At 45.3% G+C, this 72,089-nt stretch overlaps 5 non-coding genes across 5 annotated transcripts; all 5 read right to left on the reverse strand.

The window, feature by feature from the left end:
- Positions 1-4,786: 4,786 nt before the first annotated feature.
- LOC138361392 (5S ribosomal RNA) lies at positions 4,787-4,905 on the reverse strand. The gene has a single exon (XR_011226947.1). It is a non-coding gene; the product is annotated as a 5S ribosomal RNA (ribosomal RNA).
- Positions 4,906-26,259: 21,354 nt separating this feature from the next.
- Positions 26,260-26,378, reverse strand: LOC138361394 (5S ribosomal RNA). The gene has a single exon (XR_011226948.1). It is a non-coding gene; the product is annotated as a 5S ribosomal RNA (ribosomal RNA).
- Positions 26,379-38,577: 12,199 nt separating this feature from the next.
- Positions 38,578-38,696, reverse strand: LOC138361395 (5S ribosomal RNA). The gene has a single exon (XR_011226949.1). It is a non-coding gene; the product is annotated as a 5S ribosomal RNA (ribosomal RNA).
- Positions 38,697-49,569: 10,873 nt separating this feature from the next.
- LOC138361396 (5S ribosomal RNA) lies at positions 49,570-49,688 on the reverse strand. The gene has a single exon (XR_011226950.1). It is a non-coding gene; the product is annotated as a 5S ribosomal RNA (ribosomal RNA).
- Positions 49,689-65,517: 15,829 nt separating this feature from the next.
- On the reverse strand, positions 65,518-65,636 carry LOC138361397 (5S ribosomal RNA). The gene has a single exon (XR_011226951.1). It is a non-coding gene; the product is annotated as a 5S ribosomal RNA (ribosomal RNA).
- Between the last annotated feature and the right edge of the window lie 6,453 nt (positions 65,637-72,089).

Below are 72,089 nucleotides of genomic sequence, written 5' to 3' on the forward strand. Positions count from 1 at the left end.
CAGCCAAGATGATATTCATTCCCAAACCCAAGAAAGACCCCCACCAACCTGGCAACTACCGACCAATCTCACTCTTAGACTCAATAGGCAAGTGCTTTGAAAAAATCATGTCAAACCGCCTTAACTACTACATGGAGTACAACAACCTCTTCACAGAAAAGCAGTTTGGCTTTCGAGCACATAGATCAACCCAGCACGCAATTAACATCATCTACGACGCCTTAAGCTCAATTCGCAAGCAAAAACAGGTAGCCTTGATTGCGACGAGGGACGTACACAAGGCCTTCGACAGCCTGTGGCACGATGGTCTGGTGTACAAATTAGCAGACTTACCAGCGCAAAACTGGACCCTCCTCAGGCTGATCAGTAATTTCCTTAAGAATAGGCAAGTTACCCCCAGCTTCAAGGCAAACGAGGCCGCAGCCTTCACCCCAACAGCTGGAGTCCCCCAAGGATCATGCTTGAGCCCGGTTCTCTTCAACATCTTTGTAAATGACCTGCCCCAACCAGAGTATAGGGACACCATTATCGTGCAATTTGCGGACGACGTAACACACGTAATAACATCTAACCCTAGCAGCCAAGCGGCCAAACATGCAACTGCAACCCGTAAGGCAAACGTAGAACTAGCAAGGACTGCTAACTGGGAAAGGAAATGGAGGATCACCACTAACCCAGAAAAGATTCAATTAAGCACTGTCGGCTGTATGGCCTTCTCAATTGAAAATGAGGGGGGAATAAGAATCAGGGGTGAACCCATAGCCATCTCAAACTCCAACACAGTGCTCGGTTACAACTTCAACAGGCTACTCAACTCCTCCCAGTACGTATCCCAGAAGACAGCGATGGCCCGGGGCTCACTGGCGAGGCTCTTCCGTTTCAACCAAGCCCCATCCCACATCAAGCTCCACCTGTACAGAATGATCATAAGGCCTAGCTTGGAATACCCATACGTTCCCCTGAACCTCACCAACAAATCCAACATGTTGAAGATTCAACGAGTACAAAACAAAGCACTTCGCTTTGCAGAGGGCCTGACTCTGAGTGACAGGGTGAGAACCGACCTGATCCATGAGACGCTCAACATGAAGCCAATGAACATTAGGCTCAGCTACCTGGCCAGAAGACAGCTGTACCGTATGAAGAACATGTATGTCCCAGACCCAGAAGATCCCTTCGTAGCAGAAAACACCACCAGCGACTACGAGATCCATGAACCACCACACAGAACCAGAAGAATCACTCTCCAACAAAAAGTGATCAGACATATCCATGATGAGGCCTTCCCAAGCCCTCAGATACTAAGCGGTCTGCCAGACGATCCAGATGAGTGGCCCATCCCGGACCCAATCTACACCATATGAAGAATAAAGAAAGAAAGAAAAAAAAAATAATAAATAATAAAAATAAAAAAAAAAAAAAAAAAAATAAATAAATAAATAAATAAATAAAAAAAAAAAAAAAAAAAAAAAAAAAAAAAAAAAAAAAATATATATATAAATAAAACACCTACAAAAAAATATAAAACCAAAAAACCATTTGTCGTGGCGTCAGAAGTGTAACTACCCTGATGTTTCTAAGATTAGCCTCCTTCAGCCAACTCCATCGGCTCTAGTGCTTTAGGACACCAACAAGGTCACAAACACTAGCCCCCCCAGCCAATGTACTGACAACCCAACATAACACACACGCAAACAAACAACACATACAAAAATGTCAACCCATGGTGGACAGGCCACCGAACTTTCAAACCTCCTCTCTCTCTACACCCGCATCCTCTTCCTGAATTTCATCTCCCCATCCCTCTACCTCCCCCATCCTTTCCATTCCCTATGGACATCAAAGCAAAGCAACCGGCATAAAACACCACAAACCCACAACAGCAGCAGCAATGTCAGGACGCGGCAAGGGAGGCAAAGTGAAGGGCAAGTCAAAGTCTCGCTCCAGCAGGGCCGGACTTCAGTTCCCCGTGGGCAGAATTCACCGTCTGCTGCGTAAAGGCAACTACGCCGAACGCGTCGGTGCTGGCGCTCCTGTCTACCTGGCAGCCGTCATGGAATACCTCGCTGCCGAAGTTCTGGAGCTCGCCGGTAACGCCGCACGTGACAACAAGAAGACCCGTATCATCCCACGTCACTTGCAGTTGGCCATCCGCAACGACGAAGAACTCAACAAACTTCTGTCTGGCGTAACCATTGCACAGGGAGGTGTTCTTCCAAACATTCAGGCAGTTCTTTTGCCAAAGAAGACAGAGAAGAAGTAAGCACTTCTGCCACCCACCACGACAAATACCATAACCAGGCTCCATCCGGAGCCACACACACTTTAATAGAGAGATTCAAGTAGACAATCAACTTTCAAACATTAATAATAACATTTATATTGATTTCATTTGGAATGTGTACATAACAAACAAACAAACAAAACAAAATTATAGGGGATATTCAGCATCACTTGGAATATTAACCAATCATATAAATCCAATATATATTTTATATTTTACTTTAAGCGAGGAATTCATATTCTATCAATTTTTAATCATACAAATGAACAAAAGCAATTCTTCACTAGACGTAATGAATGAATAAATGATCAAGGTTTTAATGTGTTTCATGAATAAATATATATATATATATATATATATATATATATATATATATATATATATATATATATATATATATATATATATATATATATATATATATAATAATATAATATAATATATTATAATACTTGTGAACCAGAATATGTTTGAGCAGCAGCGATCGTGCCATTGGCCGAAGTGCAACAATTCAAATAATTTAAAGGGCCTGCTCGGGTATATAAGAGAGGCTGGGAGACTGGGGCCGGTGGTGGGTGATGGGTGATGAGTGATGGTGTGGTGTGGTGTGGTGTTGTTAAGAGTTGATTTACGGCCAGCCAGCCAGCTGCAGCCAAGGCAGGGAAGGCAAGGCAAGGCAAGGCAAGGCAAGGCAAGGCAAGGCAAGGCAAGGCAAGGCAAGGCAATAACAGGACAGGACAGGCAAGGCAAGGCAAGGCAAGCAGGCGGGCGGGCGGGCGGGCGGGCGGGCAGCCAGCCAGCCAGCCAGCCAGCCAGGCAGGCAGGCAGGCAGGCAGGCAGGCAGCCAGCCAGTCAGCCAGCCAGCCAGCCAGCCAGCCAGCCAGCCAGCCAGCCAGGCAGGCAGGCAGCCAGCCAGCCAGCCACTCCCACTTTGTATTTATATGCATTCAATTTATATTCAAACATTATATATGTTAAGGGCCTAGTTTTAGTGTTTATTTTAAAAATGACAAACATCGAGTCGTTTTACCAGTCCTTTAGCGTTAACGGTGATGCATTTTAAAACTGAACAGAAATCACCTTTTCTGGATATATCAAATATCGAATCCGCTTAATGTGCCTACAATTCAATCATTCAAAAAATACATAATTTACATCATGCCTTTTCATAGAACAGACAATAAGATTTGAGACAATAAGAACTTTAGTTTTATAACTAAAGTTGCACAATTATACCAACTCTATGGTGGCTGGGTGGTAAGGTGTGTGGCTGGTGTTTTGGAAGTCGCGAGTTCAAACGACCCAATGGGAGTACTTTTTTTTTTTTTATGCCATACAATCTTCCTAGTACTATTATGTAGGTGTGTGTGTGTGTGTTTTTATTCATTCTTTGGTTTTATAGATGACATACATATTGACTCCTTTTACCGGTCCTTAATTAGGCTCTGGGGAAGCAATGGTGGTGGTGGTGGTGCATTTAAAACTAAACCAAAAATCACCAGTTCTGGACGCGTCAAATATCATATCCGCTTAATGTGTCTACAACCTAATTACTTAAAACTACACTATTTAATTCATTCATATCATGTGCATATTGGTCATTATGCTCATACAACCGACATAACAATTTATTTTCATTATTAGAATCATACATTTCATCAAGTAATACAGATACAAAGAGATTTTCTTTCTGAGAAGACCGTTAGTATTGGCTGGCTGGCAGGCAGGCAGGCAGGCATTTGAGGGTTATTATTTCGCCTGTTGATTGGGGGGAGGGTTGATGTGTTAGGGGGTTTTCGGTTAGGTGTGGTGGTGGTGATTGGTGGTGATTGGTGGTGGTGGTGATTGGTGGTGAGTAGTGGTGGTGGTGGTGGTGGTGGTGGTGGTAGTAGGTGGGAGGGGGGGGGGGGAAGGGGAATGATGGTCTGTGGATTCCTTCTCCGTACCCCTTACATATAAGCAAAAACATGCCTTCCTGTGGGTATAGAAACATTAACACAAATTATATCAGTAACTGATATTGTAGCCTTTTAAACAGAAAAGATTTGTACATACAAATACTTTTAAATTATCATTTATTTGTGGAAATGGCATTTACGTCATTAAATTGATACCTCAGCATCAAGTGTCCTGCAGTGGTCCAGTGGTAAAGTGTATATAAGTGATGCGTATTCTTGGAGTTGCGAGTTCAAACCCGGATTAAGCTATATATATATATATATATATATATATATATATATATATATATATATATATATATATATATATATATATATATATATATATATATATATATATATAGATATACAACATGTTTTGTTTTGGTTGTTTGTTTTTGTATAAAGCCTCACACACTATATTAAGCGAGTTTGTTTTAAACATGACATACATATTAATTCATTTTACCAGGCCTTATTCCACACAACTCCGTGAATTTCCCGTGGAGCCAGCCATTCAAACAAAAACAAACGAAACAAAACAAAACAAAACAAAAAACATTATTGCCAACAGCATTTGGTGTTCCCAGGCGGTCACCCATCCAAGTACTAACCAAACCCAACGTTGCTTAACTTCGCTGATCGGACGAGAAGCGGTGTTCTCAACGTGGTATGGCCGTTGGCATGAGACTGCCTACACATTGTGGCTAATAACCAACTCTTTTTAGTCATCACGGCAGGATACGGACCTTCTTGTGGTGTCTTAATGGTAATTGTATCCTAACATATTTTTGTCTCCTTGGCATGGATATTTAACATCGTTTATTCAGTCTTGGGTTTATGTTCTTTCGCCATTTACAGACATTTTACATCTACCTACTTCCTCAGCCTACCCTGCCAATTTCTAATGAATTTGTGGATTTTCTTTTGTAATACATACATGTGTGTGCTCATCTGCTCTTCAGTTTTTATGATATTTGTCTCATCTGTCCTGCTTTATGATACTTTTACAAAGAACATGAACAAATGCTTCTATTTTAGAGAAGATATGGGATCCAGGTTTCGGAGCCGTAAAACCAACCGTCGTGATTGGTGGACGAGTTGCCAGGTTGCAGCTTCTGTACCGTGCCGGCACATAAATAGGTTCGGCTCAAGCGGCGGCAGCATCATTCCCCCGTGACTGTCTGAGCGTCTCTCATCACCTTGGTTATCTCATCATCATCATGGTAGAAGCAAAGCCTACCAAGAAGGCTGCGGCTGCTGCTGCTGTGGTGGCCACCACCAGGAAACCTCGCGTCCAGGTTGCTCACCCGAAAACTAGTCAAATGGTTCTAGCCGCGGTCGCAGCACTCAAAGACCGTAAGGGCTCGTCTCTACAAGCAATCAAGAAGTACGTTGTTGCCAACAACAAAGTCGAGGCTGCCAAGATCGCCATTTACATCCGAAGATTTCTCAAGAAAGCAGTGGCTGACGGCATTCTTGTTCAGACCAAGGGAAGTGGAGCTAGTGGATCATTCAAGCTGGCCGTAGCAGAGAAGAGGGCCGTTCTAACTCCCAAGAAAGCCACCACAACCAAGAAACCATCTACAGCAGCAAAGAAGGCCGTGGTAACTCCCAAGAAAGCCGCCACAAGCAACAAACCACCTACAGCCTTGAAAAAGAAGCAGCAGCAGCAGCTTGTTGTTGGGAACAAAAAGCCCAAAATAAAGAGAGCTTCAAAATCTCCCAAACCACCCAAGGCAAAGAAAGCTGTCAAGAAAACAACAAAGGCAAAATAAACGACGACATGCAAGCAGCATGAATACACATGACAATAAACATCCAGGCCTCCCCCCTCAGTGGAGGGGCCTCATATGATTCCAAAAAGAGTTTAGTTTTGTAGACAAATAAATCATTACTTTTGGGGTAGATTTACTCTGTATATTATATATATATATATATATATATATATATATATATATATATATATATATATATATATATATATATATATATATATATATATATATATATATATATATATATATATATATACACACATACATGGGTGAGGTGATATGGTACCAAAGTTTTGGGTGAGGTGATTGACATTTACACAAGATAAAACACGAACCAATGGGAATAAAAACATAAGAATGGAAGTAACTGCAGAAGGCCTATTGGCCCATAACACAAGCACTTCCTCTTGATGCTTCTATATTGGTTCGGAGTCTTGAAGCTATAATATATATATATATATATATATATATATATATATATATATATATATATATATATATATATATATATATATATATATATATATATATATATGCACACAAAACTAAATAGTCTTGTTAGACAAATTGCCCCTATTAGAGGCAAGTTGACTAACAAGCCGAATGACTGCAATTGTTTTGAATTTGAGTTAAATCTAACATAGAAATGTAATCAAACCTAACCTATGCTAACCCAAGCTAAGCTAACCTAACCTAACCTAAGCTAACCTAACCTAACCTAACCCAGCAATTCATGATCTTAATATAATACTGTTAATTGGATAAACCAATTTGGAAAGAAATGTTCGAAAATAACAAAATTAACTGTGCTTGTTAGGAAAATTGGGCCTTGCATACTTGTCCCAATAGTGTGGTTCTCGCTTTTAGGTACGACATAAACGTATACCTAAGTTGAGAGAGAAAAAGATTCGCACTCAAACATGCATATCGATTGCCAGTCCTGAATTCTGGGTAGATATTCGTGTCCTCCCTTTTCATTTACCATCATTTGGATACTATCAAAACAGCTCTGAGAAGGATAAAATGAATAAAACGGGTAGCTCACTCATGTAAAAAGGAAGAGTTGGGAAAGATCTCTCTCTCTCTCTCTCTCTCTCCCTCACCCCCCCCCCCACCACCAATGATCCTGCTCTGCTAGTATATAACGGAACAAACCTTCCCCCCCCCCCCCACCCCTCCCTCCCCAATCAGAGTCCCTTTAAGCATGCGAGGATAAAAAATAGATTTCATAAGACCCAATGTGCTAGCTGATATCAAAACAATTTATGTTATCGTCTATTAAGCCCTTCAGTAAAAAAGTATAGGGACCTAATTAGGTCCCGTTTTGAGGTGGTGGTGGGTGGAATCGATGGATTAGCCAAGCTCTTATCCGCCGAATCCGTAGAGGGTACGACCCTGGCGCTTCAGAGCGTACACCACGTCCATGGCAGTGACGGTCTTCCTCTTGGCGTGTTCCGTGTAGGTTACAGCATCACGGATGACGTTCTCGAGGAACACCTTCAGGACGCCACGGGTCTCTTCGTAGATGAGACCCGAAATACGCTTCACGCCGCCACGACGAGCTAAGCGACGAATAGCGGGCTTGGTGATGCCCTGGATGTTGTCACGTAGCACCTTACGATGACGCTTGGCGCCACCCTTTCCGAGTCCCTTGCCTCCCTTGCCGCGTCCAGTCATGGTGTTGAAGTTGTGTGAATAATAAAATTTCGGAATCAGAATCAGAATAATACAGGAGAAGATGCCCATAGGGGCGAGTTTGGAAGTGGGGACAGAAGAAGATAAGGGGGGGTGAGAGGAAGAAGATTTGTAAGAGAAAAAGTGCCAGGGCTAAACCCAGCTGCGTGTCGTTAGGTTGCGGCTTTCGAGGCAGGGACTCAGTCGGGTGTTTTCAGTGACAACATCGGGACATCACAAACTCACAACATCACAGTGATTGGCTCAAGAGCGTCAGGGCTGAACTTTTTTACGGATTGTTTGTGCTGGTTGTTGAGAGCTGAATATGTAATGATAGTGGATGCTGGGTGTTGAGAGCTAAAGTTTAACGAAATACAGAGTTAGGAAGAGGATCATGGATGGTAGAGAAGAGGTCATGATTGTTTCGTGGTAGTCTGAGAGTGTGTAGGAGAAAATCAATGTGTTGTTCATGATGAGTGAGTAGTCTATCGATTTGTTTGTCTGATAGAGTTTTCCAGTAGGTATTTAGGGCAGGAATGTTAGTACTTTCATGGAGACTTTGACTGGTATTTAACTCTTGCCATCGGGTGTTGAGTACCCATCTTAGTGCTCTATTCTGTATTCTTTGAAGTTTTATTTTGTTAGTGCGTGCAGATAGAGAAAGAGCTAGTGGAGCGTATGTTAGGAGAGGTCTAATAAGTGCTTTGTAAAGGTGCATTTTTGTGTCAGGTTTTGCAAATCTAAGTCTGTATAGTTTCTTCATGGCTTGAAGAGCTATTGCATGTTTCTGTGTTATGTGTGTGTGAAAGAGTAGTTGTCGATCAAATGTGAGTCCCAGGACTGTGGAGGAGGGAGATACAGAGATATAAGTAGGATTTTGAGTGTATGAATAGAGTTTGAGAGGAATTGGGCGAATAGTTCTTTTACAGAAAAAGTAGGTGATTTTAGATTTGCTGGAGTTGGTTTTTATACGCCATTTGTACTCCCACTCAGTGACAACATCAAGTTCTGTTTGTGCTCTGTTTGTTAGTGTATCAATGGTGTTGCTGGTGACAAGGTGAGAGACATCATCAGCATAACATATGGTTAATGAAGTGTGATGAACAGGGTCAGGAATGTCGTTTATGTATAGGATGTAGAGTGTTGGGGCAAGAACAGAACCTTGGGGAACACCGGCGTTTAAGTTGAAGTAGTCAGAGTGTTGTTGGAGGAACTTAATTCTCATTGTCCTATTGTCTAAGTAGTTCGAAAGAAGTTTGGTGGTGATGAGAGGAAGATTAAAGTTGTTGCATAGTTTGAATTTTAAGCCGTCATGCCAAACAGTGTCAAAGGCCTTCTCAACGTCCTTAGTGATGAGTGCAGTCTTAAGTCTTTGGTGCTGATTGATACTGAGGTAGTTAGTCATGATGTTTAAGGCGTCGTGAGTGGACCGGTGAGGCCGAAATCCAAACTGTTTGTTAGTGAGTAAGTCATTGTGTTCAAGGTGCGTTCTAAGTCTCTGGTTGATCAGCCTTTCAAAGACTTTGCCAAGTGTCTCTAGAAGGCTGATGGGTCTATAGTTCTTTGGGTCAGTGTGGGGTTTCCCAGGTTTTGGAATAAGAACGGCTGTGGCAGACTTAAAGTTGAGTGGAAAGTACCCAGAGGCAAGGGAGGCGTTGAATAGGTTAGTGATAGCAGTAATGATAGAAGCAGGGAGTTGTCTAAGAAGGATATGTCCAATGCCAGACGCACCAGGGGCTCTACGACGAGTGCCCATGAGAGCTGTCTTGACATCAGCTAGAGTTAGGGGAGTCTGTAGTTCAGTGTTTGAATTGAGATTTTCAAGGTGAATGAGGTCGTCTGGTGTAGTTGCTTGTCTATTTTGGTGTATCCAGTCTTCGACTATTTCAATGTTGGGGCGTGCAAATGGTTCAGGAGGATGTGGGTGAAAGATTTGTTCCCAGTGGTGTTTAAAAATGTTGAGAACTGCTTCAGGATCAGTGATTTTGTTGTTATTATTTAGAAGGTATTTAAACGGTGTGTGAGTTGATCCTTGTAATCGTTTGATTCGTTTCCAGAATTCTTGAGGTGTCAGTTTTCTGTATTGTTCTGCTTGTTCTATAAGGTGTTTCCAATGTTTTGTGTGGTCTTCATCTAGGCTGTTAAGGATATGGTTTTTTAATGCTGTTAGGTCCCATAGTATTTGTCCATGACGATGTATGTTTTGTAAGAATCTAGTGTGATAGCAAGCTAAGAGGCGTTTGGAGCGAATGGAGGGGGTGAAAGTGAAATGTGGTTTGTGTGCTGTTTTAGGGATGGAGATGTTTGCTGCATGAATGATGGTGTCTTGTATGTTGCGTGCTTGTGTGTCGATGTCAGTGTGATGTTTGTCATTGTATTCATAAGTGAGATCAGTGTCATCAATGTGTTGTTTGAACATGTCCCAGTTTGCCCTATGGTATGAGAATTGAGGAGTGCTGGGGATGAGAATAGGATTTGTGGAGACTGTGAGAATTAAGGGAATATGATCAGAGCCCGTAATGGGCCCTGGTGAAATGAAGTGTTGCAAGTTGCTGCCGTGTCTGTTGGTGAATATGAGATCAGGCCGGCCAGAACCTGTATGTGTGAAACAAGTGGGGAAATCAGGGCCAAGAAAGAATAGATGTTTTTGGGTGTATATTTGGTGAAGCTGTCTGCCATGCTGATTTGTGGTATTGTGGTGGAATGTAGGGTGTTGTGCATTGAGGTCTGCAAGCAGAAAAACAGGCAAGTGAGAGTTGTTGAAGAGAGTTATGAAATCTTGCATGGGAATGTCGGTGTTAGGACGGGTGTAGGTTGTGCAGATGATGAGAGACCCCATTTGTGTATGAACTTTAATGGCTAGGAAATGTTTGTGAAGCCAATGAGTGTGTAAGAGTTCGTGTTTGTATGAAGAACGGATGAGTATTGCAACTCCTTCATGTGCTTCATCTGGTGACTGGTAAGAGGTGTAGCCATAATGTTTGATTTTATATGAGTTCGTGATGTATGTGCTATTTAATAATAGCACATCAGGTCTCTCGATCTCAATAAAATCTGACACCATGTGTCTAATGTTGAAATATGCCCGCACATTAAACTGTATGATCTTTATGAATTTTTAGGTTTTGATGGGGTGCTGGTGGGGTTTTGTGCATGTACAAGAGCATGAGGGTTGCGTGATTCAATGAGTTGGGCAGTTATTGAGGAGGGTGCATCTTGGAGGATGGTGGTAGGAATTGTAGGATATTTACAGCGGGAGGTGGGAGTAAGACAACGGGTTGCTGAACGGGCTCGGGACGAGACAAGATGAGTTACAGAAGAAATGACTGAAGTTGTTGGGGGATGGAGGGAGACAGAAGGCTTGTTGACAGGGACCGGGTGAGAGGTATCAGAGGTTGTAGTGTTAGTAGTCAGATTGGAAGTGGAGAGGACAATGTTGGGAGAAGAGGTTGAAAGTGCCTTTGACATGGATGCTTCAGTTTGGGATAGTCCAGGATGTGCTGTTTGGTCAGTGGCACCGTTTTCTGTAGCAGTCAGGAGTGGGTTGGTAGGAGATTGTGGGGGAACTGTAGTATTTTCTTCAGCTGAAGTCATGGTGTTTTGTGGAGTGAGGACTGTAGGCGAGAATGGAGCAGAGCGCAATAGTTGAGTAGGAGGAACAGAGATACTAGGAAGGCCGTTATGAGTGAGAAAGATTGGAAGATAGTCAGCAAAGTCACGGCCATCGTCCTTGGCCTTCAAGTAAGCAGCTTGTACACAGGCAGTGACTCGTTCATATGCAAGGTTCTGAAGAGGAGAATAAGGTGGAGGTGGTGGGTGAGGGAAGAGAGGTGGAGAGGACTGAGTTTGTTGTGCAGTATTATGATGATGTTGCTGGTGAGGTGAAGCATTAAGGACACTGGCATAGGACATTGATGTGGCTGATGCTGTTTGGTGATGAGATAGGTTATGGGAGGTTGAAGAAGAGGAATGAGGGTGTGCTTGAGTGCGAGGTTGGTTATTGCGAAGAGATTTTAGGGTTTGCTTTCTCAAAGGGCAAGATTTGTCAACTGCTGAATGACCTCCCTGGCAATTGATGCATTTTAAAGTGTTGGCAGAGCACTGAGTGTAAAAATGGCCTTCTACAGAACATTTTGAACAAATTTGTGGGCTTTTACATTTCCGGGTTTCATGACTGTATTTGTAGCATTTAAAGCATTGCAGCAAAGGAAGATAGTCAACTGGACTAATGAGATAGGGAGGAGTGCTGGTGTGGAGGATTTTAATTCCATGGTGCAAGAGTTTTTGAGCTTCTGTAGGGGAGGAACATTGGATCTTGAGGTGTTTTGTATTGGGCACTGGGTATATCTCCATTACAGTAATAGCATTCCTGTGAGAGATGTCTTGAGAGAGATTGATAGTAGTAGGTGCTGAAAGGACAGAGCTGTCGACATTTCTTACAAGTACAGAGCATTTAGTTTTTTGTTCAATAGTGAGAACAGGAGTAAGTGAAGCTTGTGTGAGTTTTCTGAAAGTAGGTTCCTTGAAACAGGCAAAAAGGTCGTCTTCAGAGGCAATGAGAAATTTGATGGTGTTTGTGTTGGCATGTTTTATATGGTTAGTGGCTGGTGTGCCAGTGGCATTGTAAAAGGTAGTGATGCAGTCAACTGTGTCTATGGGTGTATTCCCAGTGTAGGTCATCCGTAGACAGTGAGCCATTGTGACTCACTGTCTACTGACAGTCCCGTGTCTTGTGCCAATCACTGCGATTCCATTAGCTCAGTGGGGGGGTCAGTGTGCTCGTGAGCTGTGGGTTGGAGCTCGGTTGTCAGAGGCGTAATTCCGGGTTCCTAGCAGGCTAATTGAACCCGGTTCGGCACAAATACAAAGTATTCGTGAGTCCTGAAGGTGTTACTCAAGGGCAACCCCCACTGCTAGTTGACTCGCACTATCACGAGGTTCTAGCAGTGGATCGGCATAGCAAACAAGCCAGGCAGGGAGACACAGGGCGCAAGCACGTGCTGTGACCCCACCTGGGAGGAAAGGACGAATACCCCACTGCACTTTCACCGCACAGGGGGTAGGTCCCGGCCTGAAGAGGAAGAAATGTTTAGCAGAGGAGAGAAAGAGTGCTATGCACGGCAATACACATTACGTAAGTTAGGCCATCCAGCTGTCCCTGGTTTTATTCAGGGTGGCAGTACGGGTTGGCCCACTAGGGTAATGTATCTTTGCACGTTATATCACTGATAGAGCTGTAACATAAACCGTGAACACGCCGAGAGGAAGAGCCGTCGTTGCCTGAAAAAGAGGTGTGTGCCAGTTTGCCTGGGTGTTGCCTTGGATGGAAATGGCTGTGATAAGGATGTGGCCCCAGGTAGGGTTACCACGAGAGTATGCTCGTCTGGGCCGACCAAGCGGCCCTGACCTTGCAAGTTTCGGCACGATTTCCCCAGACTATATCCCGTCAAGCGGACGTACTTGTAGCATGGCAACTCCTAACTCCTGCCTGTCCTTACTTTATGCTTGTACTCGAGCAGAAACACGGCTTTCTCACAACGCTTTCAAAACTGCAGTTGCCTACTCGTCTGTTTCACGTCTCTGTGAAATGACTTTTGCACAAATCCAAAAAATAGAGCAAAATCAGCGATAATAGTGTTTGAGGTGAGCTGCCTGTTGGCTGCAGCCAGAGGAAGGAGGGGAGGGGCAACGGGGTGACGTAGGCGAGTCGAGCAGCCAATGGCGCTCGAGCAAGCGCCTCGAGACGGCGTATATAAGCAAAAATTTTTCGGCGCCGGCCATCACGAGAGATCACGGCCAGCCGTCGTCGAGAGCAGACGTGCCTCACAGCGCTCTTCACTCCTGGCAGCCCATCAGACCTCCCTTCGCCGATGCGAGACCCTTGTGGTTGTCGGCAGTTGGTCAAAGAAGACTACATCAACTTGACAGTCAGAAACTACGAAGAATAACATCCAGCAAGAGAGTAATTTTCAAATATTACAGCAAGCCTGAGGATTGGCGCCGCGCCAACCGCCATCACCGAGCCAGCCGCCCTCCTCCACCCTCCTCATCCTCAATCCTCCACAACCCATCCTCGCCCTCTCTCCTCAACCCTACCAACGAACCCACACCCCATTCACCAGTTTCACCTCACCACTCATCCCAGTCTCACCTCACCACTCATCCCAGTCTCACCTCACCACCATCACCACCCTCCATCGTTTTGTACTGACCTATATGTACTAACCCCTGTCTTTCTGATCTGTTACTCTACTCTTGCTCTTTCGCCACCTGATTTAACTGACTCTGCGCAAGTACCACGGCCTGTGTGTAGTAAATCTGGTCACGCAACGAGTCGGGGCAACTGTTTCGCCATTGTAGCATGGCTAGGCTATGTTAGGAATAGGAGCACTTTGTGCTATTCTAGGTTTGACTAACTATTAAAACTCTACTCTCACGAGCCATTATTGTCAATCACCAATCATGCTACCACCATCATCATGCCAGTAAGACTTAAATTAAGGTTCGTCGAACCCTTTAAACTTAATGAAACCCAGATCTCCAATGTTCTTGGCACCCATGTTGAGGTTTCACCTGTTGAAACCTACCTTACAAGCAATGGGGCAATTGTGTTGCTCCCCACTGAAGATGACCTGCAAAAAGTCTTACATCCTGATAAAGCGTCTGTACTCCATGCAGCGGGCGTAATTCCCGTTCCTACTGGCAAATTCCAAGCTGGAAGGACAGTGTTTGTGTCGCGATTCAATCGCCACATAGCCAGGGACTACAATGATGATGAAATACTCGACGAAATTAACAGAGTAAATGAACAACGAGCCATACAAATACTCAGAATCACCAAAGAAGGCAACCCACGCCCCACTCTAAAGATAACGTTTGCTACTACTGCCCATGCTACCCAGGTGATTGATCAGGGATTCAAATGCTTTGGGTACATATCCACCCCTGAACAAATATCAAGAGAACGCTTCACCGATATTAAGCAATGCTTTCGGTGCTTCAGTTTTGATCATGTGGTGAACAAATGTCCTGCAACAACACCCACCTGTAGTATTTGTGCTAAAAACCATAAATTTAGGGATTGCCCCCAACCTAGCAGTCGTAAATGTGCCCTCTGTGGAGGGGGACATTTAGCAGTATCTCCTGTGTGTCCAACGAGGAAAGCGGCAATACAGAAAATGCTTGACAAGGCCCAAACCTCACGACCTAACCAGTCGCAGACGACACCAAACATGAATGCTGCAACATTCCCACGCATGCCGGGTCAAAGTACAACCACAAACCAGGCTTCCCAGCAGACATCCGTACCTAATCAGCATAATGCTTGGGTGGGCCAAACTCACCCAACAACGCCAATGTCACAGCCGTCTTCTGATGCTTCGGCACAGGTAAATATCCTAATAGCAATTGCAGCAAGATATGCACGAAATAACCCCCACTTATTTGCCACCATTATCAACAAGCTTTTGAAGGCCAACAACCTACCTACAGTCATAATCCCAAATGATGCGTTCTCATCCAACCCTGAACAATCATCGCAACCACAGTCGTCACTCCACCAGCCACTGGTCTCTGAACCCACAACAAATGATGCAACCAACGTCATGCAATCTACAACAAACTCCACTGTCCCACTCACTACCTCACAGATCCCACGACCAAACCATCCCACTCAGACTCACCATGTCAAAGTAGCAGTGAGAGATAACCCTTCTACCCTACATATAAATGGGAATGGGTGCCACCATCATGGTAAACCTGAACACCCAGTCAACTCACGAATCATTCCTGCTTCACCGGCCCCTTCTGATTACTCATCCTCAACAGATGAATCCTTTGATATCCACATTGAGGACTCAGAAGAGGAGCCTTCCCTACAACAGGAGGCGCCTACTGCGACACTACCAGCCAACTCAGTCCATCGACCAGCAGCTACACAAGTGACCAACGCAGCAGTTGATGACGAACGATCCTCAGAAGAGGAACATGAAGATGAACAAGAACACGTAGAAGAAGAAGAGGAAGAATGTGTAGATGATGAGGGAGCAGAGGAGGAGGATGAGGTACAAAAGAGGGAAGAAGGGGAGGAATCAGAGTGCAACCGGGGGACTGAGAAAGCACACCAGTCAAGGGGAATGAAGCCTGAACAGACAACTGGTGGAAATAAACACCAAAAGAACAAGCGTGATAGGTCACCAATTAAAACTAGACAATTCTGCGCCAAATAATGGGGATTACAATTATGCAACTTAACGTAAGACACTTTTTCAACAACAAATATCTACTAGAACTGGAAGCGTGCAAGTATCACCCTGAAGTCATCTTGTTAAACGAGACCTCTGCACGCCTTGACCAACACATCAAACTCTATGGATACACGACCATTGAAAGGAACTCTGGCCAGAATAGAGGTGTTGCGGTCCTCATCAAGCTGGGCTGCTCTTTCACCAACATCTACCTCCAAGAAGAAAATGCCCTAGCAGTGGAAATAGTCACGAATCATGGCCCACTTGCTATTCTAACTACATACATCCCCCCAGGCGAGCAATCCATCCCTTCGAGAGCCATTCACAAGGTGCTCAACAGAAACGTCCCAACGATCCTTGCAGGGGACTTTAATGCCCACCATGCAGCATTTTTCAACGACACCAATGGACGGGATGACATTAAGGGTCGTCTATTATATAACCTCATGACAGCGAGGAACTTAACCTTCTTGGGTCCCTACTTTAAAACCTTTGTAGGTAACCACGAAGGAAAACCTGATATCATACTGACAAATGCTGAATGCAACATCTTTCACAGTAGAATACTCCCAGGTAATGATGTAGGTTCAGATCACATACCCGTTATTCTCCATCTCCAAGCATCTCCCTTTAGAATTCTGGGACGCCCCAGACCCAACCTAAACACGCTTCGACTTCGTCCATATATGGAGTTCCTTGGCTCTGATCCAACCGCAGATCTTGACAATCAACCGGTCCAGGACATTGACACAGCAATAGCCTCTATACATACTCGCATCACTGAAGCAACTATGGCCAATTGTGATCTAACCAACTCCAGAATAATTCAGCAATACAAACCAACCAGAGAGATCAAGAATAAAATGAGGCATTACCAACAAGAATGTGTGAGGCGCCTACGCACAGGCCAGCCATCCCTCCAAATCATTCAAGCCCTCAGACGTGAAGTCTTGGGCCTCACGCTCCTTCACAAACGACATATTTGGGGTACTCTAGTCAACCAAGCGAACCAGTACAAGAGAGAACCTGCCAGATTCTGGGGGAAGATCAGAAAACTCCTAGGATCAACAAAGACTCCACTGTCGCACCTCAGATATACATACACTGATGACAACAACGAGGTAATAACCACCAGAGTGGAAGATGCACAACTGCAGGCTAATCTCATGGGACTGGTTTGGGAGGAAATCTTCACAGAAAACAACAGCCAGATCAACAATGACAACCACCATACAGTCAACCAATGGGTTGCTGAAAACGTTGGGAACCTGGCTAGCAGGCCTCTAGTTGACACCGCACTCCTTGACCCAGACCACCCGATCACCCGACCCATTATCATACGGGAACTGTTGGAAGTATTAAAGAAAACGAGGAACAAAGCACCAGGGTTGTCAGGAATAACAGTCAACCAACTGAAGTTTCTACCTTTAAACTACGTGCAGTCCCTGCTCAATGTCTTCAACGCCATCCTCGTCTCAGGCCACTTTCCACAAGTATTTAAAACTGCCAAAATGATCTTTATCCCGAAGCCAGGCAAAAGCAAACACGTCCCTGGAAACTATAGGCCTATTTCCCTCTTGGAGTCGACAGGAAAGTGCTTTGAGAAAATACTGTCAAATCGTATTAACTACTACATGGAGTACCACCATCTGTATACAGAAAAACAGTTTGGCTTCAGGAACCACAGATCGACACAGCATGCCATCAACATCATTTACGATGCAGCAGACAGTATTAGGAAACAGCGCCAGACTGCAATAATAGCAACCAGGGATGTCAACAAGGCCTTTGACAGTCTCTGGCATAATGGGCTGCTCTTCAAGCTGCAATCCATACCACACCACAACTGGACCCTCCTTAGACTAGTCAAAAATTTTCTAAGCCATAGAACAATAATTCCAATGTTTAACAACAAGGAAGCTGATTCCTTTATTCCGACAGCAGGAGTTCCTCAGGGATCGTGCATAAGCCCACTCCTTTTCAATCTTTTTGTAAATGACTTGCCACGCCCTATTTACAACGACACTATTATCACTCAATTTGCAGATGATGTCATCCATGTAGTGTCGTCGATGCCTGCTGGCCAAGGAACTAAACATGATTCAGTCATAAGGAAAACGAAAGAGGAACTAGCAGCCACAGCAAGTTGGGAACAAGACTGGAAAATCATGACAAACCCTAACAAGATTCAACTGTGCTCAGTGGGCAGCTGGGCTAGTACACTTGGGGTCATCAACATTGGTGGCTCGTTAATACAGATAAAGAACTCTACTACAATTCTAGGCTATGGAATATCAAGACTTTTGAATTCCACTGAACATATTAATAAGAAAGTAACCTTAGCCAAAGCACAACTAGCTCGGCTGTACCGATTCAGGCAAGCCCCAACGCATGTGAAGCTACATCTATACAGAATGCTCATTCGACCTATCCTGGAATACCCATACACCCCGCTTGCCCTTACTAAAAAGTCAAATATGGTGAAACTTCAAAGGGTTCAAAATAGAGCACTGAGATTTGTAGCAGGAGTGACACTTGCTGATAAAATTCGGACCGACAGACTCCACATCCAATTAAAGATAGATCCGTTGAATAGACGTCTCCACAAACTCTCAGCAAAACAGTTATACAAAATGAAGTACACCTACTTACCAAATCGTGAAGATCCCTTTACGGTTTACAACACAACCAATTATGAAATACGAGACCAGCCTCACAGAACAAGGAGGATGTCACTACAGCAAAGAGTCAGGCGGTACATCCACAACAGGAATTACCCTCAGCCCAGAATACTTAGTAACCTACCACGTGAGGAGGACGATGACTGGGAACCTCCTGATCCTTTATACACCTAACAAGAACGAACTATGAAATAACAAGTAAACATCAGTCACCAATACCTCTACCAACCAGGACAAATTCACTGTATACACCACCTACAAGATCCTATACCAACAATACATCTGCAAGTCACCACAGCACTGCTCTACGGATGCGGCACCAAGACTCTGTCCTCGCATGGCAACTTCTCTCCTCTTGTTGTGCGACAGCTACAGCTTGCTGCTACTGGCAGCCAGCAATCATTCAATCATCTAAAAAAAAAAAAAAAAAAAAAAAAAAAAAAAAAAAAAAAAAAAAAAAAAAAAAAAAAAAAAAAAAATCATCACCATAACATCATCACCATAACATCATCACCATCATTTATGAGCACAGCCTTGCCTCCCTATCAATACACATATCAACTCATATCACCTCATAATCACTCCCCAAGCCAAAGTGGTTAGGCCACTACCCTGTCCATCCCACTCTCCTCCTAACCTCCTAATCCTCCTTCATGTTTTCCTTAATCCTACCCGTGCCTCTTCCTTCCCTGCTTGCCAGCTCTATGGACACTTTTGCTTTGCTTTGCGGCCATCACAAACCACAGTTGTTCACCATGGCTCGCACCAAGCAGACTGCTCGCAAGTCCACGGGAGGCAAGGCTCCTCGTAAGCAGCTGGCCACCAAGGCAGCACGCAAGTCTGCTCCTGCCACAGGGGGCGTGAAGAAGCCTCACCGTTACAGGCCCGGAACGGTCGCCCTGCGTGAGATCCGTCGTTACCAGAAGAGCACAGAGTTGCTCATCAGGAAACTTCCCTTCCAGCGTCTGGTGCGCGAGATTGCCCAGGACTTCAAGACCGATCTTCGCTTCCAGTCGTCTGCCGTCATGGCTTTACAGGAGGCATCCGAGGCTTACCTGGTCGGTCTCTTCGAGGACACTAACCTCTGTGCCATCCACGCCAAGCGTGTCACCATCATGCCAAAGGACATTCAGCTTGCTCGCCGTATCCGTGGAGAGCGTGCATAAGCTAAAACGACCACCCTAGTATACACCAAACTCGGCCCTTCTCAGGGCCAAAATATCCTTCTAAGGAGATTTCAGACATTCCTAGCATCAGTCATATGAATTAACCTTCATCTATACATATAATAAATAAATAAATACAATAATTTAGGTGTCATACATACACTGTACACGTGATATCAATAAATCAAGTCATTTGTAGTACAACCTGTCCTCTTACAAACAAAACGCCGTCGCTTTTCATTCTTATGCACTGCCAAGGATCCTCCCCCCCCCCCCTCCAAAAAAAAAAAAAAAAAAAAAAAAAAATTGTCATACTGTACTAGAAATAAAAGCAGCTTGTATAAGTGACATACTGTCCTGTCCTGTTTTATTCTGTTTTTGGTCCTCTGGCTTAATCTGTTAAGTTAGGAGATGACATTTTAAATTAACCGTTTTCTTGACATTTTCAAACCTTAAGAGGGTGGCCTGCATAGTAATCCTAATGTGGAACATAACAATGAATCTCTAATCTCTAGAAAAAAGATACCGAGTGTTTATATGTGTGTTGAGAGAGAGAGAGAGAGAGAGAGAGAGAGAGAGAGAGAGAGAGAGAGAGAGAGAGAGAGAGAGAGAGAGAGAGAGAGAGAGAGAGAGAGAGAGAGAGAGAGACATGCAGAGACAGAGACAGAGACAGACAGACAGACAGAGACTTAGAGAGAGAAACACACACAGACAGTTTCATAAATATTCTCATTTTATAGCTATTTGCTTTCAGTGACAGAGGTTTTTGTTATAATAGTATTGGTGTCTAACACTCACAATCTCTTTAGAAATTAAAGTGTGGCTCCAATGGAGCCGAGTTTGTTGGTTTGAGGCCAAGCCACCACCACAGGGCAGTAAGTAAGCCGTTTACTTGGAGGAGGTGTACTTGGTGACGGCCTTAGTGCCCTCAGAGACGGCGTGCTTGGCCAGTTCTCCGGGCAACAGGAGCCTTACAGCCGTCTGGATCTCCCGACTGGTAATGGTGGAACGCTTGTTGTAGTGGGCCAGGCGAGAAGCCTCGGCGGCGATGCGCTCGAAGATGTCGTTCACGAACGAGTTCATGATCGACATGGCTTTGGAAGAGATACCAGTGTCGGGGTGGACCTGCTTCAGCACTTTGTAGATGTAGATGCTGTAGCTCTCCTTCCTCCTGCGCTTCTTTTTCTTATCGCCCTTGGCAATGGCCTTCTGGGCCTTTCCGGCCTTCTTGGCAGCCTTTCCAGATGCCTTGGGTGGCATGATGATGATGCTCGTGCTGGCTGGCGTTGCGATACAATAATGAACTTTCGCGCGAGTCGAGCTTTCCTTTTATATCCCGCTCGCGACTCAGCTCAGAGCGGGTCGCGTGGCGGAGCGCGCTGATTGGTCAGTGGCGGACTCCCTTGATCCTGAGCGGGGTATATAACACGAAGCTCGATCTGCGGGCCGGCATAAAAAGATAAAGATAAAGATAAAAGGGCATAAAGAAAAGATACTTTCGACCGAAAACCTAGATCAGGCTCTCTGCACCCAGCACTGCCGGGTGGGTAAATATTAGGCAGCAACGTAGAGCCATGATTTACCGCATAAAGGTCCGGTTTCGTGACGAAACCACTTACACCGGACCCCAATTACTAAGGAAAATCGTTGACATCACGAACGCAGCCCCGTTGGACATCCGTGACGATGCTGACGGCGCTGTACTTCTTTATTCAAGCGAGCAAGCTCTGGAGCAACTGTTTGCACCAGAACACCAGGACGCCCTACGAAACGCCAACCTGATCATCACTCCTAACCGTCGCTACTTGGCTGAACGAACCATCTTCGTCAGCCACACAAGTGTCTACATCGCCACCCAAGACCCTGGTACCATACTTGATAGTATCAACACCAGAAACCCGGCTCTGACTGCTGCTACAGTCAAGGTCATCAAGAACAACGACAACCCTAGGCCTACTCTCAAGGTCACCTTCACAACAGCTGCTGCAGCTACCCAAGCTGTGGAAAATGGATTTAGATGTCTGGATATTTCCATCACACCTGACACTGTAAAGAAGGAACGGTACTACAACATTTGCCAGTGCTTTAAGTGCTACAAGTACGATCATGATACCAAGAACTGCCAACAAGCAGAGGTTAAATGCAGCATTTGTACCCAGGATCATCACTTCAAAACCTGCCGGTCAACCACCAAACTGTGCCTCAATTGTGGAGGAGCTCACACCGCCGTCTCCATGGACTGCCAAGTACGACTAGACGAAATAAATAAAACAGCATCTGCCAACCCAACAACCAATCAGCCGGCGAGCTTCAATATCCAAGCTACATCGTTTCCAGTGCTTCCCAACGCTTCTGCTCCTGCTACACAGACGTCCACACCAGGCCAGACCACCCCCCAATGGGGACCCAGGGCACAGGCGACTGCAGCTCAGCCAACCAACTTGACTGTCAACCAATCAGCGGCCTCGACCAACACCACTCTCATCCCATGCCTGATCAGTGTAGCTGAGAGAGAGGCGGGAACAGACAACGCAAAATACGTGAGAGTACTGAACAGGCTGCTCGCCCAGAACAACCTGCCTACAATGTTGATACCAGCAGACCTATTTCAACATCACAACGCTGCCTCAACCCAAACAGACGAAATTCCAACACCAACAGCAACCGCAGTCATACCGCAACCACCACCACCGGAGTCGAACCCAGCACAAGTCACCCAGGCAACAGCATCCACCCAGACTACCACCACAGCAGACAAGTCAACCTCATCACCTGCCCCCACCAGCCCGAGACGGAAGAAAATGAGAGGAAAAAGGAGACCAAAATGTCAGCAAGTGGAATCAGAATCAGATTCAGAACCAGAGTTCCTAGAAACCTTGGCTGAGACCTTCACATATGAGGCCCCAGACTTCGACCTAAACCCAAGCAAATCAAGCAAGAAAGTGCCCTGCTTTGGACTTTACCTCAATCACGGTGGCAATTTCAACGGCAATCGAAGCACAAGAATGGTCATTGCCTTAGAATGCAACAGGATCATGAACCAGCTCAAGACCACCATTCCTTACCCTGCGTTTGTCCACCACGAGACCGTGGAACGCTATGTAGACCTCTGCGCTCTGGAGAGGGAATACATCGACCCTAAATTCGACTTCAAGAGGGGACAAGTGACCTTCCTGGAAGAAGATGAAGACCCGACAGGAACACCAATACCACCGCTAACATTCGGAAAGTACATGCGAATACCTCCTGGCCGAGACACCACCAAGCAACAGTGAACTTACCTCTCACCATCTCAATAAGGAAGACGCCTCCTCCAAGCCAGACAGACCACCTCAAGTGAACCAGGACGACATCACCCTGCCCCACCACTAGCCTCCTGCCGCCCAAGAAGAACTTAAGCTACAGGCTTTGACTGAAAAAACATCTCCAATCCAAGGTGGACGGGCCACCGAACTTTCAAGCCTCCTCTCTCCACATCCAAATCCTCTTCCAAGAATTTCATCGCCCCATCCCTTCTTCCTCCCACATCCTTTCCAAGCTCTTTGGACATCAAAGCAAAGCAAAGCCGGCATAAAACACCACAAACCCACAACAGCAGCAGCAATGTCAGGACGCGGCAAGGGAGGCAAAGTGAAGGGCAAGTCAAAGTCTCGCTCCAGCAGGGCCGGACTTCAGTTCCCCGTGGGCAGAATTCACCGTCTGCTGCGTAAAGGCAACTACGCCGAACGCGTCGGTGCTGGCGCTCCTGTCTACCTGGCAGCCGTCATGGAATACCTCGCTGCCGAAGTTCTGGAGCTCGCCGGTAACGCCGCACGTGACAACAAGAAGACCCGTATCATCCCACGTCACTTGCAGTTGGCCATCCGCAACGACGAAGAACTCAACAAACTTCTGTCTGGCGTAACCATTGCACAGGGAGGTGTTCTTCCAAACATTCAGGCAGTTCTTTTGCCAAAGAAGACAGAGAAGAAGTAAGCACTTCTGCCACCCACCACGACAAATACCATAACCAGGCTCCATCCGGAGCCACACACACTTTAATAGAGAGATTCAAGTAGACAATCAACTTTCAAACATTAATAATAACATTTATATTGATTTCATTTGGAATGTGTACATAACAAACAAACAAAACAAAATTATAGGGGATATTCAGCATCACTTGGAATATTAACCAATCATATAAATCCAATATATATTTTATATTTTACTTTAAGCGAGGAATTCATATTCTATCAATTTTTAATCATACAAATGAACAAAAGCAATTCTTCACTAGACGTAATGAATGAATAAATGATCAAGGTTTTAATGTGTTTCATGAATAAATATATATATATATATATATATATATATATATATATATATATATATATATATATATATATATATATATATATATATATATATATAATATAATATAATATAATATATTATAATACTTGTGAACCAGAATATGTTTGAGCAGCAGCGATCGTGCCATTGGCCGAAGTGCAACAATTCAAATAATTTAAAGGGCCTGCTCGGGTATATAAGAGAGGCTGGGAGACTGGGGCCGGTGGTGGGTGATGGGTGATGAGTGATGGTGTGGTGTGGTGTGGTGTTGTTAAGAGTTGATTTACGGCCAGCCAGCCAGCTGCAGCCAAGGCAGGGCAGGGCAAGGCAAGGCAAGGCAAGGCAAGGCAAGGCAAGGCAAGGCAATAACAGGACAGGACAGGCAAGGCAAGGCAAGGCAAGGCAAGGCAAGGCAGGCGGGCGGGCGGGCGGGCGGGCGGGCGGGCAGCCAGCCAGCCAGGCAGGCAGGCAGGCCAGGCAGGCAGGCCAGGCAGGCCAGGCAGCAGGCAGCCAGCCAGTCAGCCAGCCAGCCAGGCAGGCCAGCCAGGCAGGCAGGCAGGCAGCCAGCCAGCCAGCCAGCCAGCCACTCCCACTTTGTATTTATATGCATTCAATTTATATTCAAACATTATATATGTTAAGGGCCTAGTTTTAGTGTTTATTTTAAAAATGACAAACATCGAGTCGTTTTACCAGTCCTTTAGCGTTAACGGTGATGCATTTTAAAACTGAACAGAAATCACCTTTTCTGGATATATCAAATATCGAATCCGCTTAATGTGCCTACAATTCAATCATTCAAAAAATACATAATTTACATCATGCCTTTTCATAGAACAGACAATAAGATTTGAGACAATAAGAACTTTAGTTTTATAACTAAAGTTGCACAATTATACCAACTCTATGGTGGCTGGGTGGTAAGGTGTGTGGCTGGTGTTTTGGAAGTCGCGAGTTCAAACGACCCAATGGGAGTACTTTTTTTTTTTTTTATGCCATACAATCTTCCTAGTACTATTATGTAGGTGTGTGTGTGTGTGTGTTTTTATTCATTCTTTGGTTTTATAGATGACATACATATTGACTCCTTTTACCGGTCCTTAATTAGGCTCTGGGGAAGCAATGGTGGTGGTGGTGGTGCATTTAAAACTAAACCAAAAATCACCAGTTCTGGACGCGTCAAATATCATATCCGCTTAATGTGTCTACAACCTAATTACTTAAAACTACACTATTTAATTCATTCATATCATGTGCATATTGGTCATTATGCTCATACAACCGACATAACAATTTATTTTCATTATTAGAATCATACATTTCATCAAGTAATACAGATACAAAGAGATTTTCTTTCTGAGAAGACCGTTAGTATTGGCTGGCTGGCAGGCAGGCAGGCAGGCATTTGAGGGTTATTATTTCGCCTGTTGATTGGGGGGAGGGTTGATGTGTTAGGGGGTTTTCGGTTAGGTGTGGTGGTGGTGATTGGTGGTGATTGGTGGTGGTGGTGATTGGTGGTGATTGGTGGTGAGTAGTGGTGGTGGTGGTGGTGGTGGTAGTAGGTGGGAGGGGGGGGGGGGGGGAAGGGGAATGATGGTCTGTGGATTCCTTCTCCGTACCCCTTACATATAAGCAAAAACATGCCTTCCTGTGGGTATAGAAACATTAACACAAATTATATCAGTAACTGATATTGTAGCCTTTTAAACAGAAAAGATTTGTACATACAAATACTTTTAAATTATCATTTATTTGTGGAAATGGCATTTACGTCATTAAATTGATACCTCAGCATCAAGTGTCCTGCAGTGGTCCAGTGGTAAAGTGTATATAAGTGATGCGTATTCTTGGAGTTGCGAGTTCAAACCCGGATTAAGCTATATATATATAATATATATATATATATATATATATATATATATATATATATATATATATATATATATATATATATATATATATACAACATGTTTTGTTTTGGTTGTTTGTTTTTGTATAAAGCCTCACACACTATATTAAGCGAGTTTGTTTTAAACATGACATACATATTAATTCATTTTACCAGGCCTTATTCCACACAACTCCGTGAATTTCCCGTGGAGCCAGCCATTCAAACAAAAACAAACGAAACAAAACAAAACAAAACAAAAAACATTATTGCCAACAGCATTTGGTGTTCCCAGGCGGTCACCCATCCAAGTACTAACCAAACCCAACGTTGCTTAACTTCGCTGATCGGACGAGAAGCGGTGTTCTCAACGTGGTATGGCCGTTGGCATGAGACTGCCTACACATTGTGGCTAATAACCAACTCTTTTTAGTCATCACGGCAGGATACGGACCTTCTTGTGGTGTCTTAATGGTAATTGTATCCTAACATATTTTTGTCTCCTTGGCATGGATATTTAACATCGTTTATTCAGTCTTGGGTTTATGTTCTTTCGCCATTTACAGACATTTTACATCTACCTACTTCCTCAGCCTACCCTGCCAATTTCTAATGAATTTGTGGATTTTCTTTTGTAATACATACATGTGTGTGCTCATCTGCTCTTCAGTTTTTATGATATTTGTCTCATCTGTCCTGCTTTATGATACTTTTACAAAGAACATGAACAAATGCTTCTATTTTAGAGAAGATATGGGATCCAGGTTTCGGAGCCGTAAAACCAACCGTCGTGATTGGTGGACGAGTTGCCAGGTTGCAGCTTCTGTACCGTGCCGGCACATAAATAGGTTCGGCTCAAGCGGCGGCAGCATCATTCCCCCGTGACTGTCTGAGCGTCTCTCATCACCTTGGTTATCTCATCATCATCATGGTAGAAGCAAAGCCTACCAAGAAGGCTGCGGCTGCTGCTGCTGCTGTGGTGGCCACCACCAGGAAACCTCGCGTCCAGGTTGCTCACCCGAAAACTAGTCAAATGGTTCTAGCCGCGGTCGCAGCACTCAAAGACCGTAAGGGCTCGTCTCTACAAGCAATCAAGAAGTACGTTGTTGCCAACAACAAAGTCGAGGCTGCCAAGATCGCCATTTACATCCGAAGATTTCTCAAGAAAGCAGTGGCTGACGGCATTCTTGTTCAGACCAAGGGAAGTGGAGCTAGTGGATCATTCAAGCTGGCCGTAGCAGAGAAGAGGGCCGTTCTAACTCCCAAGAAAGCCACCACAACCAAGAAACCATCTACAGCAGCAAAGAAGGCCGTGGTAACTCCCAAGAAAGCCGCCACAAGCAACAAACCACCTACAGCCTTGAAAAAGAAGCAGCAGCAGCAGCAGCAGCTTGTTGTTGGGAACAAAAAGCCCAAAATAAAGAGAGCTTCAAAATCTCCCAAACCACCCAAGGCAAAGAAAGCTGTCAAGAAAACAACAAAGGCAAAATAAACGACGACATGCAAGCAGCATGAATACACATGACAATAAACATCCAGGCCTCCCCCCTCAGTGGAGGGGCCTCATATGATTCCAAAAAGAGTTTAGTTTTGTAGACAAATAAATCATTACTTTTGGGGTAGATTTACTCTGTATATTATATATATATATATATATATATATATATATATATATATATATATATATATATATATATATATACACACATACATGGGTGAGGTGATATGGTACCAAAGTTTTGGGTGAGGTGATTGACATTTACACAAGATAAAACACGAACCAATGGGAATAAAAACATAAGAATGGAAGTAACTGCAGAAGGCCTATTGGCCCATAACACAAGCACTTCCTCTTGATGCTTCTATATTGGTTCGGAGTCTTGAAGCTATAATATATATATATATATATATATATATATATATATATATATATATATATATATATATATATATATATATATATATATATATATGCACACAAAACTAAATAGTCTTGTTAGACAAATTGCCCCTATTAGAGGCAAGTTGACTAACAAGCCGAATGACTGCAATTGTTTTGAATTTGAGTTAAATCTAACATAGAAATGTAATCAAACCTAACCTATGCTAACCCAAGCTAAGCTAACCTAACCTAACCTAAGCTAAGCTAACCTAACCTAACCTAACCCAGCAATTCATGATCTTAATATAATACTGTTAATTGGATAAACCAATTTGGAAAGAAATGTTCGAAAATAACAAAATTAACTGTGCTTGTTAGGAAAATTGGGCCTTGCATACTTGTCCCAATAGTGTGGTTCTCGCTTTTAGGTACGACATAAACGTATACCTAAGTTGAGAGAGAAAAAGATTCGCACTCAAACATGCATATCGATTGCCAGTCCTGAATTCTGGGTAGATATTCGTGTCCTCCCTTTTCATTTACCATCATTTGGATACTATCAAAACAGCTCTGAGAAGGATAAAATGAATAAAACGGGTAGCTCACTCATGTAAAAAGGAAGAGTTGGGAAAGATCTCTCTCTCTCTCTCTCTCTCTCCCTCACCCCCCCCCCCCCCCACCACCAATGATCCTGCTCTGCTAGTATATAACGGAACAAACCTTCCCCCCCCCCCCCACCCCTCCCTCCCCAATCAGAGTCCCTTTAAGCATGCGAGGATAAAAAATAGATTTCATAAGACCCAATGTGCTAGCTGATATCAAAACAATTTATGTTATCGTCTATTAAGCCCTTCAGTAAAAAAGTATAGGGACCTAATTAGGTCCCGTTTTGAGGTGGTGGTGGGTGGAATCGATGGATTAGCCAAGCTCTTATCCGCCGAATCCGTAGAGGGTACGACCCTGGCGCTTCAGAGCGTACACCACGTCCATGGCAGTGACGGTCTTCCTCTTGGCGTGTTCCGTGTAGGTTACAGCATCACGGATGACGTTCTCGAGGAACACCTTCAGGACGCCACGGGTCTCTTCGTAGATGAGACCCGAAATACGCTTCACGCCGCCACGACGAGCTAAGCGACGAATAGCGGGCTTGGTGATGCCCTGGATGTTGTCACGTAGCACCTTACGATGACGCTTGGCGCCACCCTTTCCGAGTCCCTTGCCTCCCTTGCCGCGTCCAGTCATGGTGTTGAAGTTGTGTGAATAATAAAATTTCGGCACGATTTCCCCAGACTATATCCCGTCAAGCGGACGTACTTGTAGCATGGCAACTCCTAACTCCTGCCTGTCCTTACTTTATGCTTGTACTCGAGCAGAAACACGGCTTTCTCACAACGCTTTCAAAACTGCAGTTGCCTACTCGTCTGTTTCACGTCTCTGTGAAATGACTTTTGCACAAATCCAAAAAATAGAGCAAAATCAGCGATAATAGTGTTTGAGGTGAGCTGCCTGTTGGCTGCAGCCAGAGGAAGGAGGGGAGGGGCAACGGGGTGACGTAGGCGAGTCGAGCAGCCAATGGCGCTCGAGCAAGCGCCTCGAGACGGCGTATATAAGCAAAAATTTTTCGGCGCCGGCCATCACAGATCACAGATCAGATCCATCACAGACTCAGCAACTAGCAACCGTCGCGGTCGGACGTGCTCGCGTTGCTCCAGCTCTTCTCTCTCGCACCCAGTACTGCAGGGTGGATAAACAATTGGCAGCAGACTTGCGTCTCTCTAGATGGTCAGACCCCACTCCTAACTTGGTATTTTATGCCGGGTAGAGACGGGAGGCCATCTTCAGTGACGTGTAGTCTTTGAGAGAGATACATCGGCCTCCAGGAAGCTCATTATGCGTCACAAACGCTTCAAGATCAGGGGTACGCCCCTCAACGAACATCCATTCTCCAAGACATCTCTCCTGAAGCTCTTTAAAGACGTTGCAGGAGTAACACCCAACGACATCAAGCAGGAAGGCACGGACATCCTTTTCTTCTTTTATAGTGAGGAGGAAGTCGACAAACTTCTGTCTTACAGCGCTAACTTCTCCAACCAACACCTTCGTCTCAACTTCCCACGCCAGTACCTGGCTGAACACTCTGTCGTTATTCACGATCTCAGTCAATGGATCGTGGAACAAGATGACGCTGATGATAGTGCGTTCATGCACGACTTCAAGGCATCAAACCCGGACCTACGGCTTCACCAAGCTCAATTCTTCAATTCAAGTCGCTCCCTGAAGCTGACCTTCGAGACGGTAACTTCGGCTACTATGGCTACCAGAAATGGAGTTTACAGCTTTGGAATTCACATTCCGCCTTTCCGTGTGAAGATGGAACGTTTTCGCATCGTCAACCAGTGCCTCCGATGCTACGAGTACACCCACTCCACCAGCAAATGTACCCAGCGGATTCAGAAGTGTAGCCTCTGCTCAGCTGACCACCATTACTCCATCTGCAAGTCTGAAACACTATGCTGCTTGCTGTGCAAAGGCGATCATCCAGCAATCTCCATACATTGTCCTCACAGACAAAACGCTATTAAAAACATGGAGAAATCCACATCTTCAACCGGAGCCAGTACCTCTGAAGCAACAAGCCAATCAGCGACCACCTCTACTTCAGGTTTCAACGCCCAAGCCGCCATCTTCCCGGAGCTCCCGGGAGGACGTCCCACTGCTACTACCAGCCAATGGGGAGCCAGCTCCCAAACGCCAACCAGCGATTCGTCGAGCCAGCCATCGCCACCGGCCCAACCAAAGACAAAGCTAATTGGGCAGAGCACAGTAAAAGCTCTGATATCAACAGCCAGAATTACTGCTGGCAATAACCCCCGAGAATTCGTGAGGCTTCTGAAAATTCTGTACAAGGCGAACGGTCTCCCTACCTTCATTGTTCCTGAGGAAGTTTTCAACGCTCCGCGTTCATCTCCAACAACTGACCCTGTAGAGGAGGATGCTGACTCTACATCCGACGACGACGATTCCGCCACTGCAATGCAGCCCTCAGATCCTGTTCGGGTACCTACAGCTCACAAGACTCTGCCTCATGTGACCCCCACTTCTGCATCAGTTCCCGTTACCAACCATGACATCACTGTGAACGCAGCCACGCTTTCTGACATACTGTCAGCTCCTGCTCCACACGCTTCTCCAGCTGCTGCTGTCCCTTCACCCGTCTCAGTGGCGAATTTCGCTGCTATCGACCCTTGGTGTGACCCTATAGAGGGTACCGACTATGCAGCACATTCTGCTGCAGTACCTGCCGCTGTTACACACCCTCCGAGAACTCTACCTTCAAGACATCAACCCTCAAGAACCCAACCTTCAAGAAATCTACCCCAGCGTGTCAACACCCCTGCTCCTCACTCATCTGATGAATCGGATGAGGACGTATCTGTCGGTACACCATCACCCCCAAGGAAAGATCACCTTCAAGCATCAACACGAACCGTGACCACCAAGACCGACAAGCCCAAAAAAAAGAACAACGATCAAAGTTTGGTGAAATCAACAAGAAAGAAGACTCCTAACGAACTGACTTAACATCATCTGACATCAAACCTCCACTGCCAGCTGCTTGCGTTCCCGGCCTCTGTGTGTATTGCAAATGACACCCCACTCACTTCTACTTTCATCTGATCAAGCTCAAATCCACGGTGGTTGGGCCACCGATCTTTCATCTCCCCTCTTCACCTCATCTCCAGATCCTTGCTCAAGATTTCTGCAACCTCGCCCCGTTCTTCCATCCCATGCTTGCCAGCTCTATGGACTTTTTAATCCGTTTAATCCGGCCATCACAAACCACAGTTGTTCACCATGGCTCGCACCAAGCAGACTGCTCGCAAGTCCACGGGAGGCAAGGCTCCTCGTAAGCAGCTGGCCACCAAGGCAGCACGCAAGTCTGCTCCTGCCACAGGGGGCGTGAAGAAGCCTCACCGTTACAGGCCCGGAACGGTCGCCCTGCGTGAGATCCGTCGTTACCAGAAGAGCACAGAGTTGCTCATCAGGAAACTTCCCTTCCAGCGTCTGGTGCGCGAGATTGCCCAGGACTTCAAGACCGATCTTCGCTTCCAGTCGTCTGCCGTCATGGCTTTACAGGAGGCATCCGAGGCTTACCTGGTCGGTCTCTTCGAGGACACTAACCTCTGTGCCATCCACGCCAAGCGTGTCACCATCATGCCAAAGGACATTCAGCTTGCTCGCCGTATCCGTGGAGAGCGTGCATAAGCTAAAACGACCACCCTAGTATACACCAAACTCGGCCCTTCTCAGGGCCAAAATATCCTTCTAAGGAGATTTCAGACATTCCTAGCATCAGTCATATGAATTAACCTTCATCTATACATATAATAAATAAATAAATACAATAATTTAGGTGTCATACATACACTGTACACGTGATATCAATAAATCAAGTCATTTGTAGTACAACCTGTCCTCTTACAAACAAAACGCCGTCGCTTTTCATTCTTATGCACTGCCAAGGATCCTCCCCCCCCCCCCCCCCCCAAAAAAAAAAAAAAAAAAAAAAAAAAAAAATTGTCATACTGTACTAGAAATAAAAGCAGCTTGTATAAGTGACATACTGTCCTGTCCTGTTTTATTCTGTTTTTGGTCCTCTGGCTTAATCTGTTAAGTTAGGAGATGACATTTTAAATTAACCGTTTTCTTGACATTTTCAAACCTTAAGAGGGTGGCCTGCATAGTAATCCTAATGTGGAACATAACAATGAATCTCTAATCTCTAGAAAAAAGATACCGAGTGTTTATATGTGTGTTGAGAGAGAGAGAGAGAGAGAGAGAGAGAGAGAGAGAGAGAGAGAGAGAGAGAGACATGCAGAGACAGAGACAGAGACAGACAGACAGACAGAGACTGAGAGAGAGAAACACACACAGACAGTTTCATAAATATTCTCATTTTATAGCTATTTGCTTTCAGTGACAGAGGTTTTTGTTATAATAGTATTGGTGTCTAACACTCACAATCTCTTTAGAAATTAAAGTGTGGCTCCAATGGAGCCGAGTTTGTTGGTTTGAGGCCAAGCCACCACCACAGGGCAGTAAGTAAGCCGTTTACTTGGAGGAGGTGTACTTGGTGACGGCCTTAGTGCCCTCAGAGACGGCGTGCTTGGCCAGTTCTCCGGGCAACAGGAGCCTTACAGCCGTCTGGATCTCCCGACTGGTAATGGTGGAACGCTTGTTGTAGTGGGCCAGGCGAGAAGCCTCGGCGGCGATGCGCTCGAAGATGTCGTTCACGAACGAGTTCATGATCGACATGGCTTTGGAAGAGATACCAGTGTCGGGGTGGACCTGCTTCAGCACTTTGTAGATGTAGATGCTGTAGCTCTCCTTCCTCCTGCGCTTCTTTTTCTTATCGCCCTTGGCAATGGCCTTCTGGGCCTTTCCGGCCTTCTTGGCAGCCTTTCCAGATGCCTTGGGTGGCATGATGATGATGCTCGTGCTGGCTGGCGTTGCGATACAATAATGAACTTTCGCGCGAGTCGAGCTTTCCTTTTATATCCCGCTCGCGACTCAGCTCAGAGCGGGTCGCGTGGCGGAGCGCGCTGATTGGTCAGTGGCGGACTCCCTTGATCCTGAGCGGGGTATATAACACGAAGCTCGATCTGCGGGCCGGCATTATGGGAAAAAGATAAAGATAAAGATAAAAGGGCATAAAGAAAAGATACTTTCGACCGAAAACCTAGATCAGGCTCTCTGCACCCAGCACTGCCGGGTGGGTAAATATTAGGCAGCAACGTAGAGCCATGATTTACCGCATAAAGGTCCGGTTTCGTGACGAAACCACTTACACCGGACCCCAATTACTAAGGAAAATCGTTGACATCACGAACGCAGCCCCGTTGGACATCCGTGACGATGCTGACGGCGCTGTACTTCTTTATTCAAGCGAGCAAGCTCTGGAGCAACTGTTTGCACCAGAACACCAGGACGCCCTACGAAACGCCAACCTGATCATCACTCCTAACCGTCGCTACTTGGCTGAACGAACCATCTTCGTCAGCCACACAAGTGTCTACATCGCCACCCAAGACCCTGGTACCATACTTGATAGTATCAACACCAGAAACCCGGCTCTGACTGCTGCTACAGTCAAGGTCATCAAGAACAACGACAACCCTAGGCCTACTCTCAAGGTCACCTTCACAACAGCTGCTGCAGCTACCCAAGCTGTGGAAAATGGATTTAGATGTCTGGATATTTCCATCACACCTGACACTGTAAAGAAGGAACGGTACTACAACATTTGCCAGTGCTTTAAGTGCTACAAGTACGATCATGATACCAAGAACTGCCAACAAGCAGAGGTTAAATGCAGCATTTGTACCCAGGATCATCACTTCAAAACCTGCCGGTCAACCACCAAACTGTGCCTCAATTGTGGAGGAGCTCACACCGCCGTCTCCATGGACTGCCAAGTACGACTAGACGAAATAAATAAAACAGCATCTGCCAACCCAACAACCAATCAGCCGGCGAGCTTCAATATCCAAGCTACATCGTTTCCAGTGCTTCCCAACGCTTCTGCTCCTGCTACACAGACGTCCACACCAGGCCAGACCACCCCCCAATGGGGACCCAGGGCACAGGCGACTGCAGCTCAGCCAACCAACTTGACTGTCAACCAATCAGCGGCCTCGACCAACACCACTCTCATCCCATGCCTGATCAGTGTAGCTGAGAGAGAGGCGGGAACAGACAACGCAAAATACGTGAGAGTACTGAACAGGCTGCTCGCCCAGAACAACCTGCCTACAATGTTGATACCAGCAGACCTATTTCAACATCACAACGCTGCCTCAACCCAAACAGACGAAATTCCAACACCAACAGCAACCGCAGTCATACCGCAACCACCACCACCGGAGTCGAACCCAGCACAAGTCACCCAGGCAACAGCATCCACCCAGACTACCACCACAGCAGACAAGTCAACCTCATCACCTGCCCCCACCAGCCCGAGACGGAAGAAAATGAGAGGAAAAAGGAGACCAAAATGTCAGCAAGTGGAATCAGAATCAGATTCAGAACCAGAGTTCCTAGAAACCTTGGCTGAGACCTTCACATATGAGGCCCCAGACTTCGACCTAAACCCAAGCAAATCAAGCAAGAAAATGCCCTGCTTTGGACTTTACCTCAATCACGGTGGCAATTTCAACGGCAATCGAAGCACAAGAATGGTCATTGCCTTAGAATGCAACAGGATCATGAACCAGCTCAAGACCACCATTCCTTACCCTGCGTTTGTCCACCACGAGACCGTGGAACGCTATGTAGACCTCTGCGCTCTGGAGAGGGAATACATCGACCCTAAATTCGACTTCAAGAGGGGACAAGTGACCTTCCTGGAAGAAGATGAAGACCCGACAGGAACACCAATACCACCGCTAACATTCGGAAAGTACATGCGAATACCTCCTGGCCGAGACACCACCAAGCAACAGTGAACTTACCTCTCACCATCTCAATAAGGAAGACGCCTCCTCCAAGCCAGACAGACCACCTCAAGTGAACCAGGACGACATCACCCTGCCCCACCACTAGCCCCCTGCCGCCCAAGAAGAACTTAAGCTACAGGCTTTGACTGAAAAAACATCTCCAATCCAAGGTGGACGGGCCACCGAACTTTCAAGCCTCCTCTCTCCACATCCAAATCCTCTTCCAAGAATTTCATCGCCCCACCCTTCTTCCTCCCACATCCTTTCCAAGCTCTTTGGACATCAAAGCAAAGCAAAGCCGGCATAAAACACCACAAACCCACAACAGCAGCAGCAATGTCAGGACGCGGCAAGGGAGGCAAAGTGAAGGGCAAGTCAAAGTCTCGCTCCAGCAGGGCCGGACTTCAGTTCCCCGTGGGCAGAATTCACCGTCTGCTGCGTAAAGGCAACTACGCCGAACGCGTCGGTGCTGGCGCTCCTGTCTACCTGGCAGCCGTCATGGAATACCTCGCTGCCGAAGTTCTGGAGCTCGCCGGTAACGCCGCACGTGACAACAAGAAGACCCGTATCATCCCACGTCACTTGCAGTTGGCCATCCGCAACGACGAAGAACTCAACAAACTTCTGTCTGGCGTAACCATTGCACAGGGAGGTGTTCTTCCAAACATTCAGGCAGTTCTTTTGCCAAAGAAGACAGAGAAGAAGTAAGCACTTCTGCCACCCACCACGACAAATACCATAACCAGGCTCCATCCGGAGCCACACACACTTTAATAGAGAGATTCAAGTAGACAATCAACTTTCAAACATTAATAATAACATTTATATTGATTTCATTTGGAATGTGTACATAACAAACAAACAAAACAAAATTATAGGGGATATTCAGCATCACTTGGAATATTAACCAATCATATAAATCCAATATATATTTTATATTTTACTTTAAGCGAGGAATTCATATTCTATCAATTTTTAATCATACAAATGAACAAAAGCAATTCTTCACTAGACGTAATGAATGAATAAATGATCAAGGTTTTAATGTGTTTCATGAATAAATATATATATATATATATATATATATATATATATATATATATATATAATATAATATAATATAATATATTATAATACTTGTGAACCAGAATATGTTTGAGCAGCAGCGATCGTGCCATTGGCCGAAGTGCAACAATTCAAATAATTTAAAGGGCCTGCTCGGGTATATAAGAGAGGCTGGGAGACTGGGGCCGGTGGTGGGTGATGGGTGATGAGTGATGGTGTGGTGTGGTGTGGTGTTGTTAAGAGTTGATTTACGGCCAGCCAGCCAGCTGCAGCCAAGGCAGGGCAGGGCAAGGCAAGGCAAGGCAAGGCAAGGCAAGGCAAGGCAAGGCAAGGCAATAACAGGACAGGACAGGCAAGGCAAGGCAAGGCAAGGCAAGCAGGCGGGCGGGCGGGCGGGCGGGCGGGCGGGCGGGCGGGCGGGCGGGCGGGCAGCCAGCCAGCCAGCCAGCCAGCCAGCCAGCCAGCCAGCCAGCCAGCCAGCCAGCCAGGCAGGCAGGCAGGCAGGCAGGCAGGCAGGCAGCCAGCCAGCCAGCCAGCCAGCCAGCCACTCCCACTTTGTATTTATATGCATTCAATTTATATTCAAACATTATATATGTTAAGGGCCTAGTTTTAGTGTTTATTTTAAAAATGACAAACATCGAGTCGTTTTACCAGTCCTTTAGCGTTAACGGTGATGCATTTTAAAACTGAACAGAAATCACCTTTTCTGGATATATCAAATATCGAATCCGCTTAATGTGCCTACAATTCAATCATTCAAAAAATACATAATTTACATCATGCCTTTTCATAGAACAGACAATAAGATTTGAGACAATAAGAACTTTAGTTTTATAACTAAAGTTGCACAATTATACCAACTCTATGGTGGCTGGGTGGTAAGGTGTGTGGCTGGTGTTTTGGAAGTCGCGAGTTCAAACGACCCAATGGGAGTACTTTTTTTTTTTTATGCCATACAATCTTCCTAGTACTATTATGTAGGTGTGTGTGTGTGTGTTTTTATTCATTCTTTGGTTTTATAGATGACATACATATTGACTCCTTTTACCGGTCCTTAATTAGGCTCTGGGGAAGCAATGGTGGTGGTGGTGGTGCATTTAAAACTAAACCAAAAATCACCAGTTCTGGACGCGTCAAATATCATATCCGCTTAATGTGTCTACAACCTAATTACTTAAAACTACACTATTTAATTCATTCATATCATGTGCATATTGGTCATTATGCTCATACAACCGACATAACAATTTATTTTCATTATTAGAATCATACATTTCATCAAGTAATACAGATACAAAGAGATTTTCTTTCTGAGAAGACCGTTAGTATTGGCTGGCTGGCAGGCAGGCAGGCATTTGAGGGTTATTATTTCGCCTGTTGATTGGGGGGAGGGTTGATGTGTTAGGGGGTTTTCGGTTAGGTGTGGTGGTGGTGATTGGTGGTGATTGGTGGTGGTGGTGATTGGTGGTGATTGGTGGTGAGTAGTGGTGGTGGTGGTGGTGGTGGTGGTGGTGGTGGTAGTAGGTGGGAGGGGGGGGGGGGGGGGGAAGGGGAATGATGGTCTGTGGATTCCTTCTCCGTACCCCTTACATATAAGCAAAAACATGCCTTCCTGTGGGTATAGAAACATTAACACAAATTATATCAGTAACTGATATTGTAGCCTTTTAAACAGAAAAGATTTGTACATACAAATACTTTTAAATTATCATTTATTTGTGGAAATGGCATTTACGTCATTAAATTGATACCTCAGCATCAAGTGTCCTGCAGTGGTCCAGTGGTAAAGTGTATATAAGTGATGCGTATTCTTGGAGTTGCGAGTTCAAACCCGGATTAAGCTATATATATATAATATATATATATATATATATATATATATATATATATATATATATATATATATATATATATATATATATATATATATATATATATATATATATACAACATGTTTTGTTTTGGTTGTTTGTTTTTGTATAAAGCCTCACACACTATATTAAGCGAGTTTGTTTTAAACATGACATACATATTAATTCATTTTACCAGGCCTTATTCCACACAACTCCGTGAATTTCCCGTGGAGCCAGCCATTCAAACAAAAACAAACGAAACAAAACAAAACAAAACAAAAAACATTATTGCCAACAGCATTTGGTGTTCCCAGGCGGTCACCCATCCAAGTACTAACCAAACCCAACGTTGCTTAACTTCGCTGATCGGACGAGAAGCGGTGTTCTCAACGTGGTATGGCCGTTGGCATGAGACTGCCTACACATTGTGGCTAATAACCAACTCTTTTTAGTCATCACGGCAGGATACGGACCTTCTTGTGGTGTCTTAATGGTAATTGTATCCTAACATATTTTTGTCTCCTTGGCATGGATATTTAACATCGTTTATTCAGTCTTGGGTTTATGTTCTTTCGCCATTTACAGACATTTTACATCTACCTACTTCCTCAGCCTACCCTGCCAATTTCTAATGAATTTGTGGATTTTCTTTTGTAATACATACATGTGTGTGCTCATCTGCTCTTCAGTTTTTATGATATTTGTCTCATCTGTCCTGCTTTATGATACTTTTACAAAGAACATGAACAAATGCTTCTATTTTAGAGAAGATATGGGATCCAGGTTTCGGAGCCGTAAAACCAACCGTCGTGATTGGTGGACGAGTTGCCAGGTTGCAGCTTCTGTACCGTGCCGGCACATAAATAGGTTCGGCTCAAGCGGCGGCAGCATCATTCCCCCGTGACTGTCTGAGCGTCTCTCATCACCTTGGTTATCTCATCATCATCATGGTAGAAGCAAAGCCTACCAAGAAGGCTGCGGCTGCTGCTGCTGCTGTGGTGGCCACCACCAGGAAACCTCGCGTCCAGGTTGCTCACCCGAAAACTAGTCAAATGGTTCTAGCCGCGGTCGCAGCACTCAAAGACCGTAAGGGCTCGTCTCTACAAGCAATCAAGAAGTACGTTGTTGCCAACAACAAAGTCGAGGCTGCCAAGATCGCCATTTACATCCGAAGATTTCTCAAGAAAGCAGTGGCTGACGGCATTCTTGTTCAGACCAAGGGAAGTGGAGCTAGTGGATCATTCAAGCTGGCCGTAGCAGAGAAGAGGGCCGTTCTAACTCCCAAGAAAGCCACCACAACCAAGAAACCATCTACAGCAGCAAAGAAGGCCGTGGTAACTCCCAAGAAAGCCGCCACAAGCAACAAACCACCTACAGCCTTGAAAAAGAAGCAGCAGCAGCAGCAGCTTGTTGTTGGGAACAAAAAGCCCAAAATAAAGAGAGCTTCAAAATCTCCCAAACCACCCAAGGCAAAGAAAGCTGTCAAGAAAACAACAAAGGCAAAATAAACGACGACATGCAAGCAGCATGAATACACATGACAATAAACATCCAGGCCTCCCCCCTCAGTGGAGGGGCCTCATATGATTCCAAAAAGAGTTTAGTTTTGTAGACAAATAAATCATTACTTTTGGGGTAGATTTACTCTGTATATTATATATATATATATATATATATATATATATATATATATATATATATATATATATATATATATATATATATATATATATATATATATATATATATATATACACACATACATGGGTGAGGTGATATGGTACCAAAGTTTTGGGTGAGGTGATTGACATTTACACAAGATAAAACACGAACCAATGGGAATAAAAACATAAGAATGGAAGTAACTGCAGAAGGCCTATTGGCCCATAACACAAGCACTTCCTCTTGATGCTTCTATATTGGTTCGGAGTCTTGAAGCTATAATATATATATATATATATATATATATATATATATATATATATATATATATATATATATATATATATATATATATATATATATATATATATATATATATATATATGCACACAAAACTAAATAGTCTTGTTAGACAAATTGCCCCTATTAGAGGCAAGTTGACTAACAAGCCGAATGACTGCAATTGTTTTGAATTTGAGTTAAATCTAACATAGAAATGTAATCAAACCTAACCTATGCTAACCCAAGCTAAGCTAACCTAACCTAACCTAAGCTAAGCTAACCTAACCTAACCTAACCCAGCAATTCATGATCTTAATATAATACTGTTAATTGGATAAACCAATTTGGAAAGAAATGTTCGAAAATAACAAAATTAACTGTGCTTGTTAGGAAAATTGGGCCTTGCATACTTGTCCCAATAGTGTGGTTCTCGCTTTTAGGTACGACATAAACGTATACCTAAGTTGAGAGAGAAAAAGATTCGCACTCAAACATGCATATCGATTGCCAGTCCTGAATTCTGGGTAGATATTCGTGTCCTCCCTTTTCATTTACCATCATTTGGATACTATCAAAACAGCTCTGAGAAGGATAAAATGAATAAAACGGGTAGCTCACTCATGTAAAAAGGAAGAGTTGGGAAAGATCTCTCTCTCTCTCTCTCTCTCCCTCACCCCCCCCCCCCCACCACCAATGATCCTGCTCTGCTAGTATATAACGGAACAAACCTTCCCCCCCCCCCCCACCCCTCCCTCCCCAATCAGAGTCCCTTTAAGCATGCGAGGATAAAAAATAGATTTCATAAGACCCAATGTGCTAGCTGATATCAAAACAATTTATGTTATCGTCTATTAAGCCCTTCAGTAAAAAAGTATAGGGACCTAATTAGGTCCCGTTTTGAGGTGGTGGTGGGTGGAATCGATGGATTAGCCAAGCTCTTATCCGCCGAATCCGTAGAGGGTACGACCCTGGCGCTTCAGAGCGTACACCACGTCCATGGCAGTGACGGTCTTCCTCTTGGCGTGTTCCGTGTAGGTTACAGCATCACGGATGACGTTCTCGAGGAACACCTTCAGGACGCCACGGGTCTCTTCGTAGATGAGACCCGAAATACGCTTCACGCCGCCACGACGAGCTAAGCGACGAATAGCGGGCTTGGTGATGCCCTGTATGTTGTCACGTAGCACCTTACGATGACGCTTGGCGCCACCCTTTCCGAGTCCCTTGCCTCCCTTGCCGCGTCCAGTCATGGTGTTGAAGTTGTGTGAATAATAAAATTTCGGCACGATTTCCCCAGACTATATCCCGTCAAGCGGACGTACTTGTAGCATGGCAACTCCTAACTCCTGCCTGTCCTTACTTTATGCTTGTACTCGAGCAGAAACACGGCTTTCTCACAACGCTTTCAAAACTGCAGTTGCCTACTCGTCTGTTTCACGTCTCTGTGAAATGACTTTTGCACAAATCCAAAAAATAGAGCAAAATCAGCGATAATAGTGTTTGAGGTGAGCTGCCTGTTGGCTGCAGCCAGAGGAAGGAGGGGAGGGGCAACGGGGTGACGTAGGCGAGTCGAGCAGCCAATGGCGCTCGAGCAAGCGCCTCGAGACGGCGTATATAAGCAAAAATTTTTCGGCGCCGGCCATCACCTACAGGTACCTACAGCTCACAAGACTCTGCCTCATGTGACCCCCACTTCTGCATCAGTTCCCGTTACCAACCATGACATCACTGTGAACGCAGCCACGCTTTCTGACATACTGTCAGCTCCTGCTCCACACGCTTCTCCAGCTGCTGCTGTCCCTTCACCCGTCTCAGTGGCGAATTTCGCTGCTATCGACCCTTGGTGTGACCCTATAGAGGGTACCGACTATGCAGCACCTTCTGCTGCAGTACCTACCGCTGTTACACACCCTCCGAGAACTCTACCTTCAAGACATCAACCCTCAAGAACCCAACCTTCAAGAAATCTACCCCAGCGTGTCAACACCCCTGCTCCTCACTCATCTGATGAATCGGATGAGGACGTATCTGTCGGTACACCATCACCCCCAAGGAAAGATCACCTTCAAGCATCAACACGAACCGTGACCACCAAGACCGACAAGCCCAAAAAAAAAGAACAACGATCAAAGTTTGGTGAAATCAACAAGAAAGAAGACTCCTAACGAACTGACTTAACATCATCTGACATCAAACCTCCACTGCCAGCTGCTTGCGTTCCCGGCCTCTGTGTGTATTGCAAATGACACCCCACTCAATTCTACTTTCATCTGATCAAGCTCAAATCCACGGTGGTTGGGCCACCGATCTTTCATCTCCCCTCTTCACCTCATCCCCGGATCCTTGCTCAAGATTTCTGCAGCCTCGCCCCGTTCTTCCATCCCCTACTTGCCAGCTCTATGGACTTTTTAATCCGTTAATCCGGCCATCACAAACCACAGTTGTTCACCATGGCTCGCACCAAGCAGACTGCTCGCAAGTCCACGGGAGGCAAGGCTCCTCGTAAGCAGCTGGCCACCAAGGCAGCACGCAAGTCTGCTCCTGCCACAGGGGGCGTGAAGAAGCCTCACCGTTACAGGCCCGGAACGGTCGCCCTGCGTGAGATCCGTCGTTACCAGAAGAGCACAGAGTTGCTCATCAGGAAACTTCCCTTCCAGCGTCTGGTGCGCGAGATTGCCCAGGACTTCAAGACCGATCTTCGCTTCCAGTCGTCTGCCGTCATGGCTTTACAGGAGGCATCCGAGGCTTACCTGGTCGGTCTCTTCGAGGACACTAACCTCTGTGCCATCCACGCCAAGCGTGTCACCATCATGCCAAAGGACATTCAGCTTGCTCGCCGTATCCGTGGAGAGCGTGCATAAGCTAAAACGACCACCCTAGTATACACCAAACTCGGCCCTTCTCAGGGCCAAAATATCCTTCTAAGGAGATTTCAGACATTCCTAGCATCAGTCATATGAATTAACCTTCATCTATACATATAATAAATAAATAAATACAATAATTTAGGTGTCATACATACACTGTACACGTGATATCAATAAATCAAGTCATTTGTAGTACAACCTGTCCTCTTACAAACAAAACGCCGTCGCTTTTCATTCTTATGCACTGCCAAGGATCCTCCCCCCCCCCCCTCCAAAAAAAAAAAAAAAAAAAAAAAAAAAATTGTCATACTGTACTAGAAATAAAAGCAGCTTGTATAAGTGACATACTGTCCTGTCCTGTTTTATTCTGTTTTTGGTCCTCTGGCTTAATCTGTTAAGTTAGGAGATGACATTTTAAATTAACCGTTTTCTTGACATTTTCAAACCTTAAGAGGGTGGCCTGCATAGTAATCCTAATGTGGAACATAACAATGAATCTCTAATCTCTAGAAAAAAGATACCGAGTGTTTATATGTGTGTTGAGAGAGAGAGAGAGAGAGAGAGAGAGAGAGAGAGAGAGAGAGAGAGAGAGAGAGAGAGAGAGAGAGAGAGAGAGAGAGAGAGAGAGAGAGAGAGAGACATGCAGAGACAGAGACAGAGACAGACAGACAGACAGAGACTGAGAGAGAGAAACACACACAGACAGTTTCATAAATATTCTCATTTTATAGCTATTTGCTTTCAGTGACAGAGGTTTTTGTTATAATAGTATTGGTGTCTAACACTCACAATCTCTTTAGAAATTAAAGTGTGGCTCCAATGGAGCCGAGTTTGTTGGTTTGAGGCCAAGCCACCACCACAGGGCAGTAAGTAAGCCGTTTACTTGGAGGAGGTGTACTTGGTGACGGCCTTAGTGCCCTCAGAGACGGCGTGCTTGGCCAGTTCTCCGGGCAACAGGAGCCTTACAGCCGTCTGGATCTCCCGACTGGTAATGGTGGAACGCTTGTTGTAGTGGGCCAGGCGAGAAGCCTCGGCGGCGATGCGCTCGAAGATGTCGTTCACGAACGAGTTCATGATCGACATGGCTTTGGAAGAGATACCAGTGTCGGGGTGGACCTGCTTCAGCACTTTGTAGATGTAGATGCTGTAGCTCTCCTTCCTCCTGCGCTTCTTTTTCTTATCGCCCTTGGCAATGGCCTTCTGGGCCTTTCCGGCCTTCTTGGCAGCCTTTCCAGATGCCTTGGGTGGCATGATGATGATGCTCGTGCTGGCTGGCGTTGCGATACAATAATGAACTTTCGCGCGAGTCGAGCTTTCCTTTTATATCCCGCTCGCGACTCAGCTCAGAGCGGGTCGCGTGGCGGAGCGCGCTGATTGGTCAGTGGCGGACTCCCTTGATCCTGAGCGGGGTATATAACACGAAGCTCGATCTGCGGGCCGGCATAAAAAGATAAAGATAAAGATAAAAGGGCATAAAGAAAAGATACTTTCGACCGAAAACCTAGATCAGGCTCTCTGCACCCAGCACTGCCGGGTGGGTAAATATTAGGCAGCAACGTAGAGCCATGATTTACCGCATAAAGGTCCGGTTTCGTGACGAAACCACTTACACCGGACCCCAATTACTAAGGAAAATCGTTGACATCACGAACGCAGCCCCGTTGGACATCCGTGACGATGCTGACGGCGCTGTACTTCTTTATTCAAGCGAGCAAGCTCTGGAGCAACTGTTTGCACCAGAACACCAGGACGCCCTACGAAACGCCAACCTGATCATCACTCCTAACCGTCGCTACTTGGCTGAACGAACCATCTTCGTCAGCCACACAAGTGTCTACATCGCCACCCAAGACCCTGGTACCATACTTGATAGTATCAACACCAGAAACCCGGCTCTGACTGCTGCTACAGTCAAGGTCATCAAGAACAACGACAACCCTAGGCCTACTCTCAAGGTCACCTTCACAACAGCTGCTGCAGCTACCCAAGCTGTGGAAAATGGATTTAGATGTCTGGATATTTCCATCACACCTGACACTGTAAAGAAGCAACGGTACTACAACATTTGCCAGTGCTTTAAGTGCTACAAGTACGATCATGATACCAAGAACTGCCAACAAGCAGAGGTTAAATGCAGCATTTGTACCCAGGATCATCACTTCAAAACCTGCCGGTCAACCACCAAACTGTGCCTCAATTGTGGAGGAGCTCACACCGCCGTCTCCATGGACTGCCAAGTACGACTAGACGAAATAAATAAAACAGCATCTGCCAACCCAACAACCAATCAGCCGGCGAGCTTCAATATCCAAGCTACATCGTTTCCAGTGCTTCCCAACGCTTCTGCTCCTGCTACACAGACGTCCACACCAGGCCAGACCACCCCCCAATGGGGACCCAGGGCACAGGCGACTGCAGCTCAGCCAACCAACTTGACTGTCAACCAATCAGCGGCCTCGACCAACACCACTCTCATCCCATGCCTGATCAGTGTAGCTGAGAGAGAGGCGGGAACAGACAACGCAAAATACGTGAGAGTACTGAACAGGCTGCTCGCCCAGAACAACCTGCCTACAATGTTGATACCAGCAGACCTATTTCAACATCACAACGCTGCCTCAACCCAAACAGACGAAATTCCAACACCAACAGCAACCGCAGTCATACCGCAACCACCACCACCGGAGTCGAACCCAGCACAAGTCACCCAGGCAACAGCATCCACCCAGACTACCACCACAGCAGACAAGTCAACCTCATCACCTGCCCCCACCAGCCCGAGACGGAAGAAAATGAGAGGAAAAAGGAGACCAAAATGTCAGCAAGTGGAATCAGAATCAGATTCAGAACCAGAGTTCCTAGAAACCTTGGCTGAGACCTTCACATATGAGGCCCCAGACTTCGACCTAAACCCAAGCAAATCAAGCAAGAAAATGCCCTGCTTTGGACTTTACCTCAATCACGGTGGCAATTTCAACGGCAATCGAAGCACAAGAATGGTCATTGCCTTAGAATGCAACAGGATCATGAACCAGCTCAAGACCACCATTCCTTACCCTGCGTTTGTCCACCACGAGACCGTGGAACGCTATGTAGACCTCTGCGCTCTGGAGAGGGAATACATCGACCCTAAATTCGACTTCAAGAGGGGACAAGTGACCTTCCTGGAAGAAGATGAAGACCCGACAGGAACACCAATACCACCGCTAACATTCGGAAAGTACATGCGAATACCTCCTGGCCGAGACACCACCAAGCAACAGTGAACTTACCTCTCACCATCTCAATAAGGAAGACGCCTCCTCCAAGCCAGACAGACCACCTCAAGTGAACCAGGACGACATCACCCTGCCCCACCACTAGCCCCCTGCCGCCCAAGAAGAACTTAAGCTACAGGCTTTGACTGAAAAAACATCTCCAATCCAAGGTGGACGGGCCACCGAACTTTCAAGCCTCCTCTCTCCACATCCAAATCCTCTTCCAAGAATTTCATCGCCCCACCCTTCTTCCTCCCACATCCTTTCCAAGCTCTTTGGACATCAAAGCAAAGCAAAGCCGGCATAAAACACCACAAACCCACAACAGCAGCAGCAATGTCAGGACGCGGCAAGGGAGGCAAAGTGAAGGGCAAGTCAAAGTCTCGCTCCAGCAGGGCCGGACTTCAGTTCCCCGTGGGCAGAATTCACCGTCTGCTGCGTAAAGGCAACTACGCCGAACGCGTCGGTGCTGGCGCTCCTGTCTACCTGGCAGCCGTCATGGAATACCTCGCTGCCGAAGTTCTGGAGCTCGCCGGTAACGCCGCACGTGACAACAAGAAGACCCGTATCATCCCACGTCACTTGCAGTTGGCCATCCGCAACGACGAAGAACTCAACAAACTTCTGTCTGGCGTAACCATTGCACAGGGAGGTGTTCTTCCAAACATTCAGGCAGTTCTTTTGCCAAAGAAGACAGAGAAGAAGTAAGCACTTCTGCCACCCACCACGACAAATACCATAACCAGGCTCCATCCGGAGCCACACACACTTTAATAGAGAGATTCAAGTAGACAATCAACTTTCAAACATTAATAATAACATTTATATTGATTTCATTTGGAATGTGTACATAACAAACAAACAAAACAAAATTATAGGGGATATTCAGCATCACTTGGAATATTAACCAATCATATAAATCCAATATATATTTTATATTTTACTTTAAGCGAGGAATTCATATTCTATCAATTTTTAATCATACAAATGAACAAAAGCAATTCTTCACTAGACGTAATGAATGAATAAATGATCAAGGTTTTAATGTGTTTCATGAATAAATATATATATATATATATATATATATATATATATATATATATATATATATATATATATATATATATATATATAATATAATATAATATAATATATTATAATACTTGTGAACCAGAATATGTTTGAGCAGCAGCGATCGTGCCATTGGCCGAAGTGCAACAATTCAAATAATTTAAAGGGCCTGCTCGGGTATATAAGAGAGGCTGGGAGACTGGGGCCGGTGGTGGGTGATGGGTGATGAGTGATGGTGTGGTGTGGTGTGGTGTTGTTAAGAGTTGATTTACGGCCAGCCAGCCAGCTGCAGCCAAGGCAGGGCAGGGCAAGGCAAGGCAAGGCAAGGCAAGGCAAGGCAAGGCAAGGCAAGGCAATAACAGGACAGGACAGGCAAGGCAAGGCAAGGCAAGGCAAGCAGGCGGGCGGGCGGGCGGGCGGGCGGGCGGGCGGGCAGCCAGCCAGCCAGCCAGCCAGCCAGCCAGCCAGCCAGCCAGCCAGCCAGCCAGCCAGGCAGGCAGGCAGGCAGGCAGGCAGGCAGGCAGCCAGCCAGCCAGCCAGCCAGCCAGCCACTCCCACTTTGTATTTATATGCATTCAATTTATATTCAAACATTATATATGTTAAGGGCCTAGTTTTAGTGTTTATTTTAAAAATGACAAACATCGAGTCGTTTTACCAGTCCTTTAGCGTTAACGGTGATGCATTTTAAAACTGAACAGAAATCACCTTTTCTGGATATATCAAATATCGAATCCGCTTAATGTGCCTACAATTCAATCATTCAAAAAATACATAATTTACATCATGCCTTTTCATAGAACAGACAATAAGATTTGAGACAATAAGAACTTTAGTTTTATAACTAAAGTTGCACAATTATACCAACTCTATGGTGGCTGGGTGGTAAGGTGTGTGGCTGGTGTTTTGGAAGTCGCGAGTTCAAACGACCCAATGGGAGTACTTTTTTTTTTTTTATGCCATACAATCTTCCTAGTACTATTATGTAGGTGTGTGTGTGTGTGTGTTTTTATTCATTCTTTGGTTTTATAGATGACATACATATTGACTCCTTTTACCGGTCCTTAATTAGGCTCTGGGGAAGCAATGGTGGTGGTGGTGGTGCATTTAAAACTAAACCAAAAATCACCAGTTCTGGACGCGTCAAATATCATATCCGCTTAATGTGTCTACAACCTAATTACTTAAAACTACACTATTTAATTCATTCATATCATGTGCATATTGGTCATTATGCTCATACAACCGACATAACAATTTATTTTCATTATTAGAATCATACATTTCATCAAGTAATACAGATACAAAGAGATTTTCTTTCTGAGAAGACCGTTAGTATTGGCTGGCTGGCAGGCAGGCAGGCAGGCATTTGAGGGTTATTATTTCGCCTGTTGATTGGGGGGAGGGTTGATGTGTTAGGGGGTTTTCGGTTAGGTGTGGTGGTGGTGATTGGTGGTGATTGGTGGTGGTGGTGATTGGTGGTGATTGGTGGTGAGTAGTGGTGGTGGTGGTGGTGGTGGTGGTGGTGGTAGTAGGTGGGAGGGGGGGGGGGGGGGAAGGGGAATGATGGTCTGTGGATTCCTTCTCCGTACCCCTTACATATAAGCAAAAACATGCCTTCCTGTGGGTATAGAAACATTAACACAAATTATATCAGTAACTGATATTGTAGCCTTTTAAACAGAAAAGATTTGTACATACAAATACTTTTAAATTATCATTTATTTGTGGAAATGGCATTTACGTCATTAAATTGATACCTCAGCATCAAGTGTCCTGCAGTGGTCCAGTGGTAAAGTGTATATAAGTGATGCGTATTCTTGGAGTTGCGAGTTCAAACCCGGATTAAGCTATATATATATATATATATATATATATATATATATATATATATATATATATATATATATATATATATATATATATATATATATATATATATATATACAACATGTTTTGTTTTGGTTGTTTGTTTTTGTATAAAGCCTCACACACTATATTAAGCGAGTTTGTTTTAAACATGACATACATATTAATTCATTTTACCAGGCCTTATTCCACACAACTCCGTGAATTTCCCGTGGAGCCAGCCATTCAAACAAAAACAAACGAAACAAAACAAAACAAAACAAAAAACATTATTGCCAACAGCATTTGGTGTTCCCAGGCGGTCACCCATCCAAGTACTAACCAAACCCAACGTTGCTTAACTTCGCTGATCGGACGAGAAGCGGTGTTCTCAACGTGGTATGGCCGTTGGCATGAGACTGCCTACACATTGTGGCTAATAACCAACTCTTTTTAGTCATCACGGCAGGATACGGACCTTCTTGTGGTGTCTTAATGGTAATTGTATCCTAACATATTTTTGTCTCCTTGGCATGGATATTTAACATCGTTTATTCAGTCTTGGGTTTATGTTCTTTCGCCATTTACAGACATTTTACATCTACCTACTTCCTCAGCCTACCCTGCCAATTTCTAATGAATTTGTGGATTTTCTTTTGTAATACATACATGTGTGTGCTCATCTGCTCTTCAGTTTTTATGATATTTGTCTCATCTGTCCTGCTTTATGATACTTTTACAAAGAACATGAACAAATGCTTCTATTTTAGAGAAGATATGGGATCCAGGTTTCGGAGCCGTAAAACCAACCGTCGTGATTGGTGGACGAGTTGCCAGGTTGCAGCTTCTGTACCGTGCCGGCACATAAATAGGTTCGGCTCAAGCGGCGGCAGCATCATTCCCCCGTGACTGTCTGAGCGTCTCTCATCACCTTGGTTATCTCATCATCATCATGGTAGAAGCAAAGCCTACCAAGAAGGCTGCGGCTGCTGCTGCTGCTGTGGTGGCCACCACCAGGAAACCTCGCGTCCAGGTTGCTCACCCGAAAACTAGTCAAATGGTTCTAGCCGCGGTCGCAGCACTCAAAGACCGTAAGGGCTCGTCTCTACAAGCAATCAAGAAGTACGTTGTTGCCAACAACAAAGTCGAGGCTGCCAAGATCGCCATTTACATCCGAAGATTTCTCAAGAAAGCAGTGGCTGACGGCATTCTTGTTCAGACCAAGGGAAGTGGAGCTAGTGGATCATTCAAGCTGGCCGTAGCAGAGAAGAGGGCCGTTCTAACTCCCAAGAAAGCCACCACAACCAAGAAACCATCTACAGCAGCAAAGAAGGCCGTGGTAACTCCCAAGAAAGCCGCCACAAGCAACAAACCACCTACAGCCTTGAAAAAGAAGCAGCAGCAGCAGCAGCTTGTTGTTGGGAACAAAAAGCCCAAAATAAAGAGAGCTTCAAAATCTCCCAAACCACCCAAGGCAAAGAAAGCTGTCAAGAAAACAACAAAGGCAAAATAAACGACGACATGCAAGCAGCATGAATACACATGACAATAAACATCCAGGCCTCCCCCCTCAGTGGAGGGGCCTCATATGATTCCAAAAAGAGTTTAGTTTTGTAGACAAATAAATCATTACTTTTGGGGTAGATTTACTCTGTATATTATATATATATATATATATATATATATATATATATATATATATATATATATATACACACATACATGGGTGAGGTGATATGGTACCAAAGTTTTGGGTGAGGTGATTGACATTTACACAAGATAAAACACGAACCAATGGGAATAAAAACATAAGAATGGAAGTAACTGCAGAAGGCCTATTGGCCCATAACACAAGCACTTCCTCTTGATGCTTCTATATTGGTTCGGAGTCTTGAAGCTATAATATATATATATATATATATATATATATATATATATATATATATATATATATATATATATATATATATATATGCACACAAAACTAAATAGTCTTGTTAGACAAATTGCCCCTATTAGAGGCAAGTTGACTAACAAGCCGAATGACTGCAATTGTTTTGAATTTGAGTTAAATCTAACATAGAAATGTAATCAAACCTAACCTATGCTAACCCAAGCTAAGCTAACCTAACCTAACCTAAGCTAAGCTAACCTAACCTAACCTAACCCAGCAATTCATGATCTTAATATAATACTGTTAATTGGATAAACCAATTTGGAAAGAAATGTTCGAAAATAACAAAATTAACTGTGCTTGTTAGGAAAATTGGGCCTTGCATACTTGTCCCAATAGTGTGGTTCTCGCTTTTAGGTACGACATAAACGTATACCTAAGTTGAGAGAGAAAAAGATTCGCACTCAAACATGCATATCGATTGCCAGTCCTGAATTCTGGGTAGATATTCGTGTCCTCCCTTTTCATTTACCATCATTTGGATACTATCAAAACAGCTCTGAGAAGGATAAAATGAATAAAACGGGTAGCTCACTCATGTAAAAAGGAAGAGTTGGGAAAGATCTCTCTCTCTCTCTCTCTCTCTCCCTCACCCCCCCCCCCCACCACCAATGATCCTGCTCTGCTAGTATATAACGGAACAAACCTTCCCCCCCCCCCCCCACCCCTCCCTCCCCAATCAGAGTCCCTTTAAGCATGCGAGGATAAAAAATAGATTTCATAAGACCCAATGTGCTAGCTGATATCAAAACAATTTATGTTATCGTCTATTAAGCCCTTCAGTAAAAAAGTATAGGGACCTAATTAGGTCCCGTTTTGAGGTGGTGGTGGGTGGAATCGATGGATTAGCCAAGCTCTTATCCGCCGAATCCGTAGAGGGTACGACCCTGGCGCTTCAGAGCGTACACCACGTCCATGGCAGTGACGGTCTTCCTCTTGGCGTGTTCCGTGTAGGTTACAGCATCACGGATGACGTTCTCGAGGAACACCTTCAGGACGCCACGGGTCTCTTCGTAGATGAGACCCGAAATACGCTTCACGCCGCCACGACGAGCTAAGCGACGAATAGCGGGCTTGGTGATGCCCTGGATGTTGTCACGTAGCACCTTACGATGACGCTTGGCGCCACCCTTTCCGAGTCCCTTGCCTCCCTTGCCGCGTCCAGTCATGGTGTTGAAGTTGTGTGAATAATAAAATTTCGGAATGAATGAATGAATTAAATATAGGTCAAGATACCCTAATGGGTGAGCGTGGAAGTGGGGATAGGGGAAGAATTAGTGGGGGTGAGAGGAAGGGTTTCAGTATGAGGTAAAGTGCCAGGGCTAGACCCAGCTGCATGGCATTGAAATCGTTATGACCAGACTAGGCAGTGAAGGCAAGGAATCGGATCTGTGACAACATTTCGTCTTTTCTGAGCACCCACGGAGACACCAGCCCTCAGCTGGGTGTGCCCTGGAGGCTCACAACAGATGTGGTCTTTGATCTGTCAATCAGCATCGCGGCCCACCCAAGGCACCAGAAAACGGGAGCTAGTTGGTCCCCCCCTAAAGAGGGGGGAGAAGAGTTAGGAGGTTATAGTTGGAAGTTTGGTGATTTGAGTAGTGATATTATAGGAGAGGGGTTATGTAAAGGACGGAGCAGGAGGTGGATCGTCGATCAGGTTAAAGAGGTTGTGCGTATGTCTGGGTCTGCTTAGGACGTTTCTGAGGAACGTGTCGTAGTTGTCATGATAGGTGAGAATTCTGTCAATCTGTTTCTTCCCCATAGTATCCCAGGTTATGTTCAGAGGTGGGATGTTCGCCCTCTCATGCAGGGCCTCACTGGTGGTGAAGTCCTGCCAATGGGTATCGAACACCCATCTCAGAGCCCTGTTCTGGGTACGCTGGAGTTTCTTCCTATTTGTTGGTGCTGCAAGTGTGAGTGGGATCGGTGCATATGTTAGGAGTGGGAGAATAAGTGTTTTGTATAAGTAGAGCTTGGTGGCTTGGGAGGCATGTTTAAGTGGGTAGAGTTTTGATAGGGCGTTTGAGGCTATAGCTTTCTTGGGTGTTATGTGTGTGTGAAAGCGAAGGTTAAAGTCTAGTGTGAGTCCAAGTACTGTGGTTTTGTTGACTCTTGGGATCTGTGTTGCATCTGGTGATTGAGAGTAGAGTTTTACTGGGTCAGGGTTACGTCGTTTGTTGTAGAAAAAGTATGTTATTTTTGACTTGTTGGGGTTTGTTTTTATTCGCCAGTCGTGTTCCCAGAGGGTGACTTTGTCTATTTCTTGTTGTGCTTTCCGTGTGAGGGCGTTAATCGTATAGTCTGTGATCAGTTGGGTTACGTCGTCAGCGTAGCAAAGGGTCATTGATGTCCAGTATACTGGGTCAGGGATGTCGTTTATATAGAGTATGTATAAGGTTGGTGAAAGAACTGAGCCCTGAGGGACACCTGCATTTAGGTTGAAATAACCCGACAGCTTGCTGAGGAACTTGATCTGCATCTTTCTATTTGTTAGAAAGCTGCAAAGTAGCCTCTGCATGTTATCAGATAGTTGAAACAGAGTGCAGAGTTTGTAACGCAGGCCGTCGTGCCATACGGTGTCAAAAGCTTTTTCGACGTCCTTTGCAATGAGGGCCGTCTTGGCCCTTTGGTGTTTATTTATGGAGAGGTAGTTTGTTATTATGTTCAGTGCGTCTTGTGTTGAGCGGTGTTGTCTGAAGCCAAATTGTTTGTCTGTCAATATGTTTTTGTGTTCTAGGTGATTCCTGAGTTTATGATTAATGAGTTTTTCGTATACTTTTCCTAATGTCTCTAGTAAGCTGATCGGTCTGTAGTTCTTAGGGTCTGTCGGGGATTTTTGGGGTTTTGGAATGAGGATTGCTGTGGCTTCTTTGAATGGGCTTGGGAAATATCCTGATGCTAGTGAGGCGTTGTAGACGTCTGTGAGTGCAAAGATTAGGGGGTCTGGAAGTTGCTTGAGGAGAGCTTGGCCAATGCCAGAGGCTCCTGGGGCTTTACGTCTGGTGTTCTTGAGCATGAGTTTAACTTCTTCAGGTAGTATTGATTCTGTGAGGTCACTTTCTAAGTCGTCTAGTGTCGTGAGGTCAATGGTAGGGTAGTGTGTGATGGCATGAGGGTTGTGTCGTATCCATGTTTCTACTCTGTTTATGTTTTGTATTGCTGTTGGTTGTGGGGGGTGGGGATTGAAGATGTCCTGCCAGTGTTGTTTGAATATGCCTATTACTTCTGAGGGATCGGTGTAGTTTTGATTGTTGTGAGTGATGTATGTAAAGGCAGAAGAGGAGGAGTTTCCTCTGATCCTCTTTATGAAGTTCCAGAATTGTTGTGGAGTTGTTTTTCTTTGTATTTCAGCTTTATGTATGAGTTTCTCCCAGTTGTTAGCATGGTCTTGGTCAAGGCTGTTGAGTATGTGGTTTTTGAGTATAGTGAGGTCTGTGTTTACTTGATTGTATCTGTGAAGGTTGTGGGTGAATCTGTTGTGATAGCAGGAGAGTAGCCTTTTTGTTCTGATCGAAGGAAAAAAGGAGTATCTAGTTTTGTGGGTTGTTTTTGGAATGGTAGCATCAGCTGCTTGTATGATGTTATTCTGGATGGTGAGGACTTGGGAATCTATGTCTGTGTGTGGTTTGTCTTGGAAGTTGTAGGGCTGTGTGCTGGCAGTTAGGTGTTGTTTGAAGGCTTCCCAGTCTGCATTTTGATAGTCATATTGTGGGGTGGCTGGGATGAGTATGGGGTTGCTGGAGAGTGTGAGTGATATGGGTATGTGATCTGAGCCAGTGAGGGGTCCGGGTGTGATGTAGTGTTGTAGGTGAGTGCCTGCTCTGTTGGTGAGGATTAGATCTGGTCTCCCAGTTCCATTGTGTGTGTAGGTTGTTTGGAAGTCAGGGCCAAGGAAGGTGAGGTGTTTGTTTTGGTGGAGTTGGTGTAGTTGTTGACCGTGCATGTTGTGTTGGCGATGGTTGAATGTTTGGTGTTTTGCATTTAGGTCTGCTAGGAGGAAGACTGGTATGTGTGTGTGGTTGAAGAGAGTGTTTAGGTCCTGGAGGGGGAGACCCAAGTTTGGACGAATGTATGTGGTACCAATGATCATCTGCCCGTGTTGAGTGTGAATGCGGACTGCTAGGAAGTGTTTGTGTTGCCAGTTGGTAGTGAGGAGGTCATGTTTATAGGTGTTCTTTATTAGAATAGCAACCCCTTCGTAAGCTTCATCAGGAGATTGGTATGTTGTGAAGCCAAAATGTCTAATTTTGTGAGAGTTCGTCACGCATGTGCTGTTTAGTAGCAGCACATCCGGTCTTTCATTCTCCACAAAGTTAGCAATTAGGTGTCTGATGTTGTAATATGCTCTAACGTTAAATTGTGTGATTTTCATATTTATTGACTTGTTGGGGGAGTGTTTGTGGCATTTGAACCGGAGGGGTTCTCCTTTGTGGATTGATTCGTTGTGTAGACAGATTTGGTAATTATAGATTTGGGTAGGAGATATGTATGGCGTCCGTTTTTCATGGTGTCTGGTATGAATTTAGGAAGTTTTGGTGTAGGGGTGAGGGAGTGGTCTGGGGAGGTGTTATTCCTCTTGGCTGAGAAAGACACGTTTTGGGGCAAATTTTGTGGGATTTTGGGCTTTGTACCTGTGTGGTATTGGGTTAGGGGCGTGAGGTTGGCTAGCGTGTTGGGCGTGAGGTGAGTTGACGTGTTGGGCGTGTGGGCTAAGGTGAGGGAGGTTACATGTTTCTTGGTATCTGATTTCTTTTTAATTGATGGGTTGGTTTTCTTGTGTATTGGGGTTGTTCGTCTTGCATGCAGAAATTTTTTGTTTTGTTTAGGTGAGTTTGTTCTTTTCACTTGAAGAGTTGTTTTGTGTTTTGGTGAACTTGATCTTTTTGACTGAAGAGGGGTAGCTGTCATGGGGAGCATGGTCTGTGAGAAGCAGTTAGAGGCCTGGGTGTCAGGGGAGGGTGTAGATGGTTCTGTGTTTGGTGTTTGGGGGGTGATGGGGGGAGGGGGTGGTGTTGGGTTTGTTGTCTGTGAGGTGGTGAGGGGTGGGGGCGAGAGTAGGGGTGGTACTGGGTTTGATGCCTGGGGGGTGATGGGGGGTGGGGAAGAGAGTAGGGGTGGTGCTGGGTTTTCTGTCTGGGAGGTGATGAGAGGTGGGGGTTGTACTGGGTTTGTTGCCTGGGGTGTGATAGAAGGTGGGGAAGAGGGTGTGGGTGGTGCTGGGTTTTTTGTCTGGGAGGTGGTGAGGGGTGGGGGTGGTACTGGGTTTGATGCCTGGAGTGTTATAAGGGGTGGGGGTGATACTGGGTTTGGTGTCTGGGGAGTAATAAGGGGTGGTGGTGGTGTAAGTGCTTGTGGGGTGATGGGGGGAGGTGTTAGGGGTTGTACTGGTTGTGACGCCAAGCTGGGAGGGATGACTATTGGAGGGAGGTTGTTTGCTAGTAGGATTTGTTGGATGTTGGAAATTGCCTTCCTCGTGTCTCCTTGTGCTGATATCTGTGCTATTATGATAGCTGCCACTATTCTCAGGGTGTCGTCTGTTGTTGGGTGAGGGGGGGGAGGGGGGGCCTGAGTATGGTGGTTTGCGAGATGGTGTCCGCTGGTGGTGTGGGTTTGGAGAGGTGGGAAACCTGGGGGGGTGGGGAGCAGGGCACCTCTACCTTGAGGGTTGATGGGTATTGTTTGAGCATTTTGGGGAAGTGTGTTGGGGCGGTGAAGCTGGTTAGTGAGGTTTTGGGGATAAAGCTGGCGTGCTGTCTGGGCATGATATTGGGGTAGTGTGTTTTGGGTCTTATTCCTCATTGCCTTGATGAGTTGCACCCTGATTTTGCAATTGTGGTGGGTGGCAGGATGGTTTTCACCACAGTTTATACAGCATCGTGTTCCTTCTGTGCAATCTTTCCAGAAATGTCCTTTGTTGGCGCATAAGGAGCAGGCTTGTTCCTTTTCCTTGCATTGCCTGGTGGTATGGTTGAATCCATAGCACCTGAAGCATTGTGTAATGGACTGGTATGTGCTCATCTTGAAGTTATAATGTGGGATGGAAATGTGGTCTGCTTTAAAGCCATGTGTGAGGAGGGATTCAGCTTCAGTGGGGGAGGAGCAACGGATTCTGAGGATCTTTGTGTTTGGTGGGTGGAAGAGATCTTCTATGATGATGTTGTTGGCTTTTCCGATGTCGGCAGTACGTTGTTTGTCTAAAGTTGTAATCGTGGAGAGGAGGGTGGTGTCTACGTTGAAGGCAACAGCAGTGCAATTATGTTTCTGTTCCAGTGTCAGTGCAGGGGTGAGTCCAAGTGTCTGTAGTCCTGTTCGGGCTTTGGGGGTGAGGCAAGCATAGAGGTCAGATTCAGAGGGTAGAAAGAGCTTTATTCCTTTGTCAATGGGGGTGATGGAGGTGTAAGGAGTCTGGGTGATCATGTAGATTTTCTGTCCTATTCCGTCAGGGTCAAGGGGAGGATCAAGAGCATAGAGGAGGCGAAGGCAGTGCATTTTAGGTGAGGTAGTGGTCTGGTGGAGGAGGTGGTGGTGGGTTGACTCAGCTGGGTAGCTGCGATCTCCGTGGAGCTGTGGATCTTAGGCTCGTGAGCTGTGGGTTGGAGCTCGGTTGTCAGAGGCGTAATTCCGGGTTCTTAGCAGGCTAATTGAACCCGGTTCGGCACAAATACAAAGTATTCGTGAGTCCTGAAGGTGTTACTCAAGGGCAACCCCCACTGCTAGTTGACTCGCACTATCACGAGGTTCTAGCAGTGGATCGGCATAGCAAACAAGCCAGGCAGGGAGACACAGGGCGCAAGCACGTGCTGTGGCCCCACCTGGGAGGAAAGGACGAATACCCCACTGCACTTTCACCGCACAGGGGGTAGGTCCCGGCCTGAAGAGGAAGAAATGTTTAGCAGAGGAGAGAAAGAGTGCTATATACGGCAATACACATTACGTAAGTTAGGCCATCCAGCTGTCCCTGGTTTTATTCAGGGTGGCAGTACGGGTTGGCCCACTAGGGTAATGTATCTTTGCACGTGTTTTCGGCACGATTTCCCCAGACTATATCCCGTCAAGCGGACGTACTTGTAGCATGGCAACTCCTAACTCCTGCCTGTCCTTACTTTATGCTTGTACTCGAGCAGAAACACGGCTTTCTCACAACGCTTTCAAAACTGCAGTTGCCTACTCGTCTGTTTCACGTCTCTGTGAAATGACTTTTGCACAAATCCAAAAAATAGAGCAAAATCAGCGATAATAGTGTTTGAGGTGAGCTGCCTGTTGGCTGCAGCCAGAGGAAGGAGGGGAGGGGCAACGGGGTGACGTAGGCGAGTCGAGCAGCCAATGGCGCTCGAGCAAGCGCCTCGAGACGGCGCATATAAGCAAAAAATTTTCGGCGCCGGCCATCACAAACCACAGTTGTTCACCATGGCTCGCACCAAGCAGACTGCTCGCAAGTCCACGGGAGGCAAGGCTCCTCGTAAGCAGCTGGCCACCAAGGCAGCACGCAAGTCTGCTCCTGCCACAGGGGGCGTGAAGAAGCCTCACCGTTACAGGCCCGGAACGGTCGCCCTGCGTGAGATCCGTCGTTACCAGAAGAGCACAGAGTTGCTCATCAGGAAACTTCCCTTCCAGCGTCTGGTGCGCGAGATTGCCCAGGACTTCAAGACCGATCTTCGCTTCCAGTCGTCTGCCGTCATGGCTTTACAGGAGGCATCCGAGGCTTACCTGGTCGGTCTCTTCGAGGACACTAACCTCTGTGCCATCCACGCCAAGCGTGTCACCATCATGCCAAAGGACATTCAGCTTGCTCGCCGTATCCGTGGAGAGCGTGCATAAGCTAAAACGACCACCCTAGTATACACCAAACTCGGCCCTTCTCAGGGCCAAAATATCCTTCTAAGGAGATTTCAGACATTCCTAGCATCAGTCATATGAATTAACCTTCATCTATACATATAATAAATAAATAAATACAATAATTTAGGTGTCATACATACACTGTACACGTGATATCAATAAATCAAGTCATTTGTAGTACAACCTGTCCTCTTACAAACAAAACGCCGTCGCTTTTCATTCTTATGCACTGCCAAGGATCCTCCCCCCCCCCCCCCCCCCAAAAAAAAAAAAAAAAAAAAAAAAAAAATTGTCATACTGTACTAGAAATAAAAGCAGCTTGTATAAGTGACATACTGTCCTGTCCTGTTTTATTCTGTTTTTGGTCCTCTGGCTTAATCTGTTAAGTTAGGAGATGACATTTTAAATTAACCGTTTTCTTGACATTTTCAAACCTTAAGAGGGTGGCCTGCATAGTAATCCTAATGTGGAACATAACAATGAATCTCTAATCTCTAGAAAAAAGATACCGAGTGTTTATATGTGTGTTGAGAGAGAGAGAGAGAGAGAGAGAGAGAGAGAGAGAGAGAGAGAGAGAGAGAGAGAGAGAGAGAGAGAGAGAGAGAGAGAGAGACATGCAGAGACAGAGACAGAGACAGACAGACAGACAGAGACTGAGAGAGAGAAACACACACAGACAGTTTCATAAATATTCTCATTTTATAGCTATTTGCTTTCAGTGACAGAGGTTTTTGTTATAATAGTATTGGTGTCTAACACTCACAATCTCTTTAGAAATTAAAGTGTGGCTCCAATGGAGCCGAGTTTGTTGGTTTGAGGCCAAGCCACCACCACAGGGCAGTAAGTAAGCCGTTTACTTGGAGGAGGTGTACTTGGTGACGGCCTTAGTGCCCTCAGAGACGGCGTGCTTGGCCAGTTCTCCGGGCAACAGGAGCCTTACAGCCGTCTGGATCTCCCGACTGGTAATGGTGGAACGCTTGTTGTAGTGGGCCAGGCGAGAAGCCTCGGCGGCGATGCGCTCGAAGATGTCGTTCACGAACGAGTTCATGATCGACATGGCTTTGGAAGAGATACCAGTGTCGGGGTGGACCTGCTTCAGCACTTTGTAGATGTAGATGCTGTAGCTCTCCTTCCTCCTGCGCTTCTTTTTCTTATCGCCCTTGGCAATGGCCTTCTGGGCCTTTCCGGCCTTCTTGGCAGCCTTTCCAGATGCCTTGGGTGGCATGATGATGATGCTCGTGCTGGCTGGCGTTGCGATACAATAATGAACTTTTGCGCGAGTCGAGCTTTCCTTTTATATCCCGCTCGCGACTCAGCTCAGAGCGGGTCGCGTGGCGGAGCGCGCTGATTGGTCAGTGGCGGACTCCCTTGATCCTGAGCGGGGTATATAACACGAAGCTCGATCTGCGGGCCGGCATAAAGATAAAGAAAAGATAAAAGGGCATAAAGAAAAGATAACCGAAAACCTAGATCAGGCTCTCTGCACCCAGCACTGCCGGGTGGGTAAATATTAGGCAGCAACGTAGAGCCATGATTTACCGCATAAAGGTCCGGTTTCGTGACGAAACCACTTACACCGGACCCCAATTACTAAGGAAAATCGTTGACATCACGAACGCAGCCCCGTTGGACATCCGTGACGATGCTGACGGCGCTGTACTTCTTTATTCAAGCGAGCAAGCTCTGGAGCAACTGTTTGCACCAGAACACCAGGACGCCCTACGAAACGCCAACCTGATCATCACTCCTAACCGTCGCTACTTGGCTGAACGAACCATCTTCGTCAGCCACACAAGTGTCTACATCGCCACCCAAGACCCTGGTACCATACTTGATAGTATCAACACCAGAAACCCGGCTCTGACTGCTGCTACAGTCAAGGTCATCAAGAACAACGACAACCCTAGGCCTACTCTCAAGGTCACCTTCACAACAGCTGCTGCAGCTACCCAAGCTGTGGAAAATGGATTTAGATGTCTGGATATTTCCATCACACCTGACACTGTAAAGAAGGAACGGTACTACAACATTTGCCAGTGCTTTAAGTGCTACAAGTACGATCATGATACCAAGAACTGCCAACAAGCAGAGGTTAAATGCAGCATTTGTACCCAGGATCATCACTTCAAAACCTGCCGGTCAACCACCAAACTGTGCCTCAATTGTGGAGGAGCTCACACCGCCGTCTCCATGGACTGCCAAGTACGACTAGACGAAATAAATAAAACAGCATCTGCCAACCCAACAACCAATCAGCCGGCGAGCTTCAATATCCAAGCTACATCGTTTCCAGTGCTTCCCAACGCTTCTGCTCCTGCTACACAGACGTCCACACCAGGCCAGACCACCCCCCAATGGGGACCCAGGGCACAGGCGACTGCAGCTCAGCCAACCAACTTGACTGTCAACCAATCAGCGGCCTCGACCAACACCACTCTCATCCCATGCCTGATCAGTGTAGCTGAGAGAGAGGCGGGAACAGACAACGCAAAATACGTGAGAGTACTGAACAGGCTGCTCGCCCAGAACAACCTGCCTACAATGTTGATACCAGCAGACCTATTTCAACATCACAACGCTGCCTCAACCCAAACAGACGAAATTCCAACACCAACAGCAACCGCAGTCATACCGCAACCACCACCACCGGAGTCGAACCCAGCACAAGTCACCCAGGCAACAGCATCCACCCAGACTACCACCACAGCAGACAAGTCAACCTCATCACCTGCCCCCACCAGCCCGAGACGGAAGAAAATGAGAGGAAAAAGGAGACCAAAATGTCAGCAAGTGGAATCAGAATCAGATTCAGAACCAGAGTTCCTAGAAACCTTGGCTGAGACCTTCACATATGAGGCCCCAGACTTCGACCTAAACCCAAGCAAATCAAGCAAGAAAATGCCCTGCTTTGGACTTTACCTCAATCACGGTGGCAATTTCAACGGCAATCGAAGCACAAGAATGGTCATTGCCTTAGAATGCAACAGGATCATGAACCAGCTCAAGACCACCATTCCTTACCCTGCGTTTGTCCACCACGAGACCGTGGAACGCTATGTAGACCTCTGCGCTCTGGAGAGGGAATACATCGACCCTAAATTCGACTTCAAGAGGGGACAAGTGACCTTCCTGGAAGAAGATGAAGACCCGACAGGAACACCAATACCACCGCTAACATTCGGAAAGTACATGCGAATACCTCCTGGCCGAGACACCACCAAGCAACAGTGAACTTACCTCTCACCATCTCAATAAGGAAGACGCCTCCTCCAAGCCAGACAGACCACCTCAAGTGAACCAGGACGACATCACCCTGCCCCACCACTAGCCCCCTGCCGCCCAAGAAGAACTTAAGCTACAGGCTTTGACTGAAAAAACATCTCCAATCCAAGGTGGACGGGCCACCGAACTTTCAAGCCTCCTCTCTCCACATCCAAATCCTCTTCCAAGAATTTCATCGCCCCACCCTTCTTCCTCCCACATCCTTTCCAAGCTCTTTGGACATCAAAGCAAAAAGCAAAGCCGGCATAAAACACCACAAACCCACAACAGCAGCAGCAATGTCAGGACGCGGCAAGGGAGGCAAAGTGAAGGGCAAGTCAAAGTCTCGCTCCAGCAGGGCCGGACTTCAGTTCCCCGTGGGCAGAATTCACCGTCTGCTGCGTAAAGGCAACTACGCCGAACGCGTCGGTGCTGGCGCTCCTGTCTACCTGGCAGCCGTCATGGAATACCTCGCTGCCGAAGTTCTGGAGCTCGCCGGTAACGCCGCACGTGACAACAAGAAGACCCGTATCATCCCACGTCACTTGCAGTTGGCCATCCGCAACGACGAAGAACTCAACAAACTTCTGTCTGGCGTAACCATTGCACAGGGAGGTGTTCTTCCAAACATTCAGGCAGTTCTTTTGCCAAAGAAGACAGAGAAGAAGTAAGCACTTCTGCCACCCACCACGACAAATACCATAACCAGGCTCCATCCGGAGCCACACACACTTTAATAGAGAGATTCAAGTAGACAATCAACTTTCAAACATTAATAATAACATTTATATTGATTTCATTTGGAATGTGTACATAACAAACAAACAAAACAAAATTATAGGGGATATTCAGCATCACTTGGAATATTAACCAATCATATAAATCCAATATATATTTTATATTTTACTTTAAGCGAGGAATTCATATTCTATCAATTTTTAATCATACAAATGAACAAAAGCAATTCTTCACTAGACGTAATGAATGAATAAATGATCAAGGTTTTAATGTGTTTCATGAATAAATATATATATATATATATATATATATATATATATATATATATATATATATATATATATATATATATATATATATATATATATATAATATAATATAATATAATATATTATAATACTTGTGAACCAGAATATGTTTGAGCAGCAGCGATCGTGCCATTGGCCGAAGTGCAACAATTCAAATAATTTAAAGGGCCTGCTCGGGTATATAAGAGAGGCTGGGAGACTGGGGCCGGTGGTGGGTGATGGGTGATGAGTGATGGTGTGGTGTGGTGTGGTGTTGTTAAGAGTTGATTTACGGCCAGCCAGCCAGCTGCAGCCAAGGCAGGGCAGGGCAAGGCAAGGCAAGGCAAGGCAAGGCAAGGCAAGGCAAGGCAATAACAGGACAGGACAGGCAAGGCAAGGCAAGGCAAGGCAAGCAGGCGGGCGGGCGGGCGGGCGGGCGGGCGGGCGGGCGGGCGGGCGGGCAGCCAGCCAGCCAGCCAGCCAGCCAGCCAGCCAGCCAGCCAGCCAGCCAGGCAGGCAGGCAGGCAGGCAGGCAGGCAGGCAGGCAGGCAGCCAGCCAGCCAGCCAGCCAGCCAGCCACTCCCACTTTGTATTTATATGCATTCAATTTATATTCAAACATTATATATGTTAAGGGCCTAGTTTTAGTGTTTATTTTAAAAATGACAAACATCGAGTCGTTTTACCAGTCCTTTAGCGTTAACGGTGATGCATTTTAAAACTGAACAGAAATCACCTTTTCTGGATATATCAAATATCGAATCCGCTTAATGTGCCTACAATTCAATCATTCAAAAAATACATAATTTACATCATGCCTTTTCATAGAACAGACAATAAGATTTGAGACAATAAGAACTTTAGTTTTATAACTAAAGTTGCACAATTATACCAACTCTATGGTGGCTGGGTGGTAAGGTGTGTGGCTGGTGTTTTGGAAGTCGCGAGTTCAAACGACCCAATGGGAGTACTTTTTTTTTTTTTATGCCATACAATCTTCCTAGTACTATTATGTAGGTGTGTGTGTGTGTGTTTTTATTCATTCTTTGGTTTTATAGATGACATACATATTGACTCCTTTTACCGGTCCTTAATTAGGCTCTGGGGAAGCAATGGTGGTGGTGGTGGTGCATTTAAAACTAAACCAAAAATCACCAGTTCTGGACGCGTCAAATATCATATCCGCTTAATGTGTCTACAACCTAATTACTTAAAACTACACTATTTAATTCATTCATATCATGTGCATATTGGTCATTATGCTCATACAACCGACATAACAATTTATTTTCATTATTAGAATCATACATTTCATCAAGTAATACAGATACAAAGAGATTTTCTTTCTGAGAAGACCGTTAGTATTGGCTGGCTGGCAGGCAGGCAGGCATTTGAGGGTTATTATTTCGCCTGTTGATTGGGGGGAGGGTTGATGTGTTAGGGGGTTTTCGGTTAGGTGTGGTGGTGGTGATTGGTGGTGATTGGTGGTGGTGGTGATTGGTGGTGATTGGTGGTGAGTAGTGGTGGTGGTGGTGGTGGTGGTGGTAGTAGGTGGGAGGGGGGGGGGGGGGAAGGGGAATGATGGTCTGTGGATTCCTTCTCCGTACCCCTTACATATAAGCAAAAACATGCCTTCCTGTGGGTATAGAAACATTAACACAAATTATATCAGTAACTGATATTGTAGCCTTTTAAACAGAAAAGATTTGTACATACAAATACTTTTAAATTATCATTTATTTGTGGAAATGGCATTTACGTCATTAAATTGATACCTCAGCATCAAGTGTCCTGCAGTGGTCCAGTGGTAAAGTGTATATAAGTGATGCGTATTCTTGGAGTTGCGAGTTCAAACCCGGATTAAGCTATATATATATAATATATATATATATATATATATATATATATATATATATATATATATATATATATATATATATATATATATATATATATATATATATACAACATGTTTTGTTTTGGTTGTTTGTTTTTGTATAAAGCCTCACACACTATATTAAGCGAGTTTGTTTTAAACATGACATACATATTAATTCATTTTACCAGGCCTTATTCCACACAACTCCGTGAATTTCCCGTGGAGCCAGCCATTCAAACAAAAACAAACGAAACAAAACAAAACAAAACAAAAAACATTATTGCCAACAGCATTTGGTGTTCCCAGGCGGTCACCCATCCAAGTACTAACCAAACCCAACGTTGCTTAACTTCGCTGATCGGACGAGAAGCGGTGTTCTCAACGTGGTATGGCCGTTGGCATGAGACTGCCTACACATTGTGGCTAATAACCAACTCTTTTTAGTCATCACGGCAGGATACGGACCTTCTTGTGGTGTCTTAATGGTAATTGTATCCTAACATATTTTTGTCTCCTTGGCATGGATATTTAACATCGTTTATTCAGTCTTGGGTTTATGTTCTTTCGCCATTTACAGACATTTTACATCTACCTACTTCCTCAGCCTACCCTGCCAATTTCTAATGAATTTGTGGATTTTCTTTTGTAATACATACATGTGTGTGCTCATCTGCTCTTCAGTTTTTATGATATTTGTCTCATCTGTCCTGCTTTATGATACTTTTACAAAGAACATGAACAAATGCTTCTATTTTAGAGAAGATATGGGATCCAGGTTTCGGAGCCGTAAAACCAACCGTCGTGATTGGTGGACGAGTTGCCAGGTTGCAGCTTCTGTACCGTGCCGGCACATAAATAGGTTCGGCTCAAGCGGCGGCAGCATCATTCCCCCGTGACTGTCTGAGCGTCTCTCATCACCTTGGTTATCTCATCATCATCATGGTAGAAGCAAAGCCTACCAAGAAGGCTGCGGCTGCTGCTGCTGTGGTGGCCACCACCAGGAAACCTCGCGTCCAGGTTGCTCACCCGAAAACTAGTCAAATGGTTCTAGCCGCGGTCGCAGCACTCAAAGACCGTAAGGGCTCGTCTCTACAAGCAATCAAGAAGTACGTTGTTGCCAACAACAAAGTCGAGGCTGCCAAGATCGCCATTTACATCCGAAGATTTCTCAAGAAAGCAGTGGCTGACGGCATTCTTGTTCAGACCAAGGGAAGTGGAGCTAGTGGATCATTCAAGCTGGCCGTAGCAGAGAAGAGGGCCGTTCTAACTCCCAAGAAAGCCACCACAACCAAGAAACCATCTACAGCAGCAAAGAAGGCCGTGGTAACTCCCAAGAAAGCCGCCACAAGCAACAAACCACCTACAGCCTTGAAAAAGAAGCAGCAGCAGCAGCTTGTTGTTGGGAACAAAAAGCCCAAAATAAAGAGAGCTTCAAAATCTCCCAAACCACCCAAGGCAAAGAAAGCTGTCAAGAAAACAACAAAGGCAAAATAAACGACGACATGCAAGCAGCATGAATACACATGACAATAAACATCCAGGCCTCCCCCCTCAGTGGAGGGGCCTCATATGATTCCAAAAAGAGTTTAGTTTTGTAGACAAATAAATCATTACTTTTGGGGTAGATTTACTCTGTATATTATATATATATATATATATATATATATATATATATATATATATATATATATATATATATATATATATATATATATATATATACACACATACATGGGTGAGGTGATATGGTACCAAAGTTTTGGGTGAGGTGATTGACATTTACACAAGATAAAACACGAACCAATGGGAATAAAAACATAAGAATGGAAGTAACTGCAGAAGGCCTATTGGCCCATAACACAAGCACTTCCTCTTGATGCTTCTATATTGGTTCGGAGTCTTGAAGCTATAATATATATATATATATATATATATATATATATATATATATATATATTGTGACGATAATCTCCTTCAAGAGATTGAGCCTGCTCTTCCCTCCAAAATTACGTCTTCACAATTATATAAAAAGACTATGGAAGAAATGTCCAACAACGACAACAACACCAGCACCAGCAAGGCTTGCCAGGGTGAGCAGAAACGTATGCAACCAGCCACCTGTTCGACCTCCAACCACCAAACTACCCGTTGATCGCTACGGCTCCGCTGATTGGTCGCCGGTCTGGCTGCACCTGCACTCGCCCCCAATACTACCTGATGTCTGGGGTCGCCCCAACATCAGTCCTCAGAATGTTCCGTGCTTTCGTAGCCAGCACTCCTCCCAGCTAGACGTTAGCGTGTACTGAGAGAGGTGGTGGCTTTAAGCCAATATTCCAGCACCTCCCACTTAACTTTTGTGTTGCACTTCTTATTTTGCCTTAACGTAACTTTTCATTGTGTCATTTAAGTATTCTTATTATTTTGATTCATTGATTTTATTATACATATTTGTTTGTGCATTATTTTCATGTTTTGATTTATTTAACGTAATTAAAATTTCATTGTTAAAGTTTTACTTGTGTTTTGTGTGTCTTCTCCTTACCTTACCACAGACGAAGTTCCAGTTTTTCTATTTTTTTTTATAACTATGTGACGAGGCCATACCCCTAGCCTTAAACAGCCGAACACCAACGCGTTACCGTCACAAGTTATATGGGGGCCCTGTCCTAGGAGCCTCACTCAGGTACTGGTGCCAAGTGGTAATTTATGGTAAGCGTATTTAACTTTGTTAACGTAGCTTTACTATTTTTCATTCAATTTCATTTTTTATAAGGTGCGGTGTATTGTGCATTACGAGAGTAACATATAGTGAAGGTGAGACAACTTTGGATTACGTGGTGACTGTAGGCCTCAGTCATACTCTTAATTGGTCATCTCTCCCTCCTTGTTATTACTCGTATTTACCATCTATGTCCCTTGAATATTTCTCATTCTGACAGATCATCATATTGGTACCCTGGTACTGTGGTCTGCCCCGGGTCAAGAGTACCCAATCTTCTGCAATCTGACTGTAGGAGGACAAAGAGGGCCATAGTTCCTCTAGCTCGAACTTTAGTTGCTGAATTGGGACCTCAGCAGCAGTTCTCGTCACAAGTTGACACCTCGCACCCCTACACGTCAGTCAGAGATGATGATACATACAACGGTAGGGAATTAGCTTATTTTTTCAGAGCACAAAAGTTCGCTAATTCTGTAAGTATCATATTAAATTCAGTAGGAAAAACTTGCTTTATGTCCTATAGAGACTTGGCAAGGTATGCCTACATCCTTGGACTACCAATTTTACTTTTGAAGCATTTAACTGTTTCATTTGTTTTCGAAACTTTGTTTCATTTGTTAGTAGGATTTTCTTGCCCTTATTCTCTTACATGAGTACCGGGTACAAGATTTCCTGCGCCCTTGATTTAATTTAATATCTTTCACTTAACGTTAAATTGTTAAAGATCACACAGGATAGGTACCAGTTGCCACGTTGTCCTGTTTCTGACATTTCATTATTGAACATTCGTGTACCTTTATTTGCTAATTTCACCATGTTTCGTCTCCAAACTTTCCGTGCAAATCCAGCAGGTGAAATAGGGACTTTAAGTCGTGCCAAGAGGACTGAACTACAAACTCTTGCACATGAGTATCAACTAGAAGTTCCCTACCAAGCCAACAAAAATGACCTACACAACCTGTTGCTGGATTACTATTTAGAGCAAGGTAAGATAGACTCTGAAACTCATGAAACTTACTATATTGCAGATAAAACTGATTTGGCAACGCTGAAACTCAAACTAGAGCTGGCCAAGATTGAACGTGAGCAGCAAAGGGAAGCCCGTGAACAGCAAAGGGAAGCAGCTGACATACGAAGGGAAGAGATCGCCCTCAAGGAACGTGAGTTGGCAATGCTCCGTGAACGTGAACGAGTACAGCTTGAAACACTCCAGGAGCGGGAACGCTTACAGCTTGAAACCAAACAACGCGAGTTGGAAATACAACGCGAACATGACAAGCAACAAGCGACTCTGGCTCTTGAGTGTCGTCAACGGGAATACACGTTGGAAACTTCACACCTCGCTCAACGCCAGCAAGCTACTGCCAATCTTCCCGTCAGTTTTAATATATCACATGCAAGTAAGTTAATGCCATCCTTTGTAGAAGCAGAAGTTGATGTTTTTTTCACCACCTTTGAAACCCTTGCTAATCAACTCAGTTGGCCTGTCGACCAATGGGCCACACTTCTCAGAGTCCATCTTACAGGTAGAGCTGCAGTCACACTCAGTACTTTGGCGTCTGAGAATGACTACTACACTCTGAAACAAGCAGTGTTAGACGCCTACCTACTTTCCACCGAAAGTTATAGAAGGAAATTCCGTGACCACCTGAAGGCAAGTACCACTACCTTCCTTGAGTTTGCTAACACGAAACGGAGGTATTTCATGAAATGGCTGGAAGCAGCACATGTCTCTACTTTTGCAGAACTCGTCAACCTGATGCTTGTTGAAGAATTCTTGAGACGTGTGCCGCCTCCTGTCCGCCTCTACTTAGCAGATAAAGAAGAAACCGACTACCTGAAGTGTGCTAAGTCGGCTGACACTTACAGCCTCATCCACCGGCTGACACCTGAACCATCCTCCAGTAAGAAGTCTTGGTACAGTTACGAGAAGGTGAGCCCCGATCAAGCTGGTTCACAACTGTACTGCAAGTATTGTAGACTCTATGGACATACCATAGACAAGTGTGGTAAGTCTCAATACAAGGGAACCACTGACCAACAACGACCCAAACCAACTCCTCCTAAGTCCGGTAAGCCTGTGATGAATGTTGGTGTTGATGTTAATGATCTTTCTCTTTTCAGTAACCACCTGTATACTGGAACTGTCTCTGCCAACGGTTCAAATCCGGAGGGACGTTTCAAATTGAAGATCTTGAGGGACACAGCGGCTCTACAATCGATCATCTTGAAGTCGGCTGTGCCCAACATAGTCTACACCGGGGAAACAGTCTTCATCACTGACCTCACTGCTACTACTCCATACCCTCTCGCCAGAGTCCACCTGGATTGTCCCTACGTGAACGGGGAAGTCCAAGTCGCCGTCAGGGAAAAGCCTTTTCCCATGCCTGGAGTGCAACTTCTCCTAGGCAACGACTTGGCAGAAGACCTGCAACCGACCAACCTGATCGTCATGGACAAACCCCAGGTGTGTAACTCTGTGCCAATAAATCCTATTCTCGAGTATGTTCCAGCAGAGGTTCAAGAGAGTGATGAAGTTTCTCCTCCGGTTCTCGTGACCACCCGTGCACAAGCCGCACGTCCACAGCCAGCTGACTCTACTGCTACCGCTGTCCCTCAAGACCCTCAGAAACTACCCCCGCATCTGACCAAGTTGGAGTTCCGTAAGTTGCAGAGGGAAGATCTTACTTTAACACCATTGTTTTTCCAGGCTGAGACTCAACCCGACAGTATTCCTGGGTTCTTCCTAGAGAACGACTTGCTCTACCGCAGATATAGACCCAGTAAACTGAAGGAGGAGGACGATTGGGCCAACACCGAACAACTTGTGATTCCCACCAGCCTGCGGCCCACTATTCTACACCTGGCCCATGGAGCATTCTCCCACTACGGCTTCAACAAGACTTACCATGGGATTCGTCAAGACTACTACTGGCCAGGTATGGTAAACAACGTCAAACAGTACGTAAAACAGTGTCATACATGTCAGATGGCAGGCAAACCGAACGTCTCCATTCCCAGAGCACCACTGATTCCCATACAGGTGCCTGCGGAACCTTTCCACAGACTCATAATAGACTGTGTTGGTCCTTTACCTCGGACCAGTTCAGGTAACGCCTACATCCTAACCATCCTGTGTCCTACCACCAGATTTCCCATAGCAGTTCCAGTGAAGAACATCACGGCTGCTACGGTTATCAAACATCTATTGAAGATCTTCACTCAATACGGATTTCCCAGGGAGATTCAAAGTGACTGTGGCACCAACTTCACCAGTGATCTCTTCAAAAGGACACTGGAGGAGTTCAACATCAAACAGGTATTGTCCAGCCCCTATCATCCTGCTTCACAGGGTTCTCTTGAACGTAGTCATCAGACCATCAAAGCACTCTTGAAAAAGTTTTGTAGTGAAACCTCAAAGGATTGGGATAAGCAGATTGACCTAATAATGTGTATTTTCAGAAGTCTCCCCAATGAGTCCCTAGGAGTATCTCCTTATGAGATGCTCTACGGCCGTAAGTGCCGTACTCCCCTTAAGGCTTTCAAAGACTCTCTCAGAGATGCCACCTTCAGTGAGCATCAGAATGTGCCCCAGTTTCTTCAAAACCTTCAACACATTCTAGAGAGAGTCCACCGCTTTGCCCATGATAATCTATTGAAAGCCCAGGTGAGAATGAAGACTCATTACGACCAGACCAGCAAAGTAAGAAAATTCAAGCCGGGAGACTTCGTCCTTGCTTATTTCCCTATCCCAGGTTCACCTTTACAAAACAGATTTTCAGGACCTTACTGCGTCAAAGAGTGCAGGAATAATAATAATTATGTGATAGAGACTCCAGATAGGCGGCGGAAGACCCAGCTGTGCCACGTCAACCTCCTGAAGCAATATAATGGTACTCCTCCCACTGTCTTGATTAACTATTCCACATTCACAGAACCCTACATCCACAGTGAGACCTTCCCAGCTTCTCCTCCCGAAAGCACTGACAAGGAGTCAGCGCTTTCTAATTCCGAAATCCTTAATGATCTTCCCAAATACTTTCAGGATAATCATAGTGCACCTCTCGTCAAGATCTTCAGAGAACATCAAGAGTTGTTCAGAGATGATCCCCAAGAGTGTAATGTTACCCAGCA

This window comes from Procambarus clarkii, unplaced genomic scaffold (genome assembly GCF_040958095.1).
Source record: "Procambarus clarkii isolate CNS0578487 unplaced genomic scaffold, FALCON_Pclarkii_2.0 HiC_scaffold_345, whole genome shotgun sequence".
Lineage (NCBI taxonomy): Eukaryota > Metazoa > Arthropoda > Malacostraca > Decapoda > Cambaridae > Procambarus > Procambarus clarkii.